Source organism: Zea mays, chromosome 5 (assembly GCF_902167145.1).
Source record: "Zea mays cultivar B73 chromosome 5, Zm-B73-REFERENCE-NAM-5.0, whole genome shotgun sequence".
In the NCBI taxonomy this organism is placed as follows: domain Eukaryota; kingdom Viridiplantae; phylum Streptophyta; class Magnoliopsida; order Poales; family Poaceae; genus Zea; species Zea mays.
In genome coordinates, this window is record NC_050100.1 from 126412718 (window position 1) to 126484806 (window position 72089).

Sequence of the window (72089 nt, forward strand, 5' to 3'; positions counted from 1 at the left end):
TCAGGGCTGGCTAGCAAAGAGCTCAGGGTATTTAGCCATCAGATCATCTTCACGCTCCCAGGTTGCTTCTTCCTCAGAGTGGTGATTCCATTTGACTTTGCACATTCTGATGGTCTTCCTTCGGGTGACTCGGTCTGCAACCTCAAGGATCTGCACTGGCTTCTCAACCTAGGTCAAGTCCTCCTGGACTTCAAGACCTTCCACTGGCAACTGCTCTTCTGGCACACGCAAGCACTTCTTCAACTGAGACACATGAAAGACATCATGCACAGCGGACAAATTCTCTGGCAGACTGAGCTGATAGGCCACTTCTCCACGTCTTGCAAGAATCTGATACGGACCAATGTAGCGGGGTGCTAGCTTGCCTTTCACTCCGAATCTTCTGACTCCTCTGATCGGTGACACTTTCAGATAGACAAAGTCTCCGACTTCGAAACTCAGCTCTCTTCTTCTTGTGTCTGCATAGCTTCACTGCCTCGATTGCGCTATCTTCAGATTCTCTCGGACCATCTTGATGTTCTCTTCGGCTTCAAGCAAAATGTCCGGCCCAAACACTTGCTTCTCTCCAGGCTGATCCCATTGCAACGGAGTTCTACAACTCCTTCCATAGAGCGCCTGAAATGGTGACATCTTTAAACTGGCCTGGTAACTGTTGTTATAGGAAAACTCTGCATAAGGCAATCTCTTATCCCATCCGGACTGATCTTGCAACGCACAGGCTCTCAACATGTCTTCAAGAATTTGGTTGGTCCTTTCAGTCTGACCATCTGTCTGCGGATGATAAGCTGAACTGAAATTCAGATGTGTGCCCAAGGCTTCATGCAACTGCTGCCAGAAATGAGAGGTGAACTGCGTTCCTCTGTCTGACACTATCTTCGGATCCACAGCCAATCCTTCTTTGTTGATTATGTGACCCAAGAACAGGACTTCATTGATCCAGAACTCACACTTGCTCAACTTTGCATACAACTGGTGCTCTCGCAATCTCTGCAACACCATCTTCAAATGATCTGCATGCTCTTCTTCGCTTTGAGAATAAACCAGAATGTCATCAATGAATACCACCACAAACTTATCGAGATAATCCATGAATACACTATTCATCAAGTTCATGAAGAATGCTGGCGCATTGGTCAAACCAAAAGACATCACTGTGAACTCATACAACCCATACTTGGAAATGAATGCCGTCTTCGGAATGTCCGAAGGTCGGATCCTGAGCTGATGATAACCTGACCTCAGATCAATCTTGGAGAACACACTGGCTCCTCTCAACTGATCGAACAGATCTTCTATTCTGGGCAAAGGGTACTTGTTCTTGATCGTGACCTCATTCAAAGCTCGATAATCAATACACATCCTCTTGGTGCCATCTTTCTTCTCCACAAATAGGACAGGGGCGGCCCAAGGCGAGGTGCTTGGCCGAATGTAACCTTTCTCTGACAGCTCATCAATTTGCTTCTTAAGTTCAACCAACTCTGGTCCGGATATTCTGTAAGCTCTCTTGAAGATAGGGGCGGTTCCAGGAAGAAGCTCTATGGCAAACTCAACTTTCCGCTCTGGTGGCATACCCGGTAAGTCCTTTGGAAACACATCCGGGAACTCGGACACAACCTTGATCCTCTCGATTGGGTCTGCTTCACTGCTATCAACAGCTATCTGATAACAACTTCCTTTCTTTGGTTCAGGCGAGACTAACTCAGTCACCACTTCCTCTCCTAGTGGGGACACCAACTTGATTGTCCTCTTATCACAACTGATAACTGCCTGATACTTATCTAGCCAATTCATCCCTAGGATGACATCTATTCCCTGAGTACCCATTACTATAAGGTTGGCGGGAAACGCTATCCCCCTTATTTCCACACTTATATTCAAACAAATGCTATCGGCTCGAATTCTACCACCGGCTGAGTCAATTTGAATGGGGTTTGACATGGTAGTAATTGGAAGATTATGTGCTTCTACCCATGACGCAGTAATGAAAGAATGCGTTGCTCCAGTATCAAATAACACTTCTGCAATATGGGAGTCGACTGGGAACATACCTACTATCATGCCGGGGTCTCCTGAACTGCTTCAGCCTCCAAGTGGTTCAGTCTTCCATGATTATAACGCGGCTGAGGGCGATTGCCTGCTCCAGGCTGAGGCACATTCTGCTTTGCTGGGGCATTGGGGCCTGACTGCTGCTGGGCTGCCTTCTTCGGACATTGCATCACCTAGTGGCCTTGCTCTCCACAGTGGAAACATGCCCTGTTTCCAACTTGAGCTGGTACTGCCTGATTGTTCTGCTGGTTTGCTGGGGCAGGAAGGCGAGATGCCTGCTGATTCTGCTTCTGAAACTGACCTCCTGACTGATTGCTCTGACGGTTCTGGTACTGGTGCTGAGGATACTGCCTTTGGAACTGCTGATGCTGAGGTGGACGCTGGTTCTGCCTGAATTGCTGAGGTTGATTGCCTGAGAAACGAGGACGGCTGCTGCTTCCAGGCTGGGGTCCACTGATCTTGCGCTTACGATCCTCCATCTCCTTACGCTTCCTTTCTGTCATGATTGCTCTGTCAATCAGGTGCTGGAATGTCGGGAATGTGTGATTCATCAGTTGGTACTGCAGAGGGTCAACCAAGCCTCTCAGGAAACGGTACTGTCGCTTGGCGTCGGTGTTGACATCTTCAGGAGCATAGCGAGACAACTGCAGAAACCTGTCTCGATACTCACTGACAGACAATGGCCCTTGCTTGAGAGCCAGGAACTCCTCATTCTTCACTGTCATCAGACCTGCAGGGACATGGTACTGACGAAAACTGCTTCTGAACTCTTCCCAAGTGATGGCGTCAGGGTGGGCATGGGTGGCGAGGTAAGACTCCCACCATGACTGGGCTGCTCCTCTCAACAGACGGGGACCATACAAGACTTTCTCCCTGTCATCGCACTGAGCGGTATGCAACTCCCGCTCCACAGTGCGCAACCAATCTTCAGCATCCATGGGGTCAGAAGAATGAGCGAACGTTGGTGGATGACCTCTCCTGAATTCAGCACGCTTGTCTCTAGGCATCTGAGGCATCTGAGGCTGAGGTGGGGCCTGCTGTTGTTGCTGCTGCTGCTGCTGCTGAATGGCGGCCAAAGTCTGACCGATGGCTTGAACTGCCTGAGTCTGCATCAGAAACATCTGCTCGATGGACATCGGGGGCGGGGGCGGCAGGTGCTGCTGCTGGGGCACCTCATCCTGCGGAGCGGCTCGCTCCTGCTGAGCACGCCTTCCTCCTCTGCGCCTATTCTCTGACATCTGCAGAATGCAACCACACATCAGAACTGATCTGGCAAATCTTGCAGCATAGGAAAAGAGTATAGAATCCTTCAACAGCACTAAACAGATGAGCATCTTCACTGATCTCCAACACAGACCACACAGCTTCTCAGATAAAGAGGAGAGTGGAATAAAGGTTTCCCAACTATATAACTAACTCCATTAACATAATAGGTAAACCAAAATGCAGGGGATACCCACACTCTGGTGACAGTCATTACAAAGATCCAAACCAAACATAGTTCATCATGACAAACATAAATGCACAGGATATAGCAAACTACCCTGTCTAACTAAGACTAACTAAAACCGAGACTAACGCTAAGACTGTAGCTTCTATGTATATATTTCGTATTAATTACAAGATCCAACTCTAACGATCTATGGTTCTAGAGTTATCTTGGTCTTGCAGTCGGGGTTGCCATAAGACTGGTGTCCACGCTGAGGTGAGCGGTACGGGTGCTGAGTCCCGACGGGAGCGGGGGAACCACCGTCCAAGTGACGACGTTCCGCGCGCTCAGCCCGCAGCAGGGCGATCTCAGCACGAGCCCTACTCAGCTCGTCTAATGCATGGTCCAGCTCTGTGTTTAGCACGGCGGCTAGGTTGACTGTGCTGCTCAACCTAGGATTGCCCTCACCGACAGGTGAGACAATCACGCCTCCTGTGCTGCCAGATGAACGGCGGGGGTAATACTTCAGGTCAAGACCGTCAGCTGCCCCACCGAAAACCGAGCAGTAGTGCGAAAGCGCACGCCGTGCAGCATCTTGCATGGCTGCCTCAGCTGAGTCCCGCTCAGAGATAGAATAGTGCTCTGAGCAGGCCTCCGCATCCTGGAGACTGTTCTCCGGGCAGCGCACCAAGCAAGTTGCCTCCCAGCGGTCCGGGTAGACCCCGCGACTGTGCTGGTAGACCACACAGCGATACTCGACGGACCAAGTATGCCGGTCAAATGCCCGACGTAGCAGGGTGTCGAGCGCATCGTGGAAGTGACACCCGCGAGCAGCGTCGCGAGTGATGGGTCGAGCAACCCATCCTTCCGGCTCAAGGTTAGCAGAGAAGTCGGTGTCGTGGCTCGAGCTGTCGTCGCCATCTCCGTCGTCTGGGTCTCCTCCAGCAGCTACTCCAGAAGCTGGGACGCCCAGTGGTGGTGCAGGGGGCGGCTCCAGAGGAAGCACAGGGGAGCAGCTCCTCACAGACTCTATCTCCTGGTGGAGCGAGAAAGAAGAGCCCTGCTGCTCCTGTCGTCGACGTTCCTGCTCCTCATGCAGGCGGTGGTGCAGTCTCTCCATGTGGCTGGACTGTCCGGCCACGGGACGGCGAAGCGGACGCTCAGCAAGGCGGGAGGGTAAGAAGGGGATGACTGACTTTCGTGCAGTGTGTCTAAGTCGAGCCATCTACAAAAGACATTGCAAGCAAAAGGGTGAGAACAGAATTAATAGGACCAGCAAATAATGAATCATGAGTGAATGAAGGATTAGAATAAAACATGATTTTCAGCAAGGTATAATATATAGTAGAACATAGGTTTGGTCGGTATGACCAACTTTTGAAGGGATATCAAAGTCAAGGCAGAGACAGAGGTCTATAGTCCTTAGAACGACCATTCTACTCTAGGTTAGCGGTCCTACAGTCAGCACGGCTTTGATACCACTTATGTCACACCCGGTTTTAGAAGGCAAACCGAATGCGAACCATGTACGTGCCAGGATCAGTTATTCACGTACACAGCAGTTACATAACATGGACATCATCACACAGTGCTCAAAATAGTATTAAAAGGGAATAATAGTTGATTACATCATGCGTCTGAGACGTCCATATAGTTCTTACAATAAATCAAAGTGCGGAAAAGAAACGTAGATAACTGCGGCCTTCACAGGCAGCCGACTGGGGTTGCCGCTAACCCGCACCTAGAACTCGTCGTAGTCTTGGAACTCCTGGAAGTCTCCTTCCACAGCTTCATCTTCGCCTGAGCAGTGGTTGTAATGCTGACAACCTAGGGGGGGGGTTTGGTGTGTAGAGCAAGGGTGAGTACACATCAACATACTCAGCAAGTATCCTGTTTGGCTGTAGTGGACTAGCTTTATGTGGGGATAAGTCAAGCAGTTGCTTTTAGTTGGTCAGATTATTACTTACTAGTAGAAAGCCAAGTTTTAGCATTAACCCAAGTTATTAACCCGATGTACCCTTTCCAAACGGAAAGAATACCACTTACCAGCACCATAGTCATAACCAGAACCATCGATCTCATAACCACCTGTACCATAATGTCTCTGATCAAGTACCACTAATCACTGGAGCTCCCTTGGCCGCTCATAACCGTGAGCACGGCTGATATATCAGTTTTCAAACACTCTGCAGAGGTTGTGCACTTTACCCACAAGCCGTGATTCCCATTCTGCCCGGAGATCATGACTCTCCATTGATCACTACCAAGGTGACCCAGCAGGGCATCACTACGTAGCCTTTACAAAGATTCCCCGGGGCTGTAGCCACCCGTTAGGTTTCCTAAATGTACCGCACTCCTCCCCAAGGGACAAATCAACCTTGGCAGAGCGAGCCGCATACACCGAGCCCCATTGACGGCACGACGGCTAAGTGAACTACATCCCGGATCCTCTAATTATTCAGCTAAGGGCACCCCATTCTACCCTCATGGTTGCACTGTTTTCCCGGGCGGTCATCCATAGAACAGGTCCTTACGGAGAGGCACTCGAGAAACCGCTCGAGCCCCCTTGAAGGTCACAAGTACAACATCATAATAAGAGAAGGGAAAACAGCGTATCATAGATAATCTCATCATGTTCATTGATTAGAGTTTGAGCAATAGCATAGAGCTAAACAGTAATAATCCAACCCAAATAGGTAATCAAGGACAGGGATAACAAAAGCTAGTCAATCCTTAGGTATAAATATGTAAAGCGGGAGGTGAATTAAATAATGAATAGGACATAGATAGGTCAAGGGACACTTGCCTCCACCAACCGGCTGCTGCTCAGGGGCTTCTCCTGCGAGTTCCTCGGGCTCTTCAACTGGATCGTTCTCTAAGCGGGTGCAAACATACATACATCCATCCATTGAAATTAGGAAACCAACAGTACACCATACGAGAGAACAAGTAAAGCAAATATGCACAGAATACCACATACGATAATGAATTTACCTTGGTTAGAAAGAAACGAGGGAAAGTCTCGTAAGGGTTGAGGCTTATGCTCGAGGGACACTACGGGTAAACGAAAGACTAGACGTCACGTGCTCTAGTTTTAATTAGTTCTAACAAAAGAATTAGCTACATGCACTAATGTAATCGCAACCACTTTTAGTAGATTAACATAGAATAAGATAGACGATTGAATATACAAATTAACTATCGTAACCAATTTCCAAATTAAGACTCCTACCTTATTAATATAAACGACGTGATTAGCGCATATAGGAGACGGGGGGGGGGGGGGGGGGGGTAGACGAGGGGTTAGGGGGTAGACGAGGCACGACGAGTCGTGCCAAGGCACGCGCACTACGCGGGCACGCACGCGAGGCCGCACGCACACGCCACGGACTAACCGTACGCACGTCGGGGCCGTGCGCTAGCCGAGCTCAAAGCCGCGCGCCATAGGCACGCTGGGCCAAGCTCGAGGCCACGCAGGGGCCGACACGACGCGAGCAAGGCACGGCGGGGCGAGCGGGCAAGCACGCCGGGGCCAGCGAGCGCGAGCGAGCGAGGACGCGGCCGGACGAGGCCGAGCGCGGGGACGGGCGGCCGAGCCGGGGCACGGGGGCGGTTGAACCGGGGGGGGGGCGCCGAGCTCGCCGGGAGGCGGGCGCGCGCGGGCGGCTCGCCGGAGCGGGCGCGAGGGCGGGGCCGAGCGGGGCCGGACGAGGGCGGCTCGCCGGAGGGCGGCGAGGCGGGGCCGACGCGGGCGCGGGGCTCGCCGGGGGCGAGGCGGGGCGGCGCGGGGCAGCCGAACTCGCCGGAGCGGGGTCGGGCGAGGGCGGCCGGAGCGGGGAAGGGCCGGGGTCGGGGATGGACCGGGCGGCTCGCCGGGGGCGGCCGGGGCGGCGAGGCGGGGCGCGTCGGGGCGAGGCGAGGGCGGGCTCGCCGGAGCGGGGGCGGCCGAACCGGGTGGCCGGGCGGGCGAGGGAGGAGGAGGGAGAAGGGGGAAGGAGAGGGGAGGAGGGGGGGGCCTCACCGGAGGGGGGCGGCGCGGCGGCGGCGCCGGGGAGGGGAGAGGCGGCGGCGGCGCGGTTAGGGTTTGGGGAGAGAGAGAGCGAGGGAATGACGGGCGGGGCCCGCGGGAGGGATTTTTGGAAAAAGAAAAAGGAGGGGGGGACGGCTGGGCCGGCCATGGGCCCAAAGCGGGGGCGCGGCGGGGGGGGGGGGGGCGAGGTGGGCCGCGGCCAAGCCGGCCCACGACGCGAGGGGGGGGGAGGGGGCGAGCCGGCTGGGCCGACCGGCCAGCCGGGCCGCGCGCGCCAAGGGGGGGGGGGCTGGGCCAAAAAGGAGAAGGGGGAGGGGGAAAGAAAAGAAAAAGGTTTTTCCTTTTTCCTCAAATCTATTCTCCTAAATGAAGGCTTTCACATTTTTAAACACCCAAAAAATATGCATGGTTCGGCATGATGCTTCACACAAAATAAAGTAATTTAGGGTTTTTCTTTACACGGGAAATCCAAGCCAAACCCCGCTATAACTTTGGAAAAGATCAAGGTTTAGCGAGGGAACGAGAAAAGAAAAGGGGTAACGCCTGAATTTGGTGAGAGACAAGAAGAAAAAATTCTACCCCCAAATTCAGGGCGTTACATTCCTCCATTAGAAATAATATGTCTAAGGAATGGCACCTTGTCAATCCAAAACTCGCACTTGCTAAACTTGGCGTAGAGTTGATTATCTCGTAGCTTCTGTAGCACCAATCTCAGATGTTCCTCATGATCACTTTCACTCTTAGAATGGATAAGAATATTGTCGATAAATACTACGACGACTATCCAAATACTCCATGAACACCTTATTCATCAAATTCATAAAATGAACTGGTGCATTAGTTAATCCAAATGACATAACAGTGAACATAATCCATATCGGGTTGAGAAAGTTGTCTTGGGAATATTCGATGGCCTAATCTTCATTTGGTGATAACCCGATCGGAGATAAATCTTCTAGAATACCCTTGCACCTCTCATCTGATCAAATAAATCCTCAATGCGGTGTAACGGATACTTGTTCTTCACGATAACATTATTAAGGGCCCTATAATCCACACATATCCGCTGTGATCCGTCCTTCTTTTGTACAAACAGAACTAGTGCTCCCCAAGGTAAGGAACTCGGACGTATGTACCCAACCTCTTGTAATTCCGTTAACTGCTTCTTCAGTCCCCTTTAACTCTTCTACAGACATCCTGTATGGCCGTTTGGAAGTAGGGGCAGCCCAGGTAAGGGATCAATGACAAACTCAACTTCCGTATCTGGTGGCATCCCTGGTAACTCCTCTGGAAAGACACCCGGAAAATCCTTAACCACTCGGATGTTGTCACCAACAAACTTCCCATCGACTAAGAATGTCGCTAGTTTGGTGGCGGTAGTTACTGCAATTCTAACTTCAAATCTTTCTCCTTTGGAACTGGTGAGTTCTATGGTTCCTTTAGCACAGTATATAAATTGTCTTTGCCATGACATACCAAGGATCACGTCTATAGTGCTCTCTTCTAACACTGTAGGGGTAGCCCATCTGGGTTAGAAACACAGGGTACGAAAGAAAGGATTGTAGACAAGGCATGTAATTACGAGGCATGTTACTTTGGGAGATTTATTAGCTAAGTAGATTAGTGTGTCACATACTAACGCTAATACATTACCTTATGGTGGTACATGCTAAGATGCCCGTCTATACTATTTCAATCAATCAAAGAAGCAAATCATGCATTAATCATCAGAATAATCAACCAACATTTTTTAAATAGAGAAAATTGTTTTGTTTTAGGTTCCCTATCTCTTAAAAAGATCATAGTTGTAGGATTCCAAGGTGTGAAATCCATCTTGTCTCGGAGTAGAAGAGATAAGAGTAATCAGAGTGAAACAACAAAAGGTGAGATAGGATCAGGATGAGATAAGTATAGAAAGAATCAGAGTAAGGTAAGTATAGAATGAATCAGAATAAGATAAGTAGGTAAGGGTTTTGTCCATTTCTATCTAGGTTTCATCCTACAGTCAACATTTCCTCTGATACCACTTCTGTCACACCCGGTTTTAAGGAACAAAGCCGGGTGCATCTCATACATGCGCCAAAGAAGACAACATATATAATAACATAATGTATAGAGATAAATGTCACAATATAATCAGAGTACTTTATTACATAGTGGAAGTCTTACAAAATAAGAGATAAATATCGCAGGATCTAAAATCTATCCTTGGCGCCAGAAAGCTGTCTGGGAGACACCACCTAGATCAAGTCGAATGCCTCAGAGTTAGGCGGCTCCACTTCGACCACCTGTTCTTCTCCTGTGGGGGGTGTGAGACAGCAAGAGTGAGCTCACATACGTTCATAGCTCAACAAGTCATGGGGAATAATGTGTATGAACTCACCAAAGGTGGGAGTTCATGTAGTGTAAGGCTGATGAATGAAATAGAGGCTAAAGCTGAACATTGCTTTTATAAGTTGGTCAAAATTTTATTAGCAATTACTAGGTGTAAGTAAATACCAAACCTTAATAGTAATAAAGAAAATAAATAGTAAAATAATCCCAAATGCGATGCAAATGTCAAATTGAGTTTTAGTTCCATAAATTAATCATGTGAGGGTCCGAGCCGCTCATGACCGTGAGCACAGCTAGTATACCAGTTTTACACTCTGCAGAGGTTGCACATCTTTACCCACAAGTCATGTTACCCATCTGCCAAGAGATGGCCAATCCCATACACCTCTACCGAGGAGGCGAGGCAGGGTAACACTTCGAGGCCTTTACAAAGTTCCACTAGCTTCAGAAATCCCGCTACAGTTTATAGGAAGCTCCAGTGCAGGAATCCCTCGCCTGACCGCCATCACAGCAAAATCAACCCAAGGACCTCCCTACACTGACCACTCCCCTATTGCCCTTGCCCCTTTCGGGTAAGGAAGACATCCACTAGCTTTCCTAGTTAATCAGCCAAGGGCGTCCCATTAAACCCTTGTGGTAGCACTGTTTTCCCGGGTGGTCGCTCCATGTTTCCATTAACATAATGATCTTAACATGAACAGTAATAATAAAAGAGAATAAAAGAGTAATTATGAATAAAGTATCTTCATACCCAAATCCACATAAAGCAATAGCAGGTACTACCCAAAGAAATATTCCAGTGGTAAACAAGGTATAAAATAGCCAAAACTAGGGTAACCTATTGGGTCCCATCAAAATTATCCTATGCAGATCATTATAATTAATAAGAACATGGCTGGGAAAAAGTAAGTGATCAAGGGCACAACTTGCCTTCAATGAGCTCCTGCTCAGCTACTTCTACTTGCTGAACCTCAGGGTCCACAGTGGCTTGCTCGTCTACTCGCATCAACACAATACATACATAGTATAACATAAATTAACATCACATCAAACATGTAAATAAAATATACAGTAAAAATCTACACATTAAAATGAGATCATTGGAATTGGAATCATTAAATTTGGAGTTATAGATTTCAAGTTATGAATTTCCTAAGGTTTAATATGCTTGAAAGATGATTAAATGAGAAATAAATTTTCTTACTGTTTTCATGTTAACACAGAGACTCTAAATGATAGACAATAATATTACAAAATTTTAGAAATTAGAATGAATTAATTCGGGGTTCATATGAATTTTCTATGGATTATACAATTTCTAGGGTTTATTCTCATATTAAAAATCTATTTCTAATTCATTATTCAATTTACAGCCGGCTCTGGACTGGGCGCAAGATTACCAGAGACAGCAGGGGGCTTGGCGCAAGAAAACTCTAGACTCGGTGAATAGTATCCTCTGGATGGCGGGTTAGTTATCTAATAAGCGAAGGGCTCTATTGCAAATCAGCCGGCGAAGCGGTATCGGCTCCCGTGAGCTGTCCGATCCACTGCGAGCGCCCAGGATTAGACTTAGGTGTAAATAAACCAGCATTCTATGTAGACCGCACGATCTCACTTCCACGGCCTAGATTAGATCTACATTAGTTGAACCGGTACGCGATAAGGGCTTTTGGATCTAGATCCCACGACACCGATTTAACTAGACCAAAACAGGATGCGCGTCACGATCTACGCCGTTTCTCTCAAGATCAACGGACCAAACCTATTTGCTCACCCGCGGAACGAATGCCGACGGCGGAGCAGAGTTCCCCCCACGGTGGCGCCATTCCCCATCCTCGCCGGAGTTGTCCGGTTTTGCTAACCCCGCCCCCATTTTCTAATTGAACATGTGCGACAGCTCTACTTGGCCATGGCGAGACTGGAGGAGGTGTTCTCACCGGCGATCGATGCGGTGAAAAGGTCGGTCCGTGGCGAAGGAAGTTTTCGTGGCGGCGAAGCACGTGGACGGAGGATTCCACGGCCGCCCGGTCCTTGCCGAGGCACGCACGGCTCCCCGTGCCCAGGTACTTCTGGTGGGCGGTGGAATAGGTACGAGACGGTGGTGCGGAGGTGAGCTCGCCGGGGCGAATCTCTGCATAGCTGACGTACGACGGCGACAGATTCCGCAAGCTTGCAGGCGTGGCTCGGGTGGACTACGAACATGGAGGGGTAGTCCCGAGGATGGCTGCCGTTCTTGTAGGGAGGCTGGGAGGAAGCCCGGTCAACAACCCACGCCGCACGGACGATCCATACGCCGGAGATTTAGGCGCGGTTGTTACGAAGAAGATGCTGACACCACCGGCCCACCGGTCAGTGACCACCAAGGCAATACGCGCAACAGGGAGAACGGACAGGGAGGCTTCCATGTGGGGCCGGGCCATCGGTCATGGCGCTTGACCAGGCGCGTGCGTGGAGAATTGGAAGTTGGGCCGCGCGGGGTGGTTTCTGGCTGCTGGGCCGAATTGAGGGGAGGCAGCCCAACTGGTTTTTAACCTTTTCTTTTTTTTCGTTTTCAAATTTAGGTTTTCATTTCCCCTTTTAGATTTCAAATTCAAATTTGAATTTCAGTTATGGATTTGTACTTATATCAAAATGTGCCAATTTACATTTGGAGATGAAGAGAATGTTTTTATGTATATATTTATTCCCTATGTTTTATGTGGTATTTCTTTTCTTTTTTATTTTCAAAACCCTATTTTCAAATTTAGGGTTTGATTCAACTTCTAGTATTTATTATCTTATTATACTTATTATTTTATTAATGCACAAACATATAAAACTCCAACAATATGCACTTTATTTTATTTTAAAAGTATTTGTTTTGATTAATTCCTCTTAATTACATGTATGCTCTTTTTATGATGCAAACATGGCACATAAAATAAGGAATTCACTATTTATTCCTTGTATACAATTTTGAATGTTAAATTGGATCGTCTCCATCCGATTCGATTACAACGGCTCAGATCTACCTACTGAAACGCTGCCCATTATTCTAATCCTAGCCGCCCAAAGCCAATCGGACGACTAGGGGGTTTCCTTCCCCGTCCGACTGCCAAGCACAACGGCGCGTTCAGCCCACAGCGGATCCCCATCTGCGCACGGCCACCCACCGGACCACCCAACCTCCAAAACCAAATTGAACCGGTGCAACGTGGACCTAGGCGCATGGCGAAACAGAAAACTGAGCATTACCGAGGGTTGGGTGGCGGAGTGAAGCTGTCCTCGACATCAGGCGGGTTCGCGGCGGCACTTAAGCTACGGCGAGCGATTCCGACGTCGTTGGCCCACAATCGCACCCGGAAAGACCACAGACAGTTTCCAGACGCTCATGCCACTTCACTCGATCCCTTCCTGGTTCGAGATTTGCGGTAGGGGAGGACAACGTCGGCGGCGGCCTCCCACTCTCTCTGTCTCCTGCTTTCTCCCTGAGCCAATGGCGGCACGACGCAATCACACGTTGGATGGCACCGAGGGGGAAGACCCAGCTTGGTTTTAAATCCCCAGACCACGCAATACTCGCGCACAGGTGAACAGAACTCCGCGCATGGCGAGCGCAAGACGCATATCGTGGCTGACGGGCGTGCGCAAGGTGGGGGTCAAACCTGACCAGCAGGGCCCACAAAGCAGTGGCAAGGGAGCATGAGCGTGTGTGCCTGCCCACGGGACCCACACGTGGGTGACCCAGCCGTGCATGGAGGTGAGCATGGTGGCGCTTAGGTGGGCCGCGAGGTGCGGTGTTGATGGGCTGGCGCGACTGATTAGGCCCAGACGCAGGTCTGCTCTCTTTTTTTTTCTTTTCAGTTTTCTATTTTTTTAATTTGAATTCTATTTGAAATTTATAATTTCATACAAGATTCAAATTTAGGATTTTAGTTAAAATGCACATACAAAAATTCAGCATGAAATGTAATTATATTTTTATATTAAATACTTTATTTATTCAAGAATGTCTCCAATATGCAACATATACACACATTGTTTGTAGTCAAACTTAAAGTATATTCAAAAGTTCATATTCATCTATTTTGTTAGAAAAGATTTTCTAATGCATAATCTTTTATTAATAGATTGTTTAACTAATTCTACATAGTTTACTACGGCAATCATTCATATTGGACCTTATTATTTAATCACTTGTTTCAACACAACTATTTTTACTTCAGAATATATTTTTTTCCTAAATTATCCAAAATGATATTTTGGGGTGTTACATCAGCCCAGGAAACTCTATTGCTTATTCTGTGGTGAAGACAAGGGCCACACTACAAGAACATGCCAGGTCACCATTCAGAAGCAAAAAAGAGATTGCCGAAGCAGAAGCACGACAGAATCAGCCGAAACAGGTTTTACATACTGCTTCGTGCTACTCTCCCTATATACCAGAATACGTGGGTAATCAACCTACAACTTCTGTTGCTTCGGCAAGTCATTCACAAGCTTCCTGGCCCTAGCTCCCACTACCACCACCATTGCCACCTACTCATACCCGAAGCCAGCAGCCAGAAGGGCACCAACATGCCCAACAACAGCACGACTTCAGGGAGGAGTCCGAAGCTTGTACAGTCAATAGCACAGTACCAGAATCAAAGCATATATACTGAGGAATATCCTTATCTTTTATGCCATTTTATTTTTTGTGTGAGAAACAAGTAATGAAGAACTTAAATTCAATTTCTTGTAATAATTGTGCCTGCACCAGAGTGAAATATATCTTCCTCATGGATTTACGAAGCTCGAAAGACGTGTCTAAGAAAGCGGAGTAAAATTCCGAAGCTCAAAAGTCGTTCTTAAGGGAGCGCAACGTAAGTTTTCTGCTCAAAAGTCGTTCCTAAAGGAATACAGAGCCAAAAATTATGATTCGAAGCTGCAAAAAAGTCGTTCCTAAGGGAGCACAGCGTAAGTTTTCTGCTCAAAAGTCGTTCCTAAGGGAATGTAAAGCCAAATACCACCGAAATATAAGGTGAAGAAGCTCAAAAGTCCTTCCTAAGGGGATGCAGAGCTTAAAGACTCAAAAGACGTTCCTAAGGGGATGCAGAGTCGTGTGTTCCAGTGTGGGCGTGTGGTGTGTGTCTTCGGCATCGTCATCATTTTGCATCATATCATCATATCATTTCGCATAACGTTACATCATACATCATATTGCATTAACGGCACAAAAATTGAATACGAAGCAAAACTTCGGCAAATGCTTTGTCAAAATGAAAATGTGCTGAAGCACAAAGTAAGCTTTGGGAAATACAGTTTTATCAGACTTTCCATAGAAGGGGTCTCTTTCTTTACGAAGCATGAAAAGAAGGGAAGGTGTTTTTTCACTGAAGGCTCAAAAACGGTATGTGTGCAAATTTCACGCATCGTAAAGAAATATATTATAGTAATTTACATGTCTCATCAATTGTTCCATACATCAAATATTACAAAGTATTCTTACAATAAAGTTACAAAGTATTATTACTACAAAGTGTACTCTTCTCTAAGGATCTTTTCTGTGGCTTCATTTAATAACTTGTCGACAAGTTCGTCGATAATAGAATTTCCAATGCTTATAACATCCAGTGCTTCCTTCATCTCCGGATCAGCCAGGGGATTGTACGGCTCTGGCAGCGGTGATAGCTCAGCTGTAGTAGGTAAACTATTAGTTTGAAGCCACAAAGTAAGTACCAAAGTTAAAATTCAAAAACAATACCTATGCGCCTTTCGCGTTCAGCAGCCTTTTCAGTTTGCCTAGCTTCTTCTCGGGCGTCATGGGTGTCTTTTTCATTCTTTTTTATAATTTCGTTGGCCAATTCTCGGCCACCGTTTACCTAGACACCAGAATAAAACTTTCCACCCACTAAAGTTGCTTCGGCTGAAGGGTCCTTCGTGTCGTCTATGGAGAAGGCGGCTTCGGCCTGAGCTGCAGCTTTGACGTGATCGCATCCAGCCTTCTCCAGAATAACTGCAATTCCCCGAGCGCCAGAGAAAGCGCAAATATCTCCTCGATCATTCAGAATTTTCTCAAAAGCTTTAGCTTCCCCACTTATCCACTCAATGATGCCTTCGGGGTCGCCTCGAACGAAGTTCTCCTCAGAGGAGTAAGCACCTACCTTTGCAAAGCTGTTTTTCAAAATTTTCACGCAATCCATGGACTTTTCGAAGCATCCTTCCTTGGATTCGTGAAGCTCCTCAATATTTTTATCTAGCCTGGCCTTCCACCATTCACTTATTTCTTGGCTGGCCTTTGCGACTTCACAATTTTCTTTGGCTTTGACAAGTTGTTTCCGAAGGTTTTCAACCTCGGCTTTTTAGGCTTCGGCCTGAGCATTGTATTTAGCTTCTTCTTTCATTTTACTCACCAATGAATTTAAAATCTTGTCTTTCTCCAAACCTTCGTTTCTCAGCTCAATTACCTCTGAGAGAAGGTTGCTGAGAGCTATTGTGCAGCTTTCTTCTTCGGCACTCTTTTGTGCCCTCAAGGCATTGCTAAGAATTAAGCCCTGCAAGAAAAGAAAGAATTAAGCATGACAATGAAATACTTCATTTTCAACTTTAAAGTTAAACAACTTCTTTACCTTTATACTGTTGTATTCAAGGCTATCAGCAATATCATCCTTCGACATGGCCGAAAGGCCTTCCTCAAGCTTCGGAAATCCCATACTTTTGGCTATCTCCCGGCAAACAGATATTTCTTTGTTGTCCAGGAGACAGTATAGGAAATCATCTTCGTCAATACCATTGAACACTAAGGCCCCCTTCGGATATTTTAGTTTCTGGGCGTAGTGTCTGGCTGCTAAGATTTCTTCTTTGGATAATTTTTTCCCCGAAGCATGTCGAATAATGTAATCAACATCTTCGGTCAGAGCTTCAGGGGCAGGAGATTTAGCTTTTTCTATCATGTCTTGCCCCGCTGCCATGCCGGTATCTGGAGTTTGTTGCTCAACTTTTTCCTCAGGCGCGGCAGCCTTCGTCTCAATGGGCACTGAAGATCCAGCTTTGGCTTCGGCCTAGACTTTGACAGCTTCGACAACTTTCTTAGTAGGAGCAGGGGTCAAGGCTTTTGTGGTCTCCATGACAGCGTCTAGCACACTGGCCATCCTCCTTCTCGCGGGAGTTGTGGTAGGAGCCTTTTGCACTTTCGGCAATTCTGCCTCTGCTGGTGGGCTCATAATTCCTGGCATTTTCACTGTTTTTTTTCTAATTTGGCTATTTGGCCGCATCATCTTTGGCTTCGGCTAGCCCAACTGTAGGCACCTTCGGCACTACAATAGACCCTTCAACACTCCAAGCGGCGGGAGCGGCTTGTTCTGCTTCGGCAGTGGAGGAGGTCCCCTCATCAAATTCAGGCACTATGGCCGTTTCAATATATCGAGGCCGGTGCGTCAGAACCTTCATTTTCTTGCCCTTCGGCACAGCGGTGGTGGCCGAAGCGGCAGTTTTCCACTTTTTTCCTTTCTTCAAGGGGTAGTAGTAATCAGGATATATGAAGCCAATTGCATCAAAAACCTTGTTCAATCTTTTCTTTCCCCGACCCCCGAAGGCTGCGGACAAGGCATCATCTTCGGCCTTGGAATATGTCCCAAGCAGCTCGTCGCTGGTAGCTTCAATGCATTTCAACTAGTCATCATTTGGTTCGTCGAACTTCTCTCTGTATCTGAAGGTAGATTTCAATCGAATTAAGCCACCTTCAATGGATTCAACAGTAGTATCCTTCGGCATTTCCCAGCTATCCACAAGTGGCCACACCCTATAGGCTATGTGCTCTTGGATTATATCTCTTGTGCCAATGAAAGCACAAACATTGCTAAAGGCCTTCTGGCATGCTTCGATGTCACTTTCAATAACCACCTTCGGCCTTCGGAGGCCGAAGCGAGACCAGATGGGGCGCTGGATAATTTCCTTAATATCCTCCCTTTCAATCAGATTATTTTTAACATAAAACCATTCCTCCATCTAGGCCCCGGGCCATCTTTTCTGGTATGTTGGCACCGGGTAGCTTGCATTAGAGTGAGCAATGAATCCGTAACAACTGAAGTTGTTGTGATACTGTTCTTTGCCGGTCGCCTTTGTCTCGTACAAAAGTTCATGCATACTGCAAAACACTTCGCGCTCGGTTCCAGCCCTTGGCTTCTTACAGCCCAAACAAACAAGCCCATCCTAATTATAGCTTCGGGGGTAAGTTGATGAAAGATCTGGAATATCTTCAGCACTTCAACCACAAATTTGCTCAACGGGAACCGAAGGCCTGCCTTCAAAAAGCTTTGGTAAACAACAACTTCATTTTCCTCAGGAGCAGGGGCAGTGCTATGTCCTCCAACCCTCACAATAGACATGTCTCGAAAGTATCTTCCTCTCATGGTGTCAATATGACTTTGTTTAATGGTCGATTTTCCGAAGAAGGTATGGCTTGGCCGCCAGGGCCGGTCCTCAAAATCTTCATCTCCACTTTCCACATCATAATCATCACTATCATCAGAATCTTCAGACAAACCCTCAATTATCTCCTTAGTAATTTTCTCTGTAATCGTTTTCGCCATAGACTCATAAAACCCAGCAATAAAAGGATCCACAACTTTCTTCTCTTCATACAACTTCTTATCCTCAGCTATCTTCTTCTCCTCAGTCATCTTCTTCTCCTCAGACATGGAGCAAGCACGTCTTTAAACCGAAGCTCCAAAATCAGGCGAGAGATGTTAAGCAAGAATTAAAAACTTGAGAAAATAACGCAAGCAGTAGAAACGACGTATCAAATGCTGCCGCTGTGGGTTCCTATTTATACGCCTAGCGCTTTGCAACTAGGCGGGCCCCGTTTGTCATTGACTTTCTCTATTCTAGCGAAGGGAAGGTGTTTTTTGGACCTTCGGCTTAAGGCCTTCGTTCACGTCACAGTCTGAATTCATTGTTACAACAAATTAATACTGCGAGGGGCTACTGTTGGAGGCCTTCATCTTCCAAAGGTCCTCAAAAACACAACTAACATGTTTTCCAAGTATAATACATTCACAGGGACCTTCGGCCTTGGGATGAAGCTGTACACGATATGAAAAGTGTGGCCTGGGAGAAGGATGAACCAGTTCCAAAGCTACGCGTGGAGAAGCTTCGGCTTAGCGATGGAAAATGAAACCGACTTAAAGAGGAAAAGGCTATCTAGTCCTCGATAGATTGTCCTTAAGTCAATAGTAAATATCAAGGGCATGGATGTAATTTTACACAGGCTACGTCCTGTGCCTATAAATAGATGAAAAGTAACACCGTACTGTTCACGCTGACTGGTATTCACTCGCACGTCACTCTTGGACTGATACCTTAAGTCGAGCCGAAGGTACTAATGTAATTTACTGTTATTAATGTTTGTCCATGATGAGATAATGAGAATATAAATAATCTGACGATTCAAGATGATTGTTCATGTTATTTTCCATGTTTCATATGGTTCTGCTTTCATTATTACATACTAAGATGATGAAGGTATGTCCTTCATAACCTTCGTCTGAAGATCATTATATCCTAAGGGAGATAATGCTTCGAAGGACGAAGGACTTTAACCATTAACATTTTGTGTTGCCTTGTTCTTAACTCATAGCATTTGAGAACAAGTCCCCAACAAGTTCAAACTTCATCATTTGACTTGGAAATCCTCAAAAGTGAAAAGTACTTGATTTGTAATGTTCTAGTACTTTGATATTTGCACTTTGGTCCAAAAGTGCACAAAATTTACAACTACCCCCTTAGGGTTTTAATTAGGGTTTCTAGGGTTTGTTTTTAGGGTTTTGGGCACAATAGGGGTTTGGTGCCACCAAAGTCCATCAAATGTAATACCTTATGGTCATTTCTCATGTCTTTTGAGGTTTTAACTTATTTGGACTTCATTTTCACCCATAATCCATAATTTAGGGTTAAGTACTCTACCCTAGGGTTAATCACATATCAAGCCACATCATTACAACTTATTTGAAATTTTTACCTAGTGAATGCACTCTAGATGTATCAAACACATGATATGCCAATGATCATGATGTTATGCTTAAATTTTTTAGTAACAGTAACACCAGAGGTGTTACAACTATGCGATCCTTAAACCATATTACTCCCTGATTATCTTTTCTGAAACAATTTGCCTTGTCGGCCTCCATTTTCTCATGAATATACTTCATACCCTTATTTGTTCTTTGAGCATCAATAATTCTTTGTAGAAGAACTGACTCAAGCTTCAAATTCATCAAGGTTCCTTGTTTGATTATCCCTAGATTCAACCTTTCCATTTCTTGACATAAAGTGGTGTCAGGTGCTCTTACTGTAAGACAATGACAAAAAGTCTTGCGACTTAAAGCATCTGCCACCACATTAGCTTTTCTTGGGTGATAATGAATTTCCAAGTCATAATCTTTGATTAGCTCAAGCCACCTTCTTTGTCTCATGTTTAATTTTGACTGGGTAAAGATATACTTCAAATTTTTGTGATCCGTATACAAATGGCATATATTCCCCAGCAGTTAATGACACCAAATCTTAAGGACATGAACCACTGCAGCTAGTTCCAGACCATGAGTTGGATAATATTCTGCATACTGGTGCAGCTGCCTTGAATCATAGGCTATCACTCATCCTTCTTGCATTAGGACACATCCAAGTCCACTACCTGATGCGTCACAATACACATAAAAAGGCTTTTCAATATTTGGTTGAGCCAAAACCGGTGCAGTGGTCAACAACACTTTCAGCTGTTCAAAAGCCTCATTGCATTTAGAGGACCAATCAAACTTAGTATCATTCTTCAATAACCTAGTAATGGGTTTAACAATTTTGGAGAAATCCAGAATAAATCTACGGTAATAACCAACCAATCGAAGGAAACTCCGAACTTGATGCACTGTAGTAGGTGATTTCCATTCCAGAATATCCTTGACTTTGCTGGGATCGACCGCAATCCCTTTGAAAGACAAAACATGTCCAAGAAATTGGATTTCCTCCAACCAAAACACGCATTTACTGAATTTGGCATACAACTTATGTTCCCTTAAGCGCGTTAACACGATTCGTAGGTGTTTTGCATGCTCCTCCTCATTCTTAGAATAAATCAGAATGTCGTCAATGAAGACCACTACAAACTTGTCTAACTCGGGCATGAATACCGAATTCATCAAGTATGTGAAGTGGGCTGGAGCATTTGTTAATCCAAAAGACATAACCAAGTATTCAAATAACCCATACCGAGTGGTGAATGTGGTCTTGGTTATATCCTCGGTTCGGATACGGATCTGATGATAGCCCGATCTGAGACCAATTTTAGAAAACACCGGGCTCCGGTGAGTTGATCGAATAAAATATCGATCCGAGGGAGACGACACTTGTTCTTAATAGTAACTTCATTGAGGGGTCTATGGTCCACGCACATTCGAAGAGTCTGATCCTTCTTCTTGTCACAGATTGCTGGACATCCCCACGGCGATGAACTTGGCCTAATGAACCTTTCTCCATCAAGTCTTGTAGTTGTGTCTTGAGTTCCACCAGTTCATTAGGTGGCATACGGTATGACCTTCTGGAAATAGGAGCCGTACCAGGCTTCAACTCGATCACAAATTTCACGTCCCTTTCTGGAGGGAATCCTAGCAAGTCTTTGGGAAATACATCCGAAATTTCACATACAACCAGAATATCCTGAATTTCTTTTACCATGGCCTCAAAAACTTGTCCAGGTGCTTTGACTGGGACAACTATAGGGATGGACAATTGTACTTCTTCATGACCATAACTCTGTATTGATGATGGCTTTATTCTGGGCTAACTAGTTCATTCCTAGAATCACATCTATATCTTGTCCCTTTAAAACAATCATGTTTGTAGGGAACTCATGTCCGACCAAGGTTACAGGTACGTGGAAGACTACTTCCTTAGTAAATATCTGACCCCCAGGTGAGTGGATAACAAATCCCTCTCTTGATTCAGTGATATGTATGCAATGCTTATCCAAAAAAGTCTTGCCCATAAAGTTATGTGATGCACCAGAATAAAAAAGGATAGTTGCTGGATGGTTGGCAACGAGAAACATACCCATCATCACCGGTTCGCCTTCCGGTGTAGTAGCCACTTTGGTATAATACACTCGTCCAGTTTTCTTCATATTTCTGCCCGCTGGAGGGTTGGTCGTGTTTCCCTTTCCTTGATTTGTGTTCCCGGAAGTCTATTGAAAGTTTGTTTTGTTCTGCTTCGGGTAGGGGTAGTCTTTGATGAAATGTCCAGACTTGCCACAATTGAAGCTGCCACTCGAGGAACCGAGAAATGCAGAGAAACGAGCACCAGGGGCACTCAGCTGATTGTTCTAGGTGGGGGCAGGAGTAGGACGATTGAACACGGGCTATCTGAAGGGATATGTGGGTGGGCGAGGAGAAGAACGGTTTGGATTGAAAAGTCGGATTACCAACCTTGTTTTCTTTTTAGATCCCTGAGTTGATCTTTCACCCGCATATCCTTTTGACTTTCCTTGTCCCGCATTTTAGCTTCAACTGACAGTGTTGTGCTGACAGCCCTGCTACCCTGCTATATGTGAGGTCCAGACACATAGCCATTTTGCGCTGGAGTCTATCATTTAGTCCCCTCATGAAGCAATTCTTCTTTTTCAAGTCTGTGTCTACTTGATCAATGGCATATTGGGAGAGGTGATTAAATCTGTTGAGATACTGCATCACAGAATCTCCCCCTTGCTTCAGACGTATGAATTCTTCCAGCTTCATCTGTAGCACTCCTTTTGGAACATAATGTTCCCTAAATGCTAGTTTGAACTCTTCCCACGTGACCTGGTGTCCCACAGGTTGAATAGCGGAGAAGTTTGCCCACCAGGTGCTGGCAGGGCCTCTCAACTGTTGGGCGGCAAATAGGGGCTTCTATGTCTCGGTACATCAGATTAGCTCGAAATTTTGTTCCATTACTCGCACCCATTCATCAGCTTCTAGGGGTTCCTCTGCCTTGACAAAGAGCGGTGGACGGGTCTCATAGAACTCTAGATAAGTGGTGTCTCGTGGTCCCTAAGGTTGACCCCTTCCTCCGTGTTGTTGAAATTGATTTCCCGCCATTTCACGCAAGAAGCGCGTGTTATCGGTGGTAGCGTTGACCAAGGCAGCGATAGCTTCAGCCAGGGTAGGAGGTACAGGTGGCGGGTTGGGAGTGTCCTCCCCGCCGCGGGAAGTTCCTGCCCCATCATGAGTATGAGTTCGCGATGGCATCTAAGGAAGAAAAACATCCTGAATTATTACATGCCAAACACACACCATCTTTATTATATTGTGGAACTGTAATAATTATACATACTCAGTATACAACTTGACTTCCTTACTTATTACATAAGGACATTACTTAAATTATACTACTCTAATCCTCTTCGGCCTTAGCTGCTCCACTGCCTGCTTCAGGAGACCGTTCATCTGCAAGGTTCATGGAAGGAGGGGCCCCAAAATGGTCCAACTCCCCATCAGGTCCTCTATTTGCTATTCCAGATGGTCCTGCTCCCATTGCTGCAACTTCTGGTGGCACTCTCGGATGCAGTCGGTCATACAATACGTGCACCTCTTCATGCAGGGTGTTGCAATACACTTGCAGGTTTTCCAGGGATGCGCTAAGTTCTGCTACTCGAGCTAGAGCTTTGGCTTCACAATCTAAGGCGAAAGAGTGCGAGTTTATGGCCCAGTCAATGGCTGTATCGCGTTCCGTAATTTCCTACTGCAGGCGAGTAACTTCTGTTGATAGTTCAGCAATGCGGCGGCTATCGCGCGCACGCTCCCTACACCCGTGGCATAGTTCAGACCTGAGTTGCTCCACTATGGCCTTCAAATCCCCTATAGGGTCGTTGCTTCCACTGCTGCTTCCTTCATGCCTAGAGGCCAGCTGATGCCGGGGTACACCATGTGGTCCGGTTGATTTGCGCAGAGTGGTCTTGGTTCGCGCCATATCTCCATAAGAGGGGAAAATTTTATTTAGGGTAGTTTAATCATTGCATGCATAACCTAATAATCATGGGATCAACTTTTCATTGATCTCCTATTTCCTACATATACCTTTATTTAGCACTCTGTTACCGACTTTTAAAAGGTAAGTGACTACCAGAATGTGGTAAGATAAGAATGAAATAATGTTCAAGGTAAGTGTTTTAAAATTCTTTTGAAGTACTACATTATGTCGAGACGGGCTTCGCTCCGATACCAGCTGTCACGGAACGTCCCAAGGTATTAGGCCCACCTACAGATGTCCTTGTCCTGAGGACCTTGGACAACCATGTAGATGCGCATAATCACTCGACAAGTTTGGTCATCCGTATCTTCATCATATCGCCTAAGAGCGCTTCACCCATCACGTAGACATTACACACACAATCAGAGTAAAGAATAAGCGGAAACGGATTACAATAACTTAATTTACATTCATAAAATATAGAGAGAGTAATTATTACAACCCCGGGTATATGAGCACATAACTTATTATTACACAACAGGGAGGTAAAACATCCTCCCGCCAACCAGTTTACTGGGCACCACCTTCGAGCAGAAATAGCAAAACTCGGCTGTTTCATCACCTACAACAACATGGGTTCGAAAACCCTGAGTACGGAGTGTACTTTCACGAGTCTTACCTAACAAAGGAAAAAGACTTCTCAAGGATATGCTGGCTTGTGGGATTCAAGGTAAAGCTGATCAAGAATCAAAGACTCTATTTGCAGAAAAGCTTACTAATAGTAATAGTGGATCCTTAAAAATCCAGTTTTTTATCAGGTTAAGTCATTACTTGTATCTAGAGTTCTTTCTATCCTAGTTCAGGCACTTAGCCTATACTAGCCATCTTTTGTCACCCCTTGAGTTCACTGGATTGCTACATGTAAGTCAGTGACCAAGTCTTCATGTCGGAGAAGTAACGGCGATTCGAATCGATTAATACCCAGCTGGGGATCTCCAACCACACGACATATGTAGCACTTAACCCTTGCATATGTCAACTCGCCACTGAGTTTCTCAAGACCAGAATGGGTTCACGCCAACCGAGAGCACAGATACACCACCGTCCAGCCTCTTGCCACGGACGGTACACGCTACTTGTCATCTCTCCACTCCCATTGCGTGGTGGCCTTTCTATTATTGGTCCGACCGAGGCAAAGCTTATCCATGATGAGGCATGTGGCCAGTTAAAAGGTCCTCGGTCAGCAGGCCCACATAGGCTCGGTCCTTAAGCGACTCAGACGGAGACACTACACTGAGACTTCCTTCTCGTGCAAGTCACCCGCCCAGTCTTGTTTTTATCATTTACAACCCAAAGTTTGGTACCTGACAGAGTACATCTTTTTAGATGTTGAACCCATCATGGCCATGATGGATTCACCATCAAGTCCTTCCTTTGAAAACTTTCCATCCCATATGAAGCATCATCTTTTATTTAAAACAAAACATTTTGTTTTCTAAAGCAAAACTAAGCATCAGAAAACTTTTAAGTAAATAGGTATCAAGGAATGGTAATCAGTTCCAAGGAAGGGAATGCAGCAATTGTTTAGCACACAACTCCTATCACCTAATGCATCATCTTAAGTGATAAAGAGTTTAAAACAACAAGGAAAGGGGTAAATGCACCGGGGCTTGCCTTGTGTTGCAGGAGGCTCAAGGTCCGCCCCACAGATGTCAAAATAGAAGTTGTTCTCAACCGGGGGATTCTCAGCCTGTGGGGCAATTTCTTCTTCGACTACAACTTCTTCATTTTCTATACATAACAATACATATACATGAATGCTTATGTGATGCTATGAATATGCAAGTATATAATGAAAATATACCAAGTTGTATCTTGAATACAACTTTCCTTCACGATACACACTAGACACTAGGGTTTCTTGAGTTAGTACTCTATTATGGTTAGGCAATTATACCCTAGGAAGCTAGTGTATTGGGTTTGGGACCAAACAATGTCCAAAGCATGCCAAACTCTACCCAAGGGCTTTAATCATCAAACTAAGATTACCCAAAAAAATTTATTATTTTTGGAGCTACCAAATTAATTCTAAAATTCTAAAAGGCTAGGTTTAGTCATCTTTAAATGCCAAATAATTCCAGGTTTGGTCCTATAATTTTACCATTTTTTAGGAGTCTAGCAAAATTGGTCCTATAATTTTACCATTTTTTAGAATTTCCTATAATTTTCCAAGTCTGGCAGAAAAAAGAAAAAGGAAAACGATGAATAATATTGGGCTCAATCTAGCCCAATCCGGCCCAAGCCCAGGCAAAACGCGCCCGCGCTGGTCATTTTGCGCAGAGGTCCCCGGCTATTCGAAAAACTAGTGAAGAGCCTGCGACACTATTTCTCTGTTTCACTGACATTTGTGCATAAACCCTTGCACTTCCATTCCTTCTCCAATTCAACCCCTTGAGACGACGAGCTCACCCCTGGGTTTAGGGTTTATAGTAGCTCAAAGCGGTGGCTCCGAATTTGGGAGGAGAGCGGGGCTTATCTTCCCGGCGAGACGATTACCGAGGCTCACCGTGGAGCGCAGTGTTCACCGAGTGACGGTCACTATTTAGGGGATGCCACGACCATGACAATGCGGTGAATCAGGCGACTACATGTCCCTCGCTGTGATCACGGCGAGCACCGGCGCCGATATTTCACTGACCGCGCGGGCAAGTGGGTACGACGGTGACTCAGCTCTAGCCAAGCCCTCCTCACCCAAGATCTTTTACCCGCCACGGTTATCCACTCCACACCGGCACGAATCGCGGCACCGGTGTGAATCGTGGAGCGGAGATCACCAGCGGCGAGGTTCACTGAACCTTGCATTTGGTTTAGTCACTGTACCATCATCGCAAGCTCCTTTCAGTCTGTCTGACCGAGCAACTTGTAGGGCTTTGCTCTCAAATTTTTTGTGGCAACTCACTCACCTGCCTATATCTAAGTTGTTGCCCTATGTACCAGCTACAACTTTGTTACAAATACCTTGCTCAAACATCCACTAAATCCTCTGCAAATCGATCTCAAAGTTCATCCAATTTCACTGATGGTCAAGATTCAGTCTTAAGGTTGACTGACATTCCAACTTCATGTCTATTTTTCTCCAATTTCTGTACAACACCAATGCTTAGTCACTTAATCAAACTTGTACCCCTAACATAGCTCTACAAGTTTATTGTAATGACTTGGGGCAAAATATTCACAGATTAGGAAATACAATGCTCCAAACTTGGCCTAATCACACTGATTTTTTAGAGTTAAGCCATATAGATGCTCTTGAGGCTTTTTGCAATTAAGTCCAAATTGGACCACATTACTTGAAAATCCTCCAATGTAAAAGTTGTTTAGTTTTTTATACTTTACCACTTTGATACATGCATTTTGGTCCAAAAGTGCCTAGAAATCAAAATCACTCCATAGGGCACAATTTAGGGTTTTCTAGGGTTCCTCTTAGGGTTTTGAGTGCCCTAGGGTTTGTGTGCCACTTAAATCCATCAAATTTAGGCTCTTATGAACATTTCTAATAACTTTTGAGATAATACTCAATTTGGCCACACATACACCCATATGCCCCAGTCCCATGGTTAAGTACTCTACTCTAGGGTTAAGGAGCACTTCAAGTCACCACATCACACTTGTTTTGAAGTTTTAGCCTAGTGGATGCATTCTAGGTGTAACAAACATAATGACATGTCAATGCATATGATGCCATGCTCAAATTTTAGTTCTGGTAACACCAGGGGTGTTACAGAACTGCTTTGGGTCTGAATTCCCGTCATACTTGGGAAGCTGGGGTGGTCTGTATGAAGGTGGCCATGCGGTAGACTACAATTCTATAGCTAGGGGGAAAGCATCATCAAAATCAATGTTATCATGATGAAAGTCGTCATACCATAAGTCATCATGGCTTGTGCTTTCTTGACGAAGCTCTCTCTACTGTGGTTCATGTCTGCTTGTTGTCTTGTGTGATGTGACACATCTCTTTGACTGCTTAATCAATCTTTTTCTGAAGTTCAGCCAGCCAAAGCATCTTTTCCCTTCCTCTCTCCACTTGTTGATGAATAGCTTCTAGATCCCTGATTTCATGGTCCAACTCTTCTTCCTATGGTGTTGGGCTAATAGCTTTCCTTTTTTGGCTTCGGGCCTCCCTTAGAAGGAGCCCATCTTGATTGGTGTCCAGAGGTGCCAGGGTAGCCCCTGGCGCTGCTGTCTTCTTCGGCGGCATGATGAAGGTAGTTGTTCGAGTTCTTCTTGACGAAGATGGTCATTTGAGTTCACTGGAGGTGGGCACCAATGTTATTCACTTGTTTTCGATTGCTGTGAATAAAGAATAAGGCAACACATTTGTTAAACGTTAATGACCTTCTTTCGAAGCGTTATTTCCCTTCGGGTATAACGAATCTTGGACGAAGGTTATGAAGAACATGTCTTCATCAATAACTAATATAAAAAGATAGTTACGAATATAATATCATGCAATATATTCATTTTGTACTGAATGTATTAATAATGTCAAAGTTCATATTACATTGTTACCTTCGGCTTGTTTGAAGGCAATGACGTGAATGCAATTACAATCCTGCCTGAACAGGACAGGGGTACTATTCATCGATTTATAGGAAATCGTACAACTTCATATGTTATTACATTCATACCCTCAACAATTACATACAAGGTTTACAAATGTCACAGGGACATCATTGTCATTTGCACTCAACAACTTGAAGAACACCTTCTCCCTACATCGTCTTCCTGCTTCATCGCGACGAAGCTTGCTTCGTCGTACTTCCGTTGATTTATGTCGAACCTTTTCTAGTAACGAAGCTCTTGTAATACTTAAGAATATGCTAAAAACAAATGGTTAGCCATGTTTTTGAGGACCTTCGGAAGACGAAGGCCCCCAACAGTATAAACTAAATTTTAGTTAATAAAACCGAACGCTCTCTATCTGCCAATGTCTTGGGTACGGTTAAACAACCTTGAGGTGGCAAACAAGCCTACTTGGCACGACAAGCCTATTATCATGTCAGGTTGACCAAACACTGATTAGGTTGGTGCCATCATACCATCTCCCTCTCGTTTCTACCATGTAAGCTCTCGACTTCACGCTTGTCCCTGCTCCTCTAGTGTATAGTCTGAAGTAAGCTATAGTCTCAGTCTACAACCACATTAGCTTTTTATTTAAGAATTAAGTAATTCACGCATATTTGTTTCAACACATAGAACTCGCATAACATACTAATTTTTTTATTGAATTAAAAATTACAAAGTGCAATAATTAAAAAAGTACATGATAAGTTTAAAAATTACATAAATCTAATCATAGTCCTCGATCTCATCCTCATCTTCGTCCTCTTCCCGTTTCGTTTATGGTTCCTCTTCTTCGTCATCGACCAGACCAAGTTCTTTTTCGACCATTTTATGATCTTAGAATGATTACATCTTTCAGTTGGGTCCATATCCTTGGTTGATAGGCCCTTTAGGATGTTCCATTGCTTCAAAAGCTTGACCTTTACTAATCCACCCCACAAGTTCTTTATTTTAAATGCTTCACTTGTTTACCCGCTTCTTGTGGCTTCCTTCCCTTTCTTCTTCGCCTTCGCCTTTCACGTAGCTGTCTTTGCCCTATCACACCCCACTAGTCAGACACTTCTTCCTCGGTGTCTTCAGTGCCTTTAGAACTACATTCACCAGACACTCCGAGTCGAGGTCTCTTATTCGCAGTCCCATTAAATCCACTATCAAGACCATGGTTTGCTGACCACTTAGGCTTGTGGTGAACAACTTGCCACCATTGATGGCGCTTGAATGGATGCCCCATTTTATCCTCGAACCACACCATTGCTACCTCCATGACCATTGCATAGTCTAATCTGCAATGATGCAACCTTTCTTCTTGGAGGTAGTATTCATTGAACTTGGTGACCTCCGGTTGTAGGTACCCCAATGATCTTTAAGTTGCTTGGCGGTATGATGAAGGTGAGGGTCAGAGGTAGAGTTGTATGTTGTCACTATTTGGTCCCAAAAATTTGACCTGGTCTTATTGTTGCCGGAGATGGGATCATTAGAATGCATAATCCAAACATTAACCTACAATAAAATCTATAATATAAGTAAACTAAGAATGCCAAGACTAAAAATATAAGCATTCAATCATCAGCTTTTCCTCATCTGATGTCCAAAAGTCTAGGCACTTTGGATGCTTTTCCTTCTTCTCGGGAATTTCCTCGGTTTGGTTTTCAGATACAACAGAGATCACACATGCAGGTGGAATTGGAGGAGGTGCTCCATACAGAGGTGGACATATGGACCATAAGAAGGTGCTCCATATGGAGGTGGAGCACATGGAGGAGAGGCGTATGGAGGTACTGGGAAAGAAGCTTGACTTCCATCCACAGCAGGTGGAGGAGAGTCATACGAACGTACCAGGAAAGAAGCTTCAATTCTGTCTTGGGAACTTGGAGGTTGACCATATGAAGGTGGTGGGTATGAATATGAATGATAGGGATAAGGGTATGGTGGTGGACGTGTAGCCAGAAATAGTGCACGGGGACTGAAGCTTAACATCGAAGCAATAATGTGGTGGAGAAGACTCATCAAACGGAGGGGTTTGTTGTAACACCCCTGGTGTTACTATCACTAAAATTTGAGCATAACATCATGAGCATTGGAATATCATGTGTTTGTTACACTTAGAGTGCTTTCACTAGGCAAAAACTTCAAACAAGTTGTATTGATGTGACTTGGGATGTGAGTAACCCTAGGTTAGAGTACTTAACCCTAAACTGGGATTATGAGTGAAAGTGAAGCCCAAATAAGTTAAAATCCCAAAACTCATTAGAAATGGTCATAAGATATCATATTTAATGGACCTGGGCAACACCAAAACCCTAAAGTCTTAAAAACCCTAAAAAGACCCCTGGAAAACCCTGAATTGAAACCCTAGGTGGTTATGTGTAAATTTTGTACACTTTTGGACCAAAGTGTAAAAACCATGATATTAGGGCACCTCAAATAATATGTTTTACACATTTTAGGATTTGCAAATCAATCCATGATATTTGGGCTTATTTGCAAAAAGTCACTCTATACTCTCATGTGACTAAGTCCAAAATCTGTTGAATAGGGCTGACTTTGGAGCTCTGTATTTCTAAAAATATAAGGAATTTGCCTAGGGTCAACACATCAAACTTATAGAGCTATCATAGGAGCACAACTTTGCTTAAGTGGTTAAGCATTGTTGACATAGAAAAAGTGGAGATAACTAGCCCTAAAGTCTGGCTGTCAGACCACTCTAAGACTGAACACTGACTGACAATGAGTTCTGAGGAACTTTGGGTTCGATTCTTGCTCAAGGGAGTAAGCAAATGAGCAAGATCCCTATAGCAGAATTGTAGCTGGTATATAGAGCTACAAGTTTGTTATAGATGGATTAGCAAGTTCTCACACAAAAATCCAAGATCTGGGCACTGCAATTCTGGCTGTCAGGTGCTTTGAATAAGGATTCCGATGGTACAGTGCAACACAAATATCTCAGGTTCAGAGAACCTCGTCGCCTGTGAGCCGTGCACTTGGATTCGTGCCTAACGCTACGATTCGTGCTCAACAGAGTACTGATAGTTGCTCGGGGTAGTAAATTTCGACTTGTGGATGAACTTGAGCTACTGTTTCACTCCGGCCACTGTGTCCGCTTGACTCACGGCCGATTCGGATGAACTAAACGGAGTTAGCCACCTATCGACCATGCGCCACGTGCCTTGGTACCTTACTACGTCGCAGTAGCTCGTATTACACATGTCCGGTGATCGCCGATGAGCTTGCCACAGTGAAAGCCACCAATTTCTTGCGCTAGTGCTCTCCTCTCTCTCTCTCCGACCGCCACCGCGCCATCCCAAATTCACGGGCCACACATTACAGGTCCGTTCATGTCCTCTGGTTCCTCGTTTCTGTATCCTTATGTGCTCTTGATACTCCCTGACCCATCCAATTAAGCTTGGACCCAGAGGATCACCGGGAACACTTCGTGTTATCCGTTGATCGTGCGGTCACCGTGAGCAGAGAGGTTGGGAGCTCGAACCGTGCAATTGATCGAGGGGAAACGACTGTTAGATGTTTAATTAGGTATCAACCATGATAGAACAACGACCATTACGTGTCTTGGCCAGTACAGGCTCGCCGGAGCTCGGCCTGGCGCCGTTCACCGTCGGGGACCGCGAGTTGTGAAGAAAAAGGAGGAGGGCCTATCTGCATTTGTCAGTGACTCAAACAAATAGTGCGGGGGACTCTTCGCTGGTTTTTCAAATCGTCAGGGCCCTCTGTGTAAACTCGACACCGCAGGCGCGCGCGGGCGCATTTTTGCCTGTAGTGGGCCGTCTCGGGCCAGATTGAGCCCAGCACTGTTGATCTGTTTCCTTTTTCTTTTTCTACCAGAATTAGAAAATCCATAGCAAATTCCAGGAAAATGCTAAAAATATGAGACCAATTTTGTTAGGCTCCTAAATTTCTATTGTATTTAATAAAAATAGTTTTATGATTTTTAGTTCAAACAAGGAATTATGTAATATTTAAAATGGCTTAAACCTATACCTCTGGAATTTTAGAAATTATTTAGTAACTCCAAAAATCACCAAACTTTTTGGATAAGCTTTAAAAGATATTTAGAAACCTTGGGTGAACTTAGAAATGATTTGGACAATGTTTGATACCTAAACCCTAAACTTCTATGTAGTGCCTGTCCTATGAACTAAAATACTGACTCCACAAACCCTAGTTTTCTAGAGAACCATGAAGGAAAATTGTATTCAAGAACTAATATGATGTACCTTTATTATTGCATTTTCATAAGCATTACATGAGCATTCATGGTTATATATGATATATATAGAAAACGAAGAAGAAGTAGTGGTTGAAGAAGAAGGAGTTGCACCACCACCACCTGAAGACCCACCTGCCGGGAACTGCTTTTATTTCGATATTTGTGGAGTAGAGCCCGACTCTCCTATAACACAAGGCAAGCCTCGGTGCATTTGCCACCTCCTTGCTATTTTAAAATCTTTCTCACTTGCTTGATGCATTAGGTGAGAGGAGTTGTGTGCTAAACAATTGATGCATTTTCTTTCCTTGGAAGCTTGATTACCTTTCCTTGATCACCTGTTTTATGAAAAGGTTTTCTAATGCTTAGTCTTGCTCTAGACAAACAAAATGTTTTGTTTTGACAAAAGAGATGCTTCAAGTAGGATGGGATGTTTTCAAAAATAAAACATGATGGTGGATCCATCATGGCCGTGATGGGTTCAACATCGGAAAAGACATACCTCTGACAGGTACCAAATTTTGGGTTGAAATGATAAAGCTAAGACCGGGCGGGTGACTTGCACGAGAAGAGAGTTTCGGTGTAGTGTCTCCGTCTGAGTCGATTAAGGGCCGTCTCGATGTAGGCTTGATGATCGAGGACCTTTTAACTGGTCACATGCCTCATCATGGGTAAGCTTTGCCTCGGGCAGACTAATACCAGAATAAGACAACACCAATGGGAGTGGAGAGATGGCGAGAGTAGCGTGTACCCTCTGTGGCAAGAGGCTGGACGGTGGTGTATCTGTGCTCTCGGTTGGTGTGAACCTGATCTGGTCTTAAGAACCTCGGTGGCGAGTTGACATATGCAAGGGTTAAGTGCTATAGATGTTGTGTGATTGGAGATCCCCAACTGGGTATTAATCGATTCGGATCGCCGTTACTTCTCGAACATGAAGACTTGGTCACTGCCCTACACGTAGCATTCCAGCGAACAAGAAGGGTTGATAAAAAGATGGCTAGTATAGGCCAAGTGCTTGAACTAAGGTAGAATGAACTCTAGATTCAGGTAATGACTTAACTTGCTAATAAAACTGGATTTTTAAGGATCCACTATTAGTAAGCATTTTTGGCAAACAGAGTCTTGATTCTTGATTAAGCCTTACCTTGACTCCTTCAAGCCAGCATATCCTTGAGAGTCTTTTATTTTGACGGGTAAGACTTGCGAAAGTACACTTCGTACTCAGGGTTTTCGAACCCATGTTGTTGTAGGTGAGGAAGCAGCAAACTTTTGTTGCTTTTGCTCTAAGGTGGTGCCAAAGGAAGAAGCTCAAGAGTGATGTCCCAGAGGATGTTGTCCTCCTTTTAAAAGCTTTATACTTTTAAACGGGAGGGGTTTTTGCCTCTCGAGTTTGTAATAATAATATTTTCGCACTCATATACTACTAGTCTGTAATAATAACACTCTTTCTATATCTTATGAATGTAAATTAAGTTACTGTAATTGCTTCCGCTTATTCGTTCCTCTGATGTGTTGTAATATCTGCGTGACGGGTGAAACACTCTTGGGAAAGGCAAGGAATACAGATACCGAACTTATCAAGTAATTAGAAGCATCTACAGGGTTACCCGAGGTCCGCTGGACAAGGACAACTGTAGGTGGGCCTAATGACTTGGGAGGTTCTGTCACATTTGTGACCCATCAGACTGCAAGGGATTCGTGAAGGAGTTGAAATATGGGGACCAACCCGACATTGTGTTACGAGAGGGGAGTTTAGAGAAAAGAAATGAGATGAAATGGTGTGTGGAATGAACTCCACCTAGGCATGGCAATTTATAGATTTATTAGGGATGAAATTTGTGTTTTTTTGCAATTTTTAAATTTTTTGGACTCCAAACGGTCAAAATCAGCTAGTTGCAACATCTAGCACATGTGGCGCTAACGTGGCCACATGGACCAATCAGAATGTGCCAACTCGCTCCGCCCGCTCATCGCCCGCCCCAGCGCATTGCCCAGTGGGGCGATATCATCCGCTCTCGCTAGGCACAAGCAGTGTCACTTGGGGACGCCGTCCTGCCCTCCTCTCGCTCCAGGCCAAGCGACATGAGCACCCTACTGCCCGCCATCTCTCCTGCGTTGGCACCAGCCTTAGTGATATAACAAGCTTTGCCATGTCACTCTATACGACATGGCAGTTATTGTGCTATAGACTCTGGCACACGTCGTGCTAACCTATCTAGTATGGCAAGGGAAAATAGGAATCACATATGGCTCCTCTATCTCCTTGTCTTCTTTCTTGTTACTTACTGTAGCTCATGTGTGTTGCACCATCTTGGCACTACCTCTTCACTCCCTTACTCCCTTTTGTTCCCTCCCAAATTCTTACCAGACAGTGGGTATGCTCTGAAGGTATACCGACATCTGGATCTTCTAGTATGGGTAGTTTGATCTATTGAAGAATGGTGGCTTACTAATGTCATGTTTCAAGTCGTATTCTTGGATCAAGAACCGACTGAGATCGAATGATCCTTAACTCGCTCTAATACCAATTAAAGGACCAGATTAGCTGACAGGAGGAGGTGAATGAGAGCTAGTAAAAATCTTTGCACTTCAACAATCTTGGCTTGGTTCCCAACCTCGTGTGATTGAGTGTCCAAAGAAGTTCCTAAATAAAGACACCAAAAATCTTGCAAATGAGACTATTACACTCGATTTTAGAAGGCAAACCGAATGCGAACCATGTATGTGCCAGGATCAGAAACTCACGTACATAGCGATTACATAGTTGGACATCATCACACATTGCTCAAAGTAATAGCGGAAATAGTACTTTATTACATCAAGATGTCTAAGACATCCACAGAGTCATTAACTTAAGTCATAATCATAATCAAAGTGCGGATATGAAACATAGAATGATAAGGCCTTCAGCGTTAGCTGACTGGGGGTTTGCCACTAAACACAACTAGAAATCATCGTAGTCCTGAAACTCCTGAAAGTCCTCCATGTTGCCTTCATCTTCTCATGAGCACTGATTGCAATGGGGATAACCTGGGGTTGGGTGGTTTTTAAAGCAAGGGTGAGTACACATCAACGTACTCAGCAAATCTCCCGTTTGGATAAAGTGGACTAGTTGTATGTGGGGTTAAGGTTAAAGCAGTTTCTTTTAGTTGGTCATGTATTTATTACTAGTAGAAAAGCCCGATTTTAGTAATAAACCCAAGTTATTACCCAAAAGTACTCCCTCCAAGAGGAAATACCAGAAACCATAGTTATAATCATCACCATTTACCATCAACATAAAAGTATCCAAAAATTATTCTAATCAAAGAGGATCCCAAGGCTGCTCTTAACCGTGAGCACGACTGATATACCAGTTTCTAACAGTCTACAGAGGTTGCACACTTTACCCATGAGTCGGGATCCCTTCCCAGCCTGGGTTGTCCAGACCCGATCTTTACTACCGAGGTAAATGGCCAGGGATTCACTATGTAGCCTTTACAAAGATTCCCCAGAGGTCATAGCCGCCCGTTAGGTTTCTCTAGTTTGATAAACACAGTATCTCTCCCCACAAGAAGGGTGACAAACAAAAGCAACACGAAAGAACCTCGACACCTAGCCTCGGTAGAACAAGTACTTTGCCCGGACCCCATTGACGGCACAACGACCCGTTTGGCTAAAGTGGACTAGCTGTATGTGGGGTTAAGTTTAAAGTAATTGCTTTTAGTTGCTCATGTATTTATTACTAGTAGAAAAACTCGGTTTTAGTAATAAACCCAAGTTATTACCCAAGAGTACTCCCTCCAAGAGGAAATACCAGAAACCATAGTTATAATCATAACCATTTACCATCAACATAAAAGTATCCAAAAATTGTTCTGATCAAAGAGGATCCCAAGGCTGCTCTTAACCGTGAGCACGACTGATATACCAGTTTCTAACAGTCTGCAGAGGTTGCACACTTTACCCACGAGTCGGGATCCCTTCCTAGCCTGGGTTGTCCAGACCTGATCTTCACTACCGAGGTGAATGGCTAGGGATTCACTATGTAGCCTTTACAAAGATTCCCCATAGGTCATAGCCGCCCGTTAGGTTTCTCTAGTTTGATAAACACAATATCTCTCCCCACAGGAAGGATGACTAACAAAAGCAACACGAAAGAACCTCGACACCTAGCCTCGGCAGAACAAGTACTGTGCCCAGACCCCATTGACGGCACAATGGCGAAGTCGACTACACCTCAAGTTCCTCTAATTAATCATCTAAGGGCATCCCATTCCACCCTCATGGTTGTACTGTTATACCGAGTGGTCTCTCAACGAACAGGTCCTTACGGTTTTGGAGAGGTACTCAGGAAATAACCTGAGTCCCCTAAAGTATCATAGGTTCATCATCGTAATCCAAAATAACATCATCGTATCATAAATATTCTCATCATGTTCATTGATTAAAGTAAAGCAATAACATGAAGGTAATCATAATAACCCAAAAAGGTAATCAAGGACAAGATAAATACAAAGCTAGTCAATCCTTAGGTTTTAATCATGTAATGTGGGATAATGAATTAGAAAGTAAATAGGGCATAATGGGTCAGAGGACACTTACCGTCACTAGGTTGCCGCTCAGGAAAGTCTCCGGTAACACACTCGGGAACCACAGACTGCTCGTTGTCTACACAAAGTAATCATCCATTCAACACACTTGGGGAATAATAAAGAACATTACACCAAACATATGCAACAGATCAAACACAGGTTCAGTAGAAGTGGTACAGATTAAAAAGTGAACTCTATGCTCCAGGGTAGATCATTATGTTCTAATGGTCTACTGTTCTCTAATTAAGTTTACCTTAATAAATTACTTACTTAATTAAAGGTATTTAATGGATAGCATTACACTAAATTAAGTTTACAAAGTTACACACTTGAATAGTCATTAGGGCTTTACCCTTCTATTTTCATTTTAATAAGTAACCCACCACTTTAAATGAACCTATTATCTAGTCATAAAATTCAGACATGCAAAAAGTGAAAGATTATAATTTAAATAGATAAAGAATAACCTTATAAACATTTTGCAATTTGAACTTCTAAATTTGGAGTTCATATGCAAAAGATATGAAATAAACAAGTTTTGGAATTTAAAACCCTAAACTAAACCTATTTCTGTGATTAAATACATTCCCAGGGTTCTCTCTGCAAAATCTCAGGGGCTCGGCTGCAAAAACCAGGGATGACGGGTTATAGTACCCAGGAACCGAGGGGGTTTTAAGCAAACTGTCTATAGTGAAAATCTGGGCTTCTCAGCCATCCGATCGGAAATGGACAATCGAGATTAGAAGCGGGTGTGCGGGACCTGACGCAAGGGCTGACCGGCGGGTCCCACGGGTCAGCAGCCCGGGCATCCTCTGTGCAGGAAGCGAGTGCGGGAGCGCTATAGCAGGTGGGGCCCACGGGTCAGTGGCTCGGACGATGGGGGGGAAGCGACGGGGACGCAAGGGCAAGGGCACCTGACGGGCGGGGCCACGGCATGGTCGGGCCCACCAATCAGCGGCCTAGGGCATGCGCAGGCACGGACACGCGGACACACACTGACGAATGGGGTCTACCAGTCAGCGGCATAGAGGGGTAGAGGGAAGGAGTTGGCGCGGGGAGACTGCTAGTGGGCCCCGGATGTCGGGGTCCTCGCCTTCCCCGGCCGTGAAACAGAGTGCCGCCCGTTGGCCGTGGCCAACGACGACACGGGGAGGGAGGGGCATGCAGACATCGACCATTGGCTGGAGGGACACGGCCCAGTGGTGAAGCACCACCATCAACCCTCACCGGCGCACACGCAAAGATAGAGAAGAAATGGGGAGAGAGAAAAAGGGAGGCGACCGACGATCTTTACCTCGGGCGAAGCTCAGGTGAGGTGAAGCTCAGGCGGAGCCGGCGGGTTTCGGGGACGGACGCAACGACGACATCGAATGAGGCAGAAATGGGGCACTAGCGTGACGCAGTCGCGGGGATCAGCACGACATAGGTGAGGCAGAAACGGTGCTTCGGGCGGTGCTCGGGCACGGGCGGGCGAGAAGGGGTGAGCTGGGCGCGGTCTGCAAATGAGGTGACCGAGCGGGGGAGAGAGCGCAGGGGGAGGATAGGGGACAAGGTGTTACAAATCTACCCCATTAAAAAGGATCTTGCCCTACAGATTCAGGGCTGGCTAGCAAAGAGCTCGGGAAATTTAGGTTTCAGATCATCCTCTCTTTCCCATGTTGCTTCTTTCTCTGAATGATGACCCCACTTGACTTTGCACATTCTGATGGTGCTTCTTCGAGTAACTCTGTCTGTTATCTCCAGAATCTAAGTTGGCTTCTCGATATATGTCAGGTCTTCTTGAACTTTCAGATCCTCGGTTTGCAATTGCTCTTCTGGTACTCGCAAACACTTCTTCAGCTAAGACAAATGGAACACATCATGCATTGCTGACAGACTTTCTGGTAGGCTGAGTTGATGTGCCACTTCTCCACGTCTTTCTTGAATCTGGTACGGTCCGATGTATCGAGGTGCTAGCTTGCCCTTGACTCTGAACCTTTTAATTCCCCTGATTGGTGACACCTTCAGGTAGACATAATTTCCCACTTCAAAACTCAGCTCTCTTCTTCTTGTGTCAGCATAACTTCGCTGCTTGGATTGTGTTGTCTTTAGATTCTCTCGGACCATTATGATATTCTCTTTGGCTTCAAGCAAAACATCCGGACCGAACACCTGCCTTTCGCCGGGTTGGTCCCAGTGCAACAGAGTTCGACAATTCCTCCCATAGAGTGCTTGGAACGGTGACATCTTCAAACTGGCTTGATATCTATCGTTGTAGGAGAATTCTGCATAAGGTAGCCTTTTGTCCCAACCTAACTTCTCTTGCAAAGCACAAGCCCTCAACATGTCTTCTAGAATTTAGTTGGTTCTCTCAGTCTGACCATCTGTTTGCAGGTGATAAGCTGAACTGAATTTCAAATGCGTGCCCAAGGCTTCATGCAATTGCTGCCAAAAGTGAGAAGTAAATTGGGTTCCTCGATCTGATGCTATCTTCTTAGGTACTCCATGCAAGCATACAATCCGGGACATGTATAACTCTGCCAACACTGCACTATTATAGGTGGTCTTGACTGGTATGAAATGAGCTGCCTTTGTTAAGCGGTCCACTACTACCCAGATGGAGTCATAACCAGCTCGAGTGCGAGGCAAACCGACTATGAAGTCCATCTCAATCTCATCCCACTTCCACTGAGAATCTGCAACGGCTCTAACAAAGCCGCGGGCCTTTGATGCTCTGCCTTAATTCTCTGACAGTTGTCACATATGGCAACATACTCCGCGATCTCCCTTTTCATACCGTACCACCAGAATCTTTTCTTCAGATCTTGGTACGTTTTTTCGCTACCAGGATGTATGTAATAAGTTGTCTCATGGGCTTCCTTGAGAATCAGCTCCCGAATCGATTTGATGTCGGGAAGACACATGTGGCGGAACCGCCCGAATTATTCCAGCTAACCACTAGGTTGTTTAAAGTGGGGGTGTCTTTTCATGAGCGAAACAAACAACATTTTTTTTTGTTTTTTTGCTAGTTGGGGGCAAAAAGGGTTGAACAATTATAATACCACCTAGATAGCAAGACAAGAGAAACACATAACACCACCTAGTCAAGACTATCATGACATACAAGATAAGACATTTTTTGCAGTTCATAGCAATACAACACATTATTCACAATTTCTTATTATCGGAATAAAGATGAGAGAAGCATGTTGATGCACAAGAGACAATTATAATGCGACAATCATGATGCATGCTCATTCTAGTCGTCTTTTCAGACCTAACTACTTTTTCGGATGCTTCTACAACATCCTTTCTAATAGTAGTAGTAGTAGCCTTTATGGCCTATATACATAGCCACCTGCTACCCATCTATTTCCTAAGGCTTCAAGTCCTAGGTCTAACTTATTGTCCTGACGATCTATCCAACATTGGTTTCTAAGCAAGTTTTACTTTTAAAAAGTTGGTATTCATGACTTATTGACTCTCTGTAATGGTATTCGCTCCGATACCAGCTGTGGCAGAACCGCCCGAATTATTCCAGCTTAAGTGCCCAAGTCACACCCGCAAGGGCAGCAACATACTTAAACCGGAATAACCCGTCAGTCCCTCGGATCTAGTCTGATAAAGCCACTTATCCAGGATCGAATACCACTAGCTCACTCGAAGGTGAGGCAAAGAGAAATACAATAAAGCATAATACCATAAATTAAGAAAGTATCATTAGTGATTTCATTATCGGAGTTTCAGAAATAATAACCATAAGTTTTAATGCAGCGGAAATAACTAACGGAGAAAACCGAGCAACATGGCGAATCCTGGCCACGCTACTCCTCCTGGTCCTCTTCTGCGGAAGCAGTAACCCTCTTGACCATCTATCCCGGTGGCTGGGATGAAGGCCAAGTCACACCATCAACCAAATCAAGGAGGTACCTGCAAAAATTATGCCACAAGCAAGGCTGAGTATACTAATACTCAGCTAGACTTACCCGGTGTGAGGAGTCTACTCCTCTACCTCTAGACATGCAGCTGTTTGGTTGAGGGGTTTGGTTTGCCAAAAGCACTAGCTGAGTCTAAAATCAAGTTTTAGCTTTTCAAGTTTTAGTATGATCCTTTTTAAACTAGATGTGTACCTAGCTATTCATACATGGTATCAAACATTTTTAGCAATCAACATCTTTTGCCAGTCATCTCATTTCCACTTATTACTCAATGCAGTACAATGGATCAAGCAGTCTCATTAGCTGCGAGAAGCAGACGATTTGAATCGAGTTTTTAAACCTTGCAAGGTAAACTTAAACACACGACATGGCGAGGCACTCCGTCCCCACACATATCAACCGTCCCCATCGATTCCCCATCAACAGAACAGGGCTCACCGCCTTGGCGTACCATGCCTCACTGACTCCGACTGCCGTCGTGCAGTGACTGCACTTGTACCCACCATAACCGGAATGAGAGACCATGTCTCAGGTCGTGTGAGGGATAAAGTCTGTTGTCAGGTTCACTCAGGTAATAGGCTTACCGATTTACCATATTTCTCGGCATGTGCTTAGTACGTTCAAACGCTTGACACAGGTATCCGCACGTTAATCCTTATTCCAATTTCGTCTTGTAGACCACGCATCCCCATGGATCCGTGTCCACACACTATCATCATTCTGTTATCAAAAATGGATACAACCAATTCCTGACCTGGCACGAGTGCTAGAAAAATCACTTGACTTCTACCGAGATCCCTAATTAGCAAAGCAGCTATTTGGCCTAGCATACAAGTATCCATCTCAAAGGGAATCCTAAGTTCATGCAACTAGGGTTTCAGTAAACTCCTACACTTAAGTGCATAGTACAAGCCTACAAACATTAAGTGCAGTAAAATAGCATATATATAATGGTTATGCATAAAACCGGGGCTTGCCTTTAATTTGACACTTAGATAGTGTTTGCTGGGTGGCACTCGCTTGGCGAGCATCCACTGGATAAGTCCATCATTCTTCAGGTCGTCCATCAACTGCATCTTGTGGCTGGCACCACATCACTTGCACGATCGTCACCTCTCGGTCCTAAATGAGATGCAAGATGCATATGTATGAATATAATAAAAATATCACAAGATACTTTAATTACATGCTAGCGAATTAAACACTAAGTAGCGAGACATCATAAGCAACCACACACACTAGCGTTAGCTAACTACATATCATCGAGCGCACAACATTAACACCACTAAAAGAAGACAAAAATTTTGTATATTTACTCAACACAAACACGACCCCATAAGTACGAGCGTTTATTTAATTTGCTACAGCTTTTCATTAGTTCTTCTATTTATCACACAAAAGCATCCCAAGCACAAGTTCAACAGAGGAGGAATTCCTATCCACAACCAACTACTCAAGTAATCACATTAATCATGGAACGCCTGTTAACCTAAGTTTAGACATTACAAGTCTATGTCTGTTAAGTGCTAACTAAGCATTTTTAGCCAAAAGGGTGAACTAACAATTAAATGAGCACATGCAGATTTTTAGGACAGCAGCACAGCAGTCACTCGTTTTAATCATAACTCTTCAAATATTAATCTAAAAATAGCAAACTAGGACTCTCTGGAAAGCTTAAAAAGTTTTCTACAACTTTGGTATTGTCATCACAACATGATTAAACACTTAGCAAGGTCGAATTGTACAAACACAGCAGCTCTGTCCAGCTATTGGATAGATTCAGACTTGCAGCTTCAAAAATTCACAACTAAAGATTCCGACATCCAAACAAATTGATCCTAGACTTTCTGGAAAGGTAATAAAATTGTCTACATATCATTTATAAACATCTCAAGGTGATTCAATATTTAACTAAGGATAAAAGACACTAGAAGTCTTTGCTTCCAGAACTGGACAGATTCAGTCTTCATACTTTAAACATTCATAACTTAATCTTCAGACCACCAAAAAGAGTGATCCCATACTTTTTGGAAATCTTAGCATAAGAACTCCATAACTTTTATAATCACGAAGAAGTGATTCTATGTTTAACTAAATCAGACAACACAGTTTTTGAAATCTGTTCTGACGGTGGACAGAACACAGCAACCAGTTTGTAAACTTCATAAGTTCTAAACCGTCAGGCCTATGCTTATGAAATTTTAGCATAAGCAAGATAAGAAAAGCATCTACAACTTTATTATAATCGACAAGGACTGATTCTAACATTAACTTAAGCAAACAATGCAGTTTCTGAAATCTGTACAGAAATTGGACAGATTCAGTTACTGAATTTGTAAAAAGCATAACTCCTAAACGATCAGACTTATGGCTGTCAGATTTTAACACAAGTAAGATAATAAAGTTATCAACAACTCTTCTATAGGACTTTTCTACAGAGAACACAATTTAGTTCATCAAACATACAGCACGGGGAAATCACTGCGTGCAGTCCAAAACAACGACTAATAAATTTCAGCTCCTATTTACTTCAAGAACTCCCATGTTCTAGAAACTTGAATTACTCTGATACTTTACCATTTATTATAGTTAAAACAATCAAATTAGGATCAACAAGTCGACTTACAAATTTTTATACAAGTTATTTCGTGCGCTAGAACTACCATACATAATTAATCAACGCATTCACCACAATCATCAAATCCGGCATACATGTATATCAAAGCGCTTTTCACCCACTAGTTCGCATTTTAACTTAGACACCACATGAGCACTACTAATTTTTACCCACGACCATAACCATACTGTTGGCACCTTTTTAGGGCACCAATCACTCAACACGAATCAGCGGCGGTGCTCTCTGCGCAAGGGCGGATGGTCCGCGGCCAGGGGTCGGATGGTCCGCGGCCTGGCACGAGGCTTGGTTTTCCTGCCTGATGGCCGGACGGTCCGCGCGTGCGCAGGGGCGGTGGAAGATCGCCGGCGGCGCCTGGATCTCGCTCCCGGGAGAGACCCCGTCGGGGAGGAGAGATCCTAGGAGTTGTCTAGGCTCGGGCAGACCGACCTAGACTCCTCTAATCGACGTAGAATCGAAGAGAAGCGGAGAATTCGGGGATTGAGAGGCTAAACTAGAACTAGACTAGAACTACTCCTAATTGAACAGGAAATAAATGTGAAATAGAAGTGTTATTGATTCGATTGATGATTACAAATCGGTCGTATACCTCTGTATTTATAGAGGAGGGGGGCTGGACCCGTTACAAACAAACTCCCCGAGTTAATTCCGAGAATCTAGCTAACAAACACAGCAAGAAACTCAGAACCCTAATCTGTTCTACGCGCGCGCGGACCGTCCAGCCCACAGGCGCGGACCGTCCGGCCTCAGGGCCAGACTGTCCGCACCTCAATTTGGTGCCCAACATATGCCCCCTGCCTTTTGGTGGAGCTGAGCAAACCAAAAGCAACTAACTCGATGTGATTACATCGGTTCTCTTAGGCATCTTGCCACATACTAGGATGGTACTGCTTAAGGAAACGCCCATTCAAGGCTTTGGGTAAATCTTTGCCTTGTAATGTTTGCAATAAATAGGCGTTACCAGACATTACCTGTTTTACTTTATATGGACCCTCCCAGCTTGGTGACCATTTCCCAAACTTTCGGTCTTTACTCCTTAGAGGCAGGATGGTCTTCCACACCAGGTCCTCTACTTGAAATGACTTTGCTTTGACCTTCTTGTTGTAGGCCCTGGCTACTATGATCTTGTCCTTTTCTATTGCTCCCAAAGCTATCACCCTCTTGTCGGTCACCTCATCAATATTATCCATCATTGAATTATAATAATCCATGACGGTTAGATCATTTTGTCTAGCGAGCCTGACAGCATTCAAACTTATTTCCATAGGCAACACTGCTTCCTGCCCATAGACAAGCTCAAAAGGAGATATTTTAGTAGCACTATGTTTAGATATTTTGTGAGCCCATAAAGCTTCAGACAAAATCTTATGCCAATGCTTAGGATTATCAGATATCTTCTTTTTTATCAAGTTAATCAATGTCCTATTACTAGACTCGGTCTGTCTATTGGCCTGAGCATAATATGGAGATGAATTAAGCAACTTAATTCTATATAATTCAGCAAATTCACGTACCTCCTTTGACATTAAAGAAGTCCCTTGATCTGTAGTCAAGGTCTGGGGAATGCCGAATCTATGAATAATATGCTCAGTTATGAACTCAATTACCTCCTTGTGTGTCATGTTTTTCAGAGCAACGACTTCAGTCCATTTGGTAAAGTAGTCAGTGGCAACTAACACAAATCGATGCCCCTTTGATGATGAAGGATGAATTTCTCCAATAAAGTCTAATCCCCATCCTCTGAAAGGCCAAGGCTTGATGATAGGATGTAATTCGGCTGCAGGGACCAACTGTAGGTCGCCGAACTTTTGACACACTTGGCAACCCTTATAGTACTTGAAACAATCAGCTATCATGTTAGGCCAATAAAAACCAGACCTTCACAGCAGCCACTTCATCTTTGGAGCTGATTGATGGGTACCACAAATTCCTTCATGTACTTCAGCCATGGCTAATATAGCATCATCTGGGCCCAAGCACTTAAGCAGGACGTCGTTGACTGTTCGGCGGTAGAGTTCATCACTCATCAAAACATACTTGAAAGTTGTACGCCGAACGTTCTTATCTGTCCTGACATTGGGATTTCGTAAATAATTAGTTTGGGCGTCCTCCAATCACTTGCATCAGCTTCATTATCAGCCGAATCGATTAGGTGAACTTTCCTGGTAACCCCGGACGGTCCGGCGTCTTCACGCGGACGGTCCGCAACCTGGGGAATCGGCCCTACACCGGTTATCAGATTTTTAGTGTTGTGAAATCTCCCTCGCTTTATCCGATAACCTGATGCATCTTGTGCCAGATTGTTAGCTCTATGATTCTCAACTCTAGAGATAAGCCGAATACTGAATTCGTCAAAAGGATGGATTATGCTCCAACATTTTTCAAGGTAACTATTTAGAGTACCATCAAAACATTGATATTCTTCTAACACATGTTGAACGACCAGCTGAGAATCACCAAATGCCTTTACATGTTTTACTCCCATAAAATTTAAAAGTTCCAAGCCGAACAAAAGGGCTTCATATTCGGCTTGATTGTTAGTGCAATAAGTTTTCAATCGGCTAGAGAAGTCGAAGGAGACATTACTTGGTGAAACAAGCACAATGCCAATTCCTTGCCCTTCATTGCAAACCGATCCATCAAAATATAAAGTCCAAGGAGTAATAGTGAGGTATGACATGTCTAGTTTATGAGTATCATTAATCCGATGTTCTACAATAAAATCTGCTACGACCTGACCTCTCATAGATTTCAATGGTTCATAGGCCAAGTCATATTCTATGAGTGCATAAGCCCATTTACCAATTCTACCACTCATAATTGGGTTATGCAACATGTATTTGATCACATCGGCCTGACCAGAAACAGTGCAATGACTAGACAGTAAATAACATCTACACTTGGTGCATGCATAAAACAAGCACAAGCATAACTTCTCAATAAAAGTGTACCTCGTTTCAGCATCCACCAATCTCCGACTTAGATATGTCACCACATGCTCCTTTTCTTCAATTTCTTGTGTCAGAACAGCCCCAATGACCTTATTTTCAGCTGCAATGTATAATTGAAATGGTATTGCTGCTCGTGGTGCTTTTAATACAGGAGCCAAAGACAAGTATCTTTTAATGAGATCAAATGCTTCCTGCTGCTCTGCCCCCCAAGCGAATTCGGCATCATTCTTAAGTCGAAGGATAGGGGTGAAAGCATCAGTCTTCCCGGCTAGGTTAGAAATAAACCTTCGTAAATAATTTACCTTGCCAAGAAACTTCTGCACTTCGACCTTACAGGTCGGAGGTCCCACATTCCGAATAGACTTGATCCGGTCAGGGTCTATCTCTATACCATGCTCTTGGATGACAAATCCTAAAAACTTACCAGCCGACACCCCAAAAGCACATTTACGTGGGTTCATTTTCAAACCATACTGACGCATTTTATAAAAGGCTTTGCACAAATCAGCTATATGAGAACTAAACTCAGCCGATTTGACTACAATATCATCAATGTAGACTTCCATAATGTTTCCTAACAACTCATGGAAGATCAAATTCATAGCCCTCTGATAAGTAGCACCAGCATTTTTAAGACCAAATGTCATGACAACCCATTCAAATAAACCAATGAAGCCTGGACATATAAAGGCCGTTTTAGACGCATCCTCTTCGGCCATGAAGATCTAGTTATATCCGGCATTACCATCAAGAAAGCTAATAATTCTATTTACTGATGCATTATTGATTAATGTGTCGGCTATGGGCATGGGATACTCATCTTTAGGAGTTGCTCTATTTAAATTGCGAAAATCAATGCATACTCTAAGCTTACCTGACTCCTTCTTCTCCACCGGCACAATATTGGAGACCCATTCTGCGTATCTGCAAGGTCTAATAAAATCAGCTTCTAGCCGTCGGTGGATTTCATCCTTGATTCGTCGGAGAAGATCTGGATGAAATATTGTAGCTTTCTGCTTGAAAGGTCTAAAACCGGACTTAATAGGCAGCCGATGCTCTACGATCTCTCGGCTTAATCCGGGCATCTCAGTGTAATTCCAAGCAAAGCAATCTGAATATTCCTTCAATAGACCGATCATCTCATTTCTAGGATCGGTCTCCAGGGTCTTGTTTACAAAAGTCGGCCTTGGAGTTTTACTATCTCCTATGTCAATTTCCTCTAAAGGATCAGCCGATGTAAACCCTTGTCCTAGTTTATCAAGATCTCTGAATTCCTCTATCATGTCCCCCACAGAGGAATCAGATGATCTTTGTGTGATGGAGGGCATTCCTGTCTCGGGGACTGGATCATCCGTAACACTGTCTTTACGCTGCGGCAGATGTTCGGTCTTAAAGTCCAAACTGTTTTGTGAAAGACCAGACCATCCGGCCTTAGAAGCCGAAATGTCCATGACCAAAGACTCATGAACTTTGTGTGTACTCATCATTTAAACTTTATTTAGGATTTAGCCGATTCTCCATTGGCTCTAGCATTACAGGAATGAAACCCTTCTTATCTATACTTATGAACTGATAATCGGAAAAATCTACTCCTGTGAGACATGTAGCAGTCTCATAAGTCCAGAGTACAGGGGCATCGGCCACAACAATACAGGCCGATACATCAGCATGTACTTGTTCTACATCATCGCCTACCCATTGTATTAACATTTGATGTAATGTAGAAGGTATACATTGATTGGCATGAATCCAATCTCTGCCTAAAATTAAACTGTAATTTCCATCTACATCAGCGACGAAGAATGCAGCAGCAAGGGTCTTAGTCCCGATGGTTAATTCAACGGGCGTGACTCCCCTGGCTTTGATCGAACTACCAGTTCCAACACCGCTAAGGGTCATGTTGGTCTTGACAAGTTTGTCATCTTGTTTACCTAATTTTTTGTATAATGAATAAGGCATTAGATTTACAATCGTCCCTCCATCTACCAACATTTTAGCAATCGGTATCCCATCAATGTGACCGCGCACGAAGAGCTGCTTTAAATGATTTACTGATTCCTTTGGTTTAGTAAAGGCGGCTTCTCTAGGACCAAAATCAAACTAGGCAACAATAGGTTCATCGTCGCCGACAATAGTACAGTCGGCGGAAAATGTAATAACATTTACATCCATACCTGGGCACTCTGGAGAAGCTTCATAGTCGACCAGGTCTTCTCCCAGTAGATCGTCCTCTTCCATTGATGTTGGCATGTCGTTGGAGGCTTCCAGGTGTGGTGCGGACGGTCCGTGCCTGGTGTAGATTGTCCGGCCTTGTTGGCCAGGCTATCTGCCATACCTGCAGGGTGCTGCACAAGTGCTATTTTATTTTCTATTTTTGTGGCCGTTTGTTTTTCCTCAACGGCCTTTGGTCTCCATTTCTTTTGCGGTGGCGGGTACTGTGGATGTGTGGCATTGAATATCTTTTCCGCCTCCTTCTCCTGGCTCTCCTTCGCTCTTAGGCGCTGTAATTTCCGCTTTTGGGACCGTGTCAATCCCGCTGGGCACCATCGAGGCATGGAGTATTTTGGATCGGCTGTTTTGATGGTGGCCGTATCTTCTTTTTTGGTTGTGTTGGCCGATTCACCAAAAATCATTGGCCCTTTATTATCTTCCTGTATGACAACATCTGTAGTACCTATTTTGATGATGTCCTTTTTTGTTGTTCTTTCGGTCGCTGCAGGTATATGCCCCCTGCCGGATTGGTCGGCCTTTGAGGCCGAGTACTTCGGCACTCTTGTTGGGCCTGTGCCTGATGACCGGATTGAGCGGTGCTCAATCGGTCTTGTACTGGAGGTGCCAACCTGTCGAATACAGATGTTTGGGGTGCCCCCCAAGCGGGGTACTGTGGCATCCCAAATGGATATGGTGGCATGCCCCACACTTGATTTGGGACATATGGTGGAGGTAAATATGTGTATGGATATGGCATAGGCGGATAAGGGGGTGGAGGTGTCCATGTAGGTATGTTAGGTCTCAATTGTACAGTATGACCTTTCATTTCTTCCGATTGGTGGGGTGGTCCAATCGACCTGACCTGACGTTGCTCATGAATGGGTGAGCGGGGTCGCTTTGCTGGCCGGTCACTGGGGTCGGCCTTCTTTTTCACGTATTTAGACAGTAATTGATCGAAAGTCGGGTCGGTTTTGACCAACCGACCAGCTGCCTTGAATGTATTTGTTTTCCACGTACCTATCTCTAGTCGTCGTGGTTTGAAGGTACGTGGCCGTTGCGAGTCTTGAGTAGGGCCGGACCGTCCGCTGGAATTATCCGGACCGTCCGGCGTGGTCCCAGACCGTCCTCGCCTATATGTCGGACCGTCTAGGATGCGTAGCACGGGTTCCTGCTCCTTGGCCAGTACTTGCCCCCAGTGCCGGAGGTCGTGATGGTCACTTTAAGAGTTTTCCCTCCATCGAGAGTCTTCTCGGCCACTACTTTCCTGCAAGAAATTTTATGATTCTCATCGGCCTCTCTTGCATTGCCGATGACTATCTCTTTGCCTTTGCCTTTATCGACTGTGTTTGGCCGAACCAGGACTTTCTTCCCTTCGAAGTCGATCATGTTTATTGGAAAAGACTCTATGTCTATCTGCATTTCCTGAAATTTTAATCGTCCTTCGTTAATAGCCGATTGAATCTGTCGACGAAATACATTACAATCATTAGTGGCATGAGAAAATGAGTTATGCCACTTGCAGTACGCATGATGTTTTAGTTCGTCGGCGGATGGAACAGTATGATTTATTTTAATATTGCCATTTTTGAGTAATTCATCGAATATATTGTCACATTTGCCAACATTAAATGTAAATTTAACCTCATCTTGTCGTTTCTTTTGAACCGGCTGTAAGGAGGAACAAGCCGAAGATTTGGCCTGCTTTGGGCAAACCATTTCAGCAGCATGCACTTCTGTTGATTCGTCATCTGAGCTACTTTGGTCGCACTCTACTATATGCATGTTGTGACGAATTGTTTTAGCAGTTTCTTTGCTTCGGCTTTCACAGGCCAAAGCTCTCTGGTGTAATTGTGCTACCGTAAAAAATTGGATGCCTTCTAGTCTTTCTTTTAAATAATATCGCAAACCATTAAAGGCTAATCCTGCTAGCTGTTTTTCTGCTAAATGAATTTGGAAAAAGTGATCTAATTCGTAGTCATCGGAGAAAAAGTGATCATGGAATTTTTGTTCTAAATCCCCCCATGACAAAATAGAATTAGGAGGTAAAGTGGCGTACCATGCAAACGCGGTTCCTGTTAAAGACAATGAAAATAAACATACGCGAAATGCTTCTGTGTCGGCCAATTCTCCTAATTGTGCTAAAAACTGGCCTATGTGTTCGCGCGTGTTTTTTCTTTGGTCACCCGAAAATTTTGCGAATTCGGGTATCCTAGTTCCCTGTGGGTATGGGTGGTGATCAAATCGGCTGTCATAAGGTTTCTGATATGATTGCCCCCCCAGGGACCATGCTTACTCCGAGCTTATCTCGGAATGCCCCTGCTATTTCCTCTCTCACTATGTCAATGGCAGCCGGTGCGAGACCACCAGCTCTATGGTCAAACATAGGTGGGGTTGGCTGGATATTAGCGTGTTGTCTTCCCCCCACTGGTTTGAGCTATGTGGTGCATTGCCATTTGCCCTATATGGTTCATAGGATTGATCGTTCCTTTCCGGCCTTCTAGGCGGGACCGGAAAGTTTTCCTGGGCTCTGTATTTCGTATTAATGGGCTAATGCATTACATAGTGTGATGGGAAGTATTGCTGGGACGGGTGAGGATTCAGGTAACAATCCTCATCAAAAGACTCATGTGCGGACTGTCCGAACATGTACCCAGACCGCCCGTGATTATATGCGGACCGTCCGTCGTTGTATGCGGACCGTCTGATTAGGTAGTTTAGATTCTGTGCCATACGTGGTGGCTCGAGTGCATGTCTGGGTAACTCATTAAAAATGCGCCCGGCTGTGGCTGGCACGGACGGTTCGCGCTCATGGGCGAACGGTCCGGACACGTGCAGATCGGCTGATTTGCTGCCGATTTGCGGTTGTTCAGGGTATGTGTCCATCGGCATCCCATAAAGGGGTTGTGACTGGTCGTGACAACCTATAGCCGATGTATTACGCGTGTTATCCCCTAATTCAACCTCGTGCGAAGGAAAATTCGCAATACTAGATTTATCAAATGCATGTACTAGTCTCCTATAATCGTTTTGCATACCCCTTACAATATTTTGCATTTGTTCGCGCTGTTCATCTACATAATTCTTAAGAGATTACAGCTCGTTTGTATTACTTACATTGAGGATATCTGGTGTGGGTCGAAGCGAAGCCGGATCCGTCGCCCGTTGTCGGACGACCTTGTTGTTCCTGTCCACTTTGAAGTTGGCCAAGAACTTTGCTTTTGCCTCCTGGATCAGTTGTTCCTTGTGCTCCTTGAACTGGAGTTGTTCGTCGGCCGGCAAGGTTTCCCAAGTCGGCTCTATAATGTTGCTGGGGGAGACTTCAGAGCTATCCCTTAAACCGGCCATTGAGGGCCGATTTGATGAATCTAGATATGTTGTCCCCAGCGGAGTCACCAAAAAGTATGTTGGCACCTTTTTAGGGCGCCAATCACTCAACACGAACCAGTGGCGGTGCTCTCTGCACAGGGGCCGGATGGTCCGCGGCCAGGGGGCAGATGGTCCACGGCCAGGGGCTGGATGGTCCGCGGCCTGGCACGAGGCTTGGTTTTCCTGCCTGACGGCCGGACGGTCCATGCCCTAGGGCCGGACGGTCCGCGCCCTAGGGCCGAACGGTCCGCGCGTGCGCAGGGGCGACGGAAGATCACCGGCGGCGCCTGGATCTCGCTCCCGGGAAGGACCCCTTCGGGGAGGAGAGATCCTAGGAGTTGTCTAGGCTCGGGCAGAGCGACCTAGACTCCTCTAATCGACGTATAGTCGAAGAGAAGCAGAGAATTTGGGGATTGAGAGGCTAAACTAGAACTAGACTAGAACTACTCCTAATTGTACAGGAAATAAATGCGAAATAGAAGTGTTATTGATTCGATTGATGATTACAAATCGGCTGTATACCTCTGTATTTATAGAGGAGGGGGCTGGACCTGTTACAAACAAACTCCCCGAGTTAATTCCGAGAATCTAGCAAACAAACATAGCAAGAAACTCGGAACCCTAATATGTTCTGCACGCGTGGACCGTCTGGCCCACAGGCGCGGACCGTCCAGACCGTGGACCGTTCGGCCTCAGGGCCAGACTGTCCGCACCTCAATTTGGTGCCCAACACATACACATTTAGACTACAACAAGCAATTCATCGTGACCATGAACTTAACCCAAAACCATCTAACAAGTCAGCTAACCCATTATTATAGCACTCCGAGACACAATATGTATATAGCAATCACTTATCGCAATCGACTCTTTCTTAACAGAAGTTAGCCAACACAGTATAAAACATAGCAAACTATTTTTGACATTGCAACTCAAAAACATGGGTTGGAGCAGATTGATCAGTGTTTCTCAACCATGCTCAACTTGAATTAGTTAACACACAAGTCACCTAAATAGCACATTTTTGGGGGTCTAACATAGAGGCATTAATGTGGCGGAACTGCCCGAATTATTCCAACTTAAGTGCCTAAGCCCCGCCTTAGAGGCTAGACCACACTTAAATGGGAATAACCCGTCAATCCCTCGGATCTAGTCCGACACGGCCACTAACAGGATCAAGTACCACAATCTCACTCGAAGGTGAGTCATAGTGCAAATACAATAAAGCATAAAACCATACATGTCAGAGTATTAAATTATTACATCACCATCATCATCATCGGAGTTTTTGCAAAAGTAACCATCATTGTTCGAAGTGCAGCGGAAATAAACTAACGGTAAATAAATAGAGGGATGGGGAAGCCTGTCCCATCATTCCTCATGCTCCTCCTCAGCCGAGGCAGGGTCCCACTCGACAGTCCAACCCGGTGGCAAGATGGACGGCCAAGTCACTCCAGCAACCATTTCCTCCAGAGAACCTGTAAAAATTATGCCACATGCAAGGCTGAGTATACTAATACTCAGCTAGACTTACCCGGTGTGAGGAGTCTACTCCTCTACCTCTAGACATGCAGCTGTTTGGCTGTGGGGTTGGGTTGCCAAAAGCACTAGCTGAGTTTCTAAATCAAGATTTTAACTTGGTCAAAATTAAGTGTGACTCTCTTAAGGCTAAAAGTGGACTATCTACTCACACATGGTAGCAAGCATTATTAGCAATCAACATCTTATATCAACTCATCATATTTCCACTTATTACTCAATGCAGTACAATGGATCAAGCAGTCTCATTAGCTGCGAGAAGCAGACGATTCGAATTGAGTTTTTATCCTTGCAAGGTAAACCTAAACACACGACATGTAGGGGCAATCCGTCCCCACACACATCAACCGTCCCCATCGATTCCCTGGCAACAGAAAGGGGCTCACCGCCTTGGCGTACAATGCCTCACTGACCCCGACTGGCCGTCGTGCAGTGACCGCACTTGTACCCACCATAACCGGAATGGGAGACCTCGTCTCAGGTCGCGTAAGGAGGGCAATCTGCGGGCAGGTTCACTCAGGTACTAGGCTTACCGATTTACCATATTTCTCGGTATGTGTTTAGTACGTTCAAACGCTTGACACAGGTATCCGCACGTTAATCCTTATTCCATTTTCCATCTCGTGAACAACCAATCCCCATGGATTGTTGTCCACCAACTAGTATCATGACAGTGTGAAAGTGGGTACAATCAATTTCCTGATCTCGCGCGAGTGCTAGAAAAATCACTCGTCTTCTACCGAGATCCTAATTAAATAAAGCAACTACTCGACCTATCATACTAGTATTCATCTCAAAAGGATTCCTGAGATCATGCAACTAGGGTTTCAAACAACTCCTACACCTAAGTGCACAATGAAACCTACAATCATTAAGTGAAGTAAAATAGCATAAATAACAGGTTATGCATAAAACCGGGGCTTGCCTTCCCAAGCAGTGGCTGGCAGGTCCTCTGGTGCAGACTCTGGTGCTGGATCCGGGACTACCTCCTGAGCAACTCCTTGCTCCGGCACGAGGATGTACTCTCCGTCAGCAAGATTACAGTCTATCGAATGCAATGAACATGTATGTCATGATTATGCATGATTTAATAACATTATGTAAAAAGAGACTAAGTCAAGAAGTAACTTGGGGTTTTCTTAGTCATGCGAGGCTCCAAGTGGTTTATACTTACTACCCTTTAGGCTTAGGTTTTCATTGAGGATAACATAGTGGATTTGTGTTGTCTTTATACCTTTCAGTGGACAAATTACAAGGGTTTTAGGATGACACTAATTACCATTATTTATTTTCCTTTCTTTAATTTCTACTTATGGTTTCTAGTGTAGGTTTGAACTACGACAGTGGTTTAATATTTTCCAAAAATTCTGTAAAAATTACAGTGGGTTGTCACTTGCTATTCTAGCTTGTTTTAATATTTTGAGGCTTAAAGTACAAAAGCTAAGCTTTAAACAAAAATGACCAGAGTTATGCAAAATGGCTCACTTTACACTACATCTCTTAGTTAGGGGTAGGTTCTGTCTTAAAGGTTATTTTTGTTTGCATCCCATAGTAATAATAGGTCTCTGTGCTAAAAATCACAGAAAACTAAGGGGTGGTTATTTAGTTATGATTTTCTTAAGTTTAATGTCAAAAAGGCTCTTTCTACTACATTATTATTTGAAAAATGTCAAACAGCAGATCTCCTATTTTTCCTAGGTTCTTACTAACAAAACATTAGTTATCCCAAGGGTGGGGGTGTTTTTACCTTGGGGTTATTTTTGTAGAGTTTTTCTAAGTTTCACTTGTTTTATTAAAACAAAAGGGATCTTACTTATTTTACACTAAAACAGGGTATGATATATTTTTCCAGTGAACTATATTGAATAAGTAACCTAACAAAAATAGAGGTACTCTCTGGTTCATTAATTAAATTACATTTTCTATTTTCCTTATCCTTAAGCATATTATAGAATAAAGGGTAAAACTAACTTAAATGGAGTGGACAGAGAGGTTTAACATTTTTATTTGGTTTAGTAGGTATATATAAACTTCTCAAAAATTTTCTAACCCCAGTCAAATAGTGCAACTAATTTTGGCCCTATTATTAAGCTTTTGGTCAAAACTATAATTAAATCAGAGCTTTAAAGTTTTCTACAGTACATAGGGGGTTTTATATTTTTCTTAAGTACAAAATTGGTTTGACCAAATTTGGATGATTTAAACAGAAGTTATGCATTTTCAAAGTTTCTGTCCAATTTAAAAACAGATTTAATAAAGGTTTTCTGGAAAAACAGTTTACACCGAGGTCCCTAGGTTTAAACTAAATCCACCTTCGCAAATCTACCCTCGCGCCACTATTCCCCTGTGTCTCTGACATTTCACAAAACCCCCGACCTTCTCTCCCTCTCACCCGCAGTCCTTCCCCTTATGCAAACAATAACCGCGGAAAAGAAAAGGGTGGCGCGGCTTACCGGCAGCGAGGGAGGTCCGGCGAAGGGTGGGGTTGGCTCGGGGAGGCTCTGGCGGTCACGTCAAGGTACGGCTTGACGTCGGGGATGGCCGAAATCGCCCGGTCCACGCGCACAGGCGGGTGTCCTCGTCGGCGGCGAGTATACCGGCCAAACCACGGCGAGCTGGTTCAATCCGAGGGCACGGTGAGCTTCACGGGGTAACGTAGCGACTGTGTGCACAAGGAATCGAAGGATGGTGGAGTGGTTTACCCGATCCACGTACTCCGGCGGGGTTGAGGGCTCCGGCGAGCGTGGACTGGCCTCTCCGGCGAAGCAAACTCCGATTCCTCGCTCGGGGAGCTTCACGGAGGTGTGCACGGTCTTCTCCGGGGGCTGGACGGGGTTGGGAAAGGCTCTACTGGCCGGTCTACGGTGGCAGAGGGATTGGGCGGCCGCGGACTCGCTGTGCACGGGCAAACGACGACGAGCTCGACTCCGGTGAGGTTTGAGGGTGCGCGGAAGGGTACAATCTAAGTCTGGGAGGGTTTTATAAGCGCGGGCGCGGGCCATGGCGCTGGCTTGGCTCGGGCGTGGCGCGGGGCGTGCGGGGGCTGTGACAGAACCTCCCAAGTAATTAGGCCCACCTACAGTTGTCTTTGTCCAACGGACCTCAGACAACCCTGTAGGTGCCCCTGAACTACTTGACAAGCTCGGTATCTTTCCTTACCTTACCAGGAACGTCTCACCCGTCTTGCAGACATTACAGAACATCGGAGATAAAGAAATGCGGAAGCAGTTACATAAACTTACATTTATTTCAAAAGCAAGCTTGAGTTATTTTATTACAGACCAGACTAAAAGTGAGTGCAGAGTAGTAATATTATACAAACCAAGGGAGGCACAAACTCCTCCCGATAAGCTAAAAGCAAAAGATCCTAAGTGGAGGACCGAGTCCTCCCGCACTTTAGTCTTGTTTTTCCTCGTTTGGTACCACCTTGGAGCAGAAGCAACAAAAATTTGTCGCTTCCTCACCTAAAAACAACAAAGGGATAAACCCTGAGTATGGAATACTCAGCAAGTCTTACCCGACTAAGGAAAAGACTCTCAAGGGTATGCTGGATATATAGGAGTCAAGGAGAGGCTTTAGCAAAATCAACTTATACTTTTGCAGAAGTAGCTTACTAAAGTGAGTCCTTACTTTCAATCTTTTAACGCCATATTAAGTATTAATAGACTCCATTTGCATCTAGTCTAATTTCACATCACATCAAGACAACATCATTTTTATCCATAGTGTTCACGTCCTGACTTTAGGTTGCAGGGAAGTGACCAAGTCTTCATAACCGCGAAGGTACGGCGATCCGAATCGATTATACTCAGCTGAGGATCTCCAATCACACGACATATGTAGCACTTAACCCTTGCATATGTCAACCCGCCACCGGGGTTCTTAAGACCGGATCAGGTTCACGCAAACCGAGAGCACAGATACACCACCGTCCAGCCTCTTGCCACGGAGGGTACACGCTACTCTCGCCACCGCTCCACGCCCATTTCGTGTTATCTTATTCCGGCCTTAGTCTGCCCGAGGCAAGGCTTACCCATGACGATGCATGTGACCAGTTAAAGGGTCCTCGGTCAGCACGCCTACATACGCGTTAATCCTTAACCAACTTGGGTAGAACATCACCTGTTCCTAACCCAAGTCTCAATTTAAGTATTCCCATCCTTAGGATTGTGTCTGTTCCTTAGGATGAAAGAGCATCATAGGGAACTTTGCAGTAAGATCCCACTATTGCTCCAAATGAAAATATTCTTGCAGGTAGAAGCCATCCTCTCCATGGTTAAATTGAGGACAACCTCTATCCACAAGATCTAAGCAAGGCTAAGCATTTTTGAAAAAAAACATATTTTGATACTTCACCGAAGTATCTATAAAGGTATGGATATCAAGGAAAGCAATGCATCAAAGGGTTTCAAGTAACTCCTATGAACCTAATGCACATTTCACTAGACTTAAGTGTGCAAAAAGTATTTAAAAACACAAGGAAAGGGGTTGCATGCACCGGGGCTTGCCTTCGTTCACAGGTGAATCAGGCTCAGATCCACAGATATCAAAGTAGAAATGATTCCCGGCCTGAGACTCCGAAGGTGGTGGTGGTGGTATCTCCTCTTCAGTTACTTCTATCTCTTCTTCCCGTTCTAATCATAACCATACATATGTATAAGAATGGATGCCATGAGATGCTCATGAGGATGCAAAGATAGCATAAACTTATTATTTATGTCTTGAATACAACTTTCCTTCACGGAGTTCCGGGAACTTAGGGTTTCCGGAGTCGGTAAAGGAGTTCATAGGGCAGGGGGGTGGTTTTGGGGTTTGGTGATCAAACAAGGTCCAAAACAATTCAAACTCTACCCAAGGCTTCTAAATAATGTTTTAAGTTCCCATAAAAAGTTTGGGCATTTTTAGAATTACCATTTATTTTCTAAAAATCCAAAACTAATGTTTTAAGCTACTTTAAATACCCCAAAATTCCTTATTTAATCTAAAAATCATGAGTTCATTTTTATTAAATACTACAGGAAATTAGGGTTCTAAGAAAATTGGTCTCATATTTTTAGGATTTTTCTATAATTTATGACAGATTTCCGAAGCCCGCTAGAAATAGAAAAAGAAAAACAATAAACAGACGCGGGCCGAAATCAGCCCAAGTCGGCCCAACTAGCGCAGAAACGCGCCAGCGCGCGCCCGCGCTGCGGGTTTTGCAGAAAAGGCCCTGACAAACAGAATAACTTAAAGCGGGGTCAGAGCACTATTTCGGCGAGTCGCTGACATTTGCAGAAAGACCCTTCGCGTTCTAATCTTTTACCACACCTAGTCCCCGACTACGCTCACGCCCAGCCGAGCTCCAGCGAGCACCTACGCCGGCCGATTAGGGCAACGGCTAGGGTTCCCGAGCGGCGGACATCAAATTGAACCAAGCCCGAGCATTTCCCCTCCATTAATTTCACCAAGGGGGCATTGGATCAATCGATTCATGGTGTCCGAGCGGATGGGCAAGGGGATGAACGTGTTCCGATCAAACAGAGATGAGGATGGCTAAATTGGGGCTGGGCAAAGCTTCACGGGTTCACCAGGGTCTACGGACACATTTTGGTTTGGGCAGAACAAGGCCCGAGGAGTGGGTCGACGGTGAGGGGGTCACGGCGGTGTTCTTCAGAGCAAGCACACGTTCCGGTGAAAGCTTTTGGCTTAAGTTCGATTGGTTGGTACTGGGAGCAATAGGGGGCTAATAGCAAGCAAGAACATGAAACAATTGGGTAAGTACTCACTCGAGGAAGGCTGGCCATGGAGATGTTCTTCGCGGCGGAGTTAAGAACAAGGGAGCGAGGGATTTGGAGGATACGTGGGTTTTCCGGTGATCCTGAGTCGGGCGCTTAGTGGCTGAGAGGTGGAATACGGTGAAGAAGCAACGCTCGCCCTCAATTTATAGCCAACCGGCCGCAATCGGATGAGCTTCACCGGCTGTAATCGTGCTGGCGAGCTTCACCCGCACGGCAGAGCCACGGCGCAAGTCCGGTGGCCGCCGTTTAACCGGGTAGCGCCACCTCAATGCTTTGAGGCCACGTCGCACCAGATTTTTACCGCAGCCGCCGACGACCATCCGCTGCGGTGGCGTTCTTATCGCCGGCGAGGGGCTGACCATATCCATGGCGCGATATTTCTGAAGGCCGGTGAACAGTGCTCGGTTTCAGTAGAATCAATGAGTCTGACAAAGCGATTTGGGGCCAGATTTTCTCCAGATTTTGCATGAGAAATTCATCAACCTTCTGTACCAAAGTTATAGCCCCATGTTCCAGCTACAATTTTGTTATGGGAACCATGCCCAAACTTGCACTGGATCATGTTTAAATCTGGGTTCAAAGATTGACCCACCCCACTGTCAGACCAAGTTTCAGTTATCAGTCAGCCAGACAGCCCGACTTTAAGTGGGATTATCTCCAAATTCTTCATAGCAACCTTGCTTACACTCTTAAGCAAAATTGTTCTCCTTTGTTTGGTCTATAAGTTTTATGTGGTGACCTAGGGCATATTTTCATTAATTTGAAAGTTACAAGGGCTCAAAGTTGTGCTCACAACACTGATTTCAGACTTAGGCTATATAGAGGTCAAGTGGTACTTTTTGCAAATAAACCCAAAACTTAGGGTTTGGCTTTCAAGTCCACATATTTGTGAACCAATTGACTTCAAATACTTATTTGGCTTGGTTTTTGCACTTTAGCCCAAAAGTGGGCTAATTTTGCACATAAACCCCTAGGGTTTAGTTTTAGGGTTTTCCAGGGTTCCAATTAGGGTTTCTGGTATCCCAGGGGTATAAAAGTGATTCAAGTTTATTCTAGGGGTTATTTTATGACTTTTACCCTAAAGCTTTTAGGTTTTCTCAACATGGGTTAAGTTTTACCCCTTTAATCCCTGTTTAGGGTTAAAGCTTCCTATCCAGGGTCCTATTTGCAAAACACTAAAACAATACAACTTGTTTGAAATTTTTGCCTAGTGAATGCACTCTAGGTGTGTCAAACATATGCAATGCCAATGCTTATGATGTCATGCTCAAGTTTTAGTTATAGTAACACCAGGGGTGTTACATCCTTCCCCCCATAAAAGAATCTCGTCCCGAGATTAAAAATCCTAGGGTAGGGAATGGTAAAGGAAACACATCACATTTTTATTTCCTAAGTTTTGGTACAAGGCAGGGGTGATGTGGGGGTCACTTCTCTATTACACAGTTATACAGGCTTTACAATTTTCAAGAGGCTAGAAAGCCTGGGAAATTCTTATCTAAGAAGTCTTGGGTTTCCCATGTAGCCTCATTTTCAGAATGCTGGTTCCACTGTATCTTGTAGAACTTGAGAGTCTTTCTCCGGGTAACCCTGTCCTTTTGATCCAGAACTCGAATAGGATGTTCCGAGTAGGTTAAATCTGGTTCCAGGACAACATCAGTTATTTCAACGGTTCGATCAGGAACTCGAAGAAACTTCTTCAATTGTGACACGTGGAACACATTATGCACAGCAGACAATGTTTCGGGTAGTTGAAGTCGGTACGCCACTGGTCCACATTGCTCAATCACCAGGAATGGACCAATGTACCTGGGTGCAAGCTTCCCTTTAACCCCGAAACGCGATACACCCTTCATTGGTGAAACTTTTAAGTAGACATAATCGTCTACCAGAAAGCATAAGGGTTGTCGTCGTCGGTCTGCATAACTTTTTTGTCGAGTCTGAGCTTTCTTCATATTATGAATAATTCTTTGAACCTTTTCTTCGACCTCTTTCACCATATCAGGTCTAAAGAAGTATCTTTCTCCAGGTTCAGACCAATTTAGCGGAGTTCGACACCGTCGTCCATATAAAGCTTCGAAAGGTGCCATCTTGATACTTTCTCGATAACTGTTATTGTATGAAAACTCCGCTAGGGGCAAACATCATCCCATTTTTGCGAGAAGTCCAGAACACATGCCCGCAGCATATCCTCGAGTATCTGGTTCACTCTCTCAGTCTGTCCACTGGTTTGAGGATGATAGGCCGAACTGTGGAGCAATTTGGTACCCAAGGATTTATGAAGTTCTTCCCAAAACTTGGATACGAACTGAGGTCCACGATCCGACACTATGGTCTTTGGTATACCACGCAAACTGAGAATACGGCTGATATATAATGTTGTATAAGTGGCTACGGTATATTTGGCCCTGACGGGTAAGAAGTGGGCAATCTTTGTGAGTCGATCAATGATAACCCAAATAGAATCATACCCTTTGGCCGTCCTAGGCAGTCCCACAATAAAGTCCATACTGATGTCTTCCCATTTCCATGTTGGGATTGGCAAAGATTGTAATGGACCAGCAGTTTTCATGTGTATGGCCTTGACACGTCTGCAAGTGTCACACTTAGCCACATAGCGTGCAATTTCAATCTTCATCTTTGTCCACCAGTAATGTTGCTTTAAGTCTTGATACATCTTAGTGCTTCCGGGATGAATTGAATAGCGACTAAGATGTGCTTCATCAAGAATTTGCTGGCGGAGCTCTTCGTTCTTTGGCACAACTATGCGGTTTTTAAACCATATCACACCTTGATCGTCTTCCTTGAAACATTTGGCTACTCCAGCCTTTATCTTCTCTCGTATGTGCTTCATACCCAGATTATCCTTTTGAGCATCAATTATCCTTTGCAAAATGATTGACTCAAGCTTTAGCTGATTTAGAGTCCCTTGTTGGATGATCCCTAGGTTTAACTTTTCCATTTCTTGACACAAAGTGTTCTCGAAGGTCTTCGTCATAAGACAGTGGCAGGAGGTCTTACGACTTAATGCATCTGCCACCACATTGGCTTTCCCTGGGTGATAATGGATCTCCAGATCATAGTCTTTAATGAGCTCAAGCCATCGTCTTTGCCTCATATTTAACTCTGACTGGGTGAAGATGTACTTCAAACTTTTATGATCTGTATATATGTGACAGATATTTCCCAGCAGGTAGTGACGCCAAATCTTTAGGGCATGAACCACAGCAGCTAGCTCCAGATCATGAGTTGGATAATGCTCCTCATGTCGGCGCAACTGCCTTGAAGCATACGCAATTACTCGGCCCTCTTGCATCAGTACACAGCCGAGCCCACTGCCAGATGCATCACAATATACATCAAAAGGCTTCGTGATGTCCGGTTGAGCCAATACCGGAGCAGTGGTCAATAGTGTCTTCAGTTGCTCAAAGGCTTCATTACACTTAGAAGACCAATTGAACTTAATGTCATTCTTTAATAAACTTGTGATTGGCTTCACAAGCTTAGAAAAATCTGGTATGAATCTACGATAATACCCAGCTAGTCCAAGAAAACTCCGGACTTGGTGAACAGTTGTTGGGGGTTTCCACTCCAGAATATCTTTGACCTTGCTAGGATCTACCGCAATTCCTTTAGCTGATAACACGTGCCCCAAAAATTGAATTTCTTCCAGCCAGAACGCGCACTTGCTGAACTTGGCATATAGCTGGTGTTCCCTTAGGCGCGTCAATACAATCCGTAAATGCTGAGCATGGTCTTCTTCATTCTTGGAATATATCAAGATATCGTCGATGAAGACTACCACGAATTTGTCCAACTCGGGCATGAACACCGAGTTCATCAAATAGGTGAAATGGGCAGGAGCATTTGTGAGCCCGAAAGACATTACCAAGTATTCAAACAATCCATATCGCGTAGTAAACGCGGTCTTCGGTATATCCTCGGGCCGAATACGGATTTGATGATAGCCCGACCTGAGATCAATTTTGGAAAATACCCTCGCCCCAGTCAGTTGATCAAATAAGATGTCGATCCTTGGAAGAGGGTACTTATTTTTGATAGTGACCTCATTTAGGGGTCGATAATCCACGCACATTCGCAAGGTTTGATCCTTCTTCTTAACAAAAATGGTGGGACAACCCCACGGGGACGAGCTTGGCCGGATGAATCCCTTATTCAGTAGATCTTGTAATTGAATCTTCAATTCCGCCAACTCATTAGGGGGCATGCGGTACGATCTTCGGGAGATGGGAGCCGTACCGGGCTTTAGCTCAATTACGAATTCTACATCTCTTTCAGGGGGCAGTCCAGGCAAATCTTCCGGAAATACATCTGGAAACTCACATACTACCGGAATGTTCTTGATCTCCGGTACAATGGCTTCATATACTCTACCAGAAGTTTTGGCTAGATTGTTTACGGGGAGAGTCAAAAGAATCTCTTCTTGATTATAGCTCAACCTGACGGTTCTGAGTTCAGTGTTGAGGATTGCCTTGTGTTGGGTTAACCAATTCATACCCAATATTACATCTATATCCTGGCCTTTCAGAACAATCATGTCAGCAGGAAAGTTCCGCCCGGCCATTGTTACTGGCACTTCATAGGCCACTTCTCTAGTAAAAATGTGTCCCCCAGGTGAATGAATTTTAAATCCCTCTTTTGATTCATGGTATGCAATATGATGTTGCTCCATAAATGTCTTGCTAATGAATGTATGTGAAGCACCAGAATCGAAAAGAATAATTGCTGGGTGACTGGCCACGGGAAACGTACCCATCATCACCGGCTCTCCTTCCGGTGTAGTAGCCACTTGAGTGTAATATACACGCCCCGTTTTCTTCGTATTCTTCCCCATAGCATTTCCTTTAGGCTGAGCTGATTTCCCAGATCCTTGCGAAGCATTAGATTGATTTTGCCTAGGATATGGGCAGTCTTTGATAAAATGTCCCGACTTGCCGCAATTAAAACACCCAGTTGAAGAACTAGGCAAGGCAGGGAATCGAGTGCCTGGGGCACCCGGCTGTTTTGGGGTAGTGGGGGTATTGTTGGGGCGGATAATGATTGGCTGTTTAAAGGGGAATGAGGGTGGACGAGAAAAAGTGCGATTTTGGTTTGAAGGTCGGATCACAAACTGTTGTTTCTTCGCCTGGCCCTGATTAGGCCTCTCACCACCGAATCCCTTATTCTTCCCAGAATTTGTGTATTTTGCTTCAACAGATAAGGCTGTGCTAACAGCCTTTCCATATGTGAGATCTATGCATGTGGCCATTTTCCTTTGTAGCCGATCATTCAGTCCCCGCATAAAACAGTTCTTTTTCTTTAAATCAGTATTCACCTGGTCGATGGCATACTGCGACAGGTGATTGAACTTGTTGAGATATTGAGTGACGGTATCTCCCCCTTGTTGTAACTTCATAAATTCCTCTTGTTTCATATGCAGCACTCCTTCAGGGATGTAGTGCTCACGGAAGGCTGCTTTAAACTCATCCCAGGTGACTTGATGGTTGACAGGTTGAATAGCCACAAAATTTCCCCACCAGGTACTGGCAGGACCACGGAGTTGTTGTGCTGCGAACAACGGCTTCTGCGTCTCTGAGCAACGGAGAAGACCAAACTTCTGTTCAATAACCCGAATCCACTCATCAGCTTCTAGGGGATCTTCTGCCTTGACGAATAGGGGTGGACGGGTTTCAGAGAAGTCCAGATAGGTGGTCTCATGGGGGCCTTGCTGAAAACCCCTTCCTGCTTGCTGCTGGAATTGCTGCTGACCCGCCATTTCCCTAAGGAAGCGGGTATTGTCTGCGGTGGCATTCACCAAGGCGGCAATTGCCTCGGCTAACGTGGGAGGAACCGGAGGTGGGTTTGGGGTAACATCCCGTCCCCCAGAAGTTCCTGCTGCGTCCTGTCCTCGAGTCCTGGTCGGCATCTGTGGCAAAGAATATTTGAAGTAAACATAATGTGCCAAAGAAAACCTTCCATTTTACATTACTATAAAAAGTAATGATACAGACTCGATATTACATAACAGGATACAACACCCATTATACAAAAGTTCAACCTATTATACAACAGTACACCCTACAATACACTACTCTACTTTTACTTCTATTACACCATTATTCCTGCTTTCCATTAGTCTTGGCGGCCTCATCGTCAGGTGTGGGAGTCCAGACGTCAACCAACCTCAAAGAAGGAGGGGGCTCAAAAAGGTCTAACTCCCCACCCAGCGCACGTCCCGCAACGTGAGATGGTCCGGCTTCTGCCTCAGCAGGTTGTGCAGGCTCACTTGGGTGTAATTGTGAGTATAGTATATGGACTTCCTCATGCAACGTATTGCAGTAAACCTGCAGGTTATCAACCGTTGAGCTAAGTTCTTTAATTCGGGCCTGAGCCCTTGCTTCCTTAGCACACATTAGCAAACGAGACTGTACGGCCCAGTCAAGTGCTAAGTCTCGATCAGCGAGCTGATCCTGCAGATGTCGGATGTCCCTTCTCAGTTCATTGATTCTATCTCCGTCGGCGACCCAAGCATCAGTCCTATGTTGCAGCGCTGCTTGAAGTCGACTCACACGAGCTTCAAGGTCTCCGATGGGGTCGTTACTTCCACTGCTGCTGCTTTCACGTCGGGGAGCCAATTGATGCCGAGGCACCCCAATTGGTCCCGTAGACTTGCGTGCCGTTAGCCTGGTGCGTGGCGGCATCTTTTTAAGGGGGAAAATGTTATTAGTAAGATTCTTAGCATGATGCATGTATAATTACAGAATCAACCTTAGTCGATTCAACCTTCTATACGTTGCACTCTTCCTATCTGGTCTTTAAGATAGACTCTTCAGAATACTTAGGTAAGAAGAGAAAAGAATTTTGAGGTAAGACTTTAGAAAATCTTTTGAAGATGCCTATTAATATCTGCAAAGAAGGGCTACGCTCCGATACCAGCTGTGACAGAACCTCCCAAGTAATTAGGCCCACCTACAGTTGTCTTTGTCCAACGGACCTCAGACAACCCTGTAGGTGCCCCTGAACTACTTGACAAGCTCGGTATCTTTCCTTACCTTACCAGGAACGTCTCACCCGTCTTGCAGACATTACAGAAAATCGGAGATAAAGAAATGCGGAAGCAGTTACATAAACTTACATTTATTTCAAAAGCAAGCTTGAGTTATTTTATTACAGACCAGACTAAAAGTGAGTGCAGAGTAGTAATATTATACAAACCAAGGGAGGCACAAACTCCTCCCGATAAGCTAAAAGCAAAAGATCCTAAGTGGAGGACCGAGTCCTCCCGCACTTCAGTCTTGTTTTTCCTCGTTTGGTACCACTTTGGAGCAGAAGCAACAAAAATTTGTCGCTTCCTCACCTAAAAACAACAAAGGGATAAACCCTGAGTATGGAATACTCAGCAAGTCTTACCCGACTAAGGAAAAGACTCTCAAGGGTATGCTGGATATATAGGAGTCAAGGAGAGGCTTTAGCAAAATCAACTTATACTTTTGCAGAAGTAGCTTACTAAAGTGAGTCCTTACTTTCAATCTTTTTACGCCATATTAAGTATTAATAGACTCCATTTGCATCTAGTCTAATTTCACATCACATCAAGACAACATCATTTTTATCCATAGTGTTCACGTCCTGACTTTAGGTTGCAGGGAAGTGACCAAGTCTTCATAACCGCGAAGGTACAGCGATCCGAATCGATTATACTCAGCTGAGGATCTCCAATCACACGACATATGTAGCACTTAACCCTTGCATATGTCAACCCGCCACCGGGGTTCTTAAGACCGGATCAGGTTCACGCAAACCGAGAGCACAGATACACCACCGTCCAGCCTCTTGCCACAGAGGGTACACGCTACTCTCGCCACCGCTCCACGCCCATTTCGTGTTATCTTATTCCGGCCTTAGTCTGCCCGAGGCAAGGCTTACCCATGACGAGGCATGTGACCAGTTAAAGGGTCCTCGGTCAGCACGCCTACATACGCGTTAATCCTTAACCAACATGGGTAGAACATCACCTGTTCCTAACCCAAGTCTCAATTTAAGTATTCCCATCCTTAGGATTGTGTCTGTTCCTTAGGATGAAAGAGCATCACAGGGAACTTTGCAGTAAGATCCCACTATTGCTCCAAATGAAAATATTCTTGCAGGTAGAAGCCATCCTCTCCATGGTTAAATTGAGGACAACCTCTATCCACAAGATCTAAGCAAGGCTAAGCATTTTTGAAAAAACATATTTTGATACTTCACAGAAGTATCTATAAAGGTATGGATATCAAGGAAAGCAATGCATCAAAGGGTTTCAAGTAACTCCTATGAACCTAATGCACATTTCACTAGACTTAAGTGTGCAAAAAGTATTTAAAAACACAAGGAAAGGGGTTGCATGCACCGGGGCTTGCCTTCGTTCACAGGTGAATCAGGCTCAGATCCACAGATATCAAAGTAGAAATGATTCCCGGCCTGAGACTCCGAAGGTGGTGGTGGTGGTATCTCCTCTTCAATTACTTCTATCTCTTCTTCTCGTTCTAATCATAACCATACATATGTATAAGAATGGATGCCATGAGATGCTCATGAGGATGCAAAGATAGCATAAACTTATTATTTATGTCTTGAATACAATTTTCCTTCACGGAGTTCCGGGAACTTAGGGTTTCCGGAGTCGGTAAAGGAGTTCATAGGGCAGGGGGGTGGTTTTGGGGTTTGGTGATCAAACAAGGTCCAAAACAATTCAAACTCTACCCAAGGCTTCTAAATAATGTTTTAAGTTCCCATAAAAAGTTTGGGCATTTTTAGAATTACCATTTATTTTCTAAAAATCCAAAACTAATGTTTTAAGCTACTTTAAATACCCCAAAATTCCTTATTTAATCTAAAAATCATGAGTTCATTTTTATTAAATACTACAGGAAATTAGGGTTCTAAGAAAATTGGTCTCATATTTTTAGGATTTTTCTATAATTTATGACAGATTTCCGAAGCCCGCTAGAAATAGAAAAAGAAAAACAATAAACAGACGCGGGCCGAAATCAGCCCAAGTCGGCCCAACTAGCGCAGAAACGCGCCAGCGCGCGCCCGCGCTGCGGGTTTTGCAGAAAAGGCCCTGACAAACAGAATAACTTAAAGCGGGGTCAGAGCACTATTTCGACGAGTCGCTGACATTTGCAGAAAGACCCTTCGCGTTCTAATCTTTTACCACACCTAGTCCCCGACTACGCTCACGCCCAGCCGAGCTCCGGCGAGCACCTACGCCGGCCGATTAGGGCAACGGCTAGGGTTCCCGAGCGGCGGACATCAAATTGAACCAAGCCCGAGCATTTCCCCTCCATTAATTTCACCAAGGGGGCATTGGATCAATCGATTCATGGTGTCCGAGCGGATGGGCAAGGGGATGAACGTGTTCCGATCAAACAGAGATGAGGATGGCCAAATTGGGGCTGGGCAAAGCTTCATGGGTTCACCAGGGTCTACGGACACATTTTGGTTTGGGCAGAACAAGGCCCGAGGAGTGGGTCGACGGTGAGGGGGTCACGGCGGTGTTCTTCAGAGCAAGCACACGTTCCGGTGAAAGCTTTTGGCTTAAGTTCGATTGGTTGGTACTGGGAGCAATAGGGGGCTAATAGCAAGCAAGAACATGAAACAATTGGGTAAGTACTCACTCGAGGAAGGCTGGCCACGGAGATGTTCTTCGCGGCGGAGTTAAGAACAAGGGAGCGAGGGATTTGGAGGATACGTGGGTTTTCCGGTGATCCTGAGTCGGGCGCTTAGTGGCTGAGAGGTGGAATACGGTGAAGAAGCAACGCTCGCCCTCAATTTATAGCCAACCGGCCGCAATCGGATGAGCTTCACCGGCTGTAATCGTGCTGGCGAGCTTCACCCGCACGGCAGAGCCACGGCGCAAGTCCGGTGGCCGCCGTTTAACCGGGTAGCGCCACCTCAATGCTTTGAGGCCACGTCGCACCAGATTTTTACCGCAGCCGCCGACGACCATCCGCTGCGGTGGCGTTCTTATCGCCGGCGAGGGGCTGACCATATCCATGGCGCGATATTTCTGAAGGCCGGTGAACAGTGCTCGGTTTCAGTAGAATCAATGAGTCTGACAGAGCGATTTGGGGCCAGATTTTCTCCAGATTTTGCATGAGAAATTCATCAACCTTCTGTACCAAAGTTATAGCCCCATGTTCCAGCTACAATTTTGTTATGGGAACCATGCCCAAACTTGCACTGGATCATGTTTAAATCTGGGTTCAAAGATTGACCCACCCCACTGTCAGACCAAGTTTCAGTTATCAGTCAGCTAGACAGCCCGACTTTAAGTGGGATTATCTCCAAATTCTTCATAGCAACCTTGCTTACACTCTTAAGCAAAATTGTTCTCCTTTGTTTGGTCTATAAGTTTTATGTGGTGACCTAGGGCATATTTTCATTAATTTGAAAGTTACAAGGGCTCAAAGTTGTGCTCACAACACTGATTTCAGACTTAGGCTATATAGAGGTCAAGTGGTACTTTTTGCAAATAAACCCAAAACTTAGGGTTTGGCTTTCAAGTCCACATATTTGTGAACCAATTGACTTCAAATACTTATTTGGCTTGGTTTTTGCACTTTAGCCCAAAAGTGGGCTAATTTTGCACATAAACCCCTAGGGTTTAGTTTTAGGGTTTTCCAGGGTTCCAATTAGGGTTTCTGGTATCTCAGGGGTATAAAAGTGATTCAAGTTTATTCTAGGGGTTATTTTATGACTTTTACCCTAAAGCTTTTAGGTTTTCTCAACTTGGGTTAAGTTTTACCCCTTTAATCCCTGTTTAGGGTTAAAGCTTCCTATCCAGGGTCCTATTTGCAAAACACTAAAACAATACAACTTGTTTGAAATTTTTGCCTAGTGAATGCACTCTAGGTGTGTCAAACATATGCAATGCCAATGCTTATGATGTCATGCTCAAGTTTTAGTTATAGTAACACCAGGGGTGTTACAGGGGCGCGCGTGAGCGTGCTCTGGAGCGGGCAGAAGGCGTCGAACACGTGGAGGTGTTTTTCTTCCAGTGTTCAAACGTCTCCAGAGATCGCAAACGTGCGAATCTCGCCATGAATCCGGCGCAGGCCTCCTCCTAGCACCTAGGGCTATCTCACATGTGTGAGTTCCAATGGAGGATACGCCCTAGATCAGGAGATAGACGGGCGCCAAATATGGCTTGTCTCACTGCCCATATTGCGACAAAACTGATGTCAAGAGCTGTCAAACGTCCGAGTCTCGGTCTCCACTTTTTCCAGGGGGTGCCTCAAGTGGTATACCACATTTTTGGTATAGAACCCAAGTGGTTTTGGCGCCATCTTCAAAGTGAACACGGTTGATCTTTGGGTTAGGGTTAAAAATTGACTTAGAGGGAAATAGAGAGCTCTAGCTCTCTCTCCACTTGGAGATTTGAATTGGGGTTTCTCCAGGGGTCTTTCTGCAATATTTCCCTCCCCTAATTGATGGTTACAAAGTTAGTTAGGGTTTGGGTAAAAGTTACACATGCTTTGCCCACTTGTTCACTCTCTCCCCCCCCCCTTACCTAGGGTTTTGGAAGATACGGTTTAGGAGAGGTCTAGGGTTCTTCTCCCCCCTGATCCAAGGTAGTAAGTGTGCAAGGATTAGAGTAATGCTTCTTATGTCATTGGCAACTTTATTAGCACTTGGTCTCCAAGTTCTCAAGTGTTGCCCTAAGCCTTTACTCCTTGTGATCACAGCTTCTAGTGCCAAGGTGGCTCTAGCCAAGGTAACACCTGGGGTGTTACAATTAACACATGGCATAAAACTCCATAAGACTTACATTGGCTACTGAAGGACCTAAAGCACTTATGTGCATATGTTATCTGATTGTTCTTCGATTTTAACCAGGACCAACTTATGAACGCTACTCGCCTCCAATAATTATTGGGCTGCGATAACGCTCATATAAGACCTCTAATCGATCAACACGACATTTATTTATCCAAAGGGGCATGGAATGTAATGATTGACAAAGCAAGGCATCGATCCGCCATACAACAGAAACCATGCCGACACCGATGGATTTTTACTAGACTCATCATGTGCATAACCCCGTCTCGCATACAACCATATTATGGCGTGCACTCGAGACATTACCGTTTAACTTAACGCAATCACTACTACAATGTACTTCGACATACACGTTCAACAACACAGTGCTCAACAAACCCACACTTCCAATCTACTTATCACATCCAACCAACACCACGTGCCCACTGCACTCTTATGACAAAATTTTAGCGCAATTATTTATGAAAACATTTATCAACTAGACGAGTGAAACACCAAACTGATTATTTGCACATCTCGTCTTCAAACACCAATAACATGTCGCATAATTTATATTTTCAACCCACTCTAACCTACACCAACGATGAATACATAAAATATAATTATCTTAGACTAACTCATTCGCAGACTGCGGAAACCACCAAGCATGTTTTACG